At 46.5% G+C, this 61,290-nt stretch overlaps 1 protein-coding gene across 1 annotated transcript; it reads left to right on the top strand.

The window, feature by feature from the left end:
- The first annotated feature begins 3,760 nt into the window (after window positions 1-3,760).
- On the top strand, window positions 3,761-48,855 carry PTEN (phosphatase and tensin homolog). The gene is made up of 9 exons (XM_071563104.1): window positions 3,761-4,298; window positions 20,028-20,112; window positions 24,605-24,649; window positions 29,064-29,107; window positions 32,243-32,481; window positions 37,668-37,809; window positions 40,317-40,483; window positions 46,835-47,059; window positions 48,378-48,855. The coding sequence occupies exons 1-9, from the start codon at window positions 4,220-4,222 to the stop codon at window positions 48,561-48,563; spliced, it is 1,212 nt and encodes a 403-aa protein (XP_071419205.1). The 5' UTR covers window positions 3,761-4,219; the 3' UTR covers window positions 48,564-48,855.
- The last annotated feature ends 12,435 nt before the right edge of the window (window positions 48,856-61,290 follow it).

Below are 61,290 nucleotides of genomic sequence, written 5' to 3'. Positions count from 1 at the left end.
TATATATTTAATATCTAATTTATATATAATTTATAAAATTATATGTACACTATATATGTTAACACATAGCATATATAAGTAACATATTCTATATTTCTATATATTATATATACATATATAATGTATATCTATGTACAATGCATCATACATATTTATGTGTAAATAAATATATTTTTATATTTTATAGATGTATATTTTTATATTTTTAATATCTAATATATAATTTATAAAATTATATGTATACTATATATGTTAATACATATCATATATAAGTAACATATTCTATATTTCTATATTATATATACGTATATAATATATATCTATGTATAATACATGTTACACATATATACATTTTTATATATAGTTTTATGTATTTTATATATTTTATGTATTACATCTAATTTATATATAATATATAGTTATATGTGTATTATATATGTTAATACATATCATATACAAGTAATACATATTCTATATTCCTATATATTATATATACATATATACTGTATATATTAATGTATCATGCATAACACTTATATACATATCTGTAAATATATATATCTATATTCTGTATATATATGTTGTATCTATCATATATAAAGTTAAATGTATATTGTATAGGCTACTACATATAATATATAAGTAATTCATGTATTTCTATATATTTTATATGTATAATGTATATATTGTATAATACACACATACAATAATGCAATTCAATATGTATTATGTATAATACATAATATATATAATGTATAACACATATCCATATATACAGATAACATATGTAACATATATATATTATGTATAAAACATATATATGTATTTTTATATTTATATATAAAACTGTGCTTTGCTCTCTCTATATACATAGTGAGAGAAGAATGTCCAGAAAAAGGTTAAAATAACAGGATCTCCATAATTCCTGTAATTAACCCCAAGTTTTGGCCATTCTCCTTCAACCCTTCTGCTCTTGTGTCAATGTTTTCCCAGGAACAAGAGAGGAAACAGCCCCGAGCTGTGCCAGGGGAGGGGCAGGTGGGACATCAGCAGGAATTTCTTCCTGGAAAAGCTGGACAGGTATCAGAGTGACCTCAAAGCCCACCCAGTGCCACCCCTGCCATGGGCAGGGACACCTCCCACCAGCCCAGGCTGCTCCAAGCCCTGTCCAGCCTGGCCTTGGACACTCCCAGGGATGGGGAACTCACCATTTTACCAATTTTGTTTTAGCAGCTGTGGAAAAACCCAACCAATTTTGGTTTCTCCAGTGGAATGTGTGGCTGAGCTGGTTGGGCTCCAGGAGACACAGGACTGGAAGGTCACTGGCAGGGCCTGGTGCAGGAGGAAATTCCTGGGAAAAGGTAGGATGGAGGCCACAGGATGCACAGGCATGGAATTTGAGGGGAGCTGGGCACAAGGGGATATCTGTCCCTGTGAGAGCACAGAGGGAAAGTGCTCCAGAGCAGCAGCTATTTAAGGCCAATGTTGGCACAAGAATAAATGGATACAGACCAGTCCCAAATATATTTAGCCTGTAAAGCAGCAGAAGGTTCTGGGAAGGGCTTCCCAGTAGGAATAATGGTGGCAAAAGATCTTAAGATGCAACTCAATACATTTATGAAAGGAATTATATAATGGAGCATTTGCAAAGGCTGGAGGCTGCAGCAGCCCAGGAAATCCCTCCACCTTATGGTTCAGTTTATTTTGAGCCCTTAAAGGCAAAGCTGAGCTTTTCCCCCTTCTCCCTGTCCCTCTTCCTGCTCCAGCCACCTGCAGCCAGGCCTCAGCACCTCTTAAAAATGTTTAAAGATTGAGCAAGACACTGCAGCAATTGTTATTTATTATTTACATTCATTATTTACACACAAAGTGCCTTCAGCAAGATGTCTTTCCCTGCCAGCCCAAGAAACATTTGAGGTGGACTTACAGATAAACCCCAGGATCTGCTTTATTCAGGACAAAGCTGGTTTACATCATCTGCTTTTCATGGAGAGAAGGGAAGAAGGGGTGCATGGATTCTCTGTGTTCCCCCAGGTCAGTCTTTTTTCCACGGTGTCTCTTTTTTCAGGTGTACAAAAAGTGGCTTAATTTTCCTCTTGCTTTTGTTCTCAGCAGATTGTTTGATAGAACAACCAACCCCCTTTTAAAGATTTCCTTCCAAGGTGTGTTATCCTTGACTTTCATGGGATATCCCTCACCTTACTGCCCACCAAGGGAATGAAGTTTTGGAGGAAGGCAAATTTACACATGGATTTGTCTGGTAATCCCATTTTCTCAGATGTATCATCTGCCAAACTCTCTCCTGATCCCTCAGCAGCTGGGGCAGATGCTGATCTCCAACAGATCCCATTCCTGATGCTTTGCAGGGGTCCTACAGCCCAAACTGCCTTAAAATTTTAGTTTTTGTTACAATACCTCACCTCTCTGCACAGAAAAGGAAAAAAAATCACACAACAGATCCCCAAAAAGCCCTACCAAGCAGTGAGAAAGATGGAAACTGATCCCAGACTGCAGCCAGTGTCGATATCCAGAAGCTCAGGCTGCACCAGGCTTCCTGATGGTCGTTTTCCTGCAAAACATCAACACTGGTAACTCCCAAAAACTTGCAGGAGTTCTCAGAGCGTGAAGAACCTCCTACCATGGGCTTTGTGCCCCAAAGGTTTAAAGGGGTTTAAAGGCTGATTTAGTGATTCAGAGACAGTGCATTCCCTCTGCCAGGATAATGTGGCAAGGGGGATGGAGGGGGACAGGAAACTCCATGGAGACAGCACAGGCAGGAGCGCTGAGCCAGGGGGCACCGTCAGGTGTCTGTCCCTAGGGCTGCATTGTCCCGAGGACATCAGGAGGAATTTCTTGGACATCAGGAGGAATTTCTTGCTGGAAAGGGTGGTCAGGCCTCGGAAGGAGCTGCCCAGGGAGGTTCAGAGTCCCCGCCCCTGGAGGTGCCCAGGGAAGGACTGGCCGAGGCACTCAGTGCTCTGGGCTGGGTGACAAGGTGGGGATGGTTCACAGGTTGGATTCCACGGGCTGGGCGGGCTTTCCCAACCCCAGGGACTCCGGAGGGCAGAAAGCGTCCCCAAACCCTCTCCCTCCGTGCCCGGTGGCTGCAGGGGGCGATCAGCGCTCACTCCCCGCGGCCTCCCCGCCCCACGCCAATCCCCAGTAGGGATGGCGACACCACAGGCCACCAACCTCCCTTCACACCCACCGGGCCCGCATCGCCCGCGCTCTTCACCCTCTGCCCTCCTCCCGCTCCCAGCTGGGAGGTCTCTGAGAGCTTTCGGGGCGCTCCGAAGGGTTTCGAAGCGCTCCCAAAGCTCTCGGGGGGCTCCGAAAACCTCTGGAGGGCTCCGAGGCCGCGCCAGCCCCTCACGGCCCTCCCGGTCACTTCCGCCCGCGGGGGAGGCGCCCACGTGACCCGTGGGGCCGCAGCACCGCCACCGAGTGGCACCTCACCGCCCGTATCCCTCCGCCCGCAGGCCCCCGCTCGCCCCCTCGGGGGGCGAGCGGGGGCCTGCGGGCCGAGGGATACGAGCGGCGCGCTCACACCGAGCCGCTCCCCTTATCCCCCCTTTTCTCCCCTCTCTCTTTCCCCGGTTCACCGGCGCCACCCTGGGGAGGTGGGACTAATTTCCGCGGCGGATGTGCCGCGGTGGGCGTGGCGGCACCGCCCGCCGTCCCTCTCGGAAGCCGCGGCCATGATGGGCGATCGGCGCCGGCGAGCGCTGCGGGCCGAGGGATGAGATCCTGAGGAGGAGTCCTTGTCCGCCGGGAAAAGCCGGAGGGATCGAGCGCCCGGTGCCCCCGGGGGGGCAAGGGGGTGGAGCGCGGGGCCCCGGGGGGCGAGGGCCCCGCGCCGCTCGCTGTCATCATTGCCGGGGCCCGGAGCGCCGCAGAGCTGCTCCCCCCGCCGCCGCCGCGCTCGCCCCAAACACGGCGGCGGCGGCGGCACCGCCCGCAGGGGCTCGGCGCGGCTCTCGGAGGAGGAGGAGGAGGAGGAGGAGGAGAAGAAGAAGGAGGGGGAGCGGGGAGCAGCAACAGCAGCAGCAGCACCCGGTGTTGTCGCCGCCACCACCACCACAACCACCACCAGCACCGGGAGCCGGGCCCGCCCGGGACTGAGCCAGCGGAGCATCCTCACCCGGGGCCGCCCGGCGGTGCTTGGCGGCCGCCGCCCGGGCCCTGCTCGCTGCCCCGGAGCGGCCCCCGGCTGCCAGACATGACCGCCATCATCAAAGAGATCGTCAGCAGGAACAAAAGGCGATACCAGGAGGATGGCTTCGACCTGGACCTGACCTGTATCCTCCCCTCCCTCCCTCCCTCCCTCTCTCTCTCTCTCCGTCCGTCCGTCCCTCCCTCCCGCCGCTGCTCCCCGCACGTCCCCGCGATTGCATCAGACCCGCGCCGCGTTACCTAACGCGCTGCCCCGCGGCCGCTCCGCCGCCGGGGAGACAGAGCCGGGCCCGCCGCGCCCTCCCCCGGCACCGCCACCGCGGCCGCCTTTTGTCCGGGCCCGCAGATTAACGGAGCTCCAGGATTAGCGCTGGCCCTCCTTGCCTTGCCGGCCCCCCCAGCCCTGCCCGCCGCTTTATCTCCGGCTCCCTTGGGGCTTTTTGGGGGGCTCACGCAGCCTATATGGCTGTCCCGCCGTGGCTCGGATGCGCAGCGCTTTTATTTATTTTTTTTATTTATATCTTATATTTTTTTTAGTAGCTCGAATAGCGAATATACCCGCGGCGGGCCTGTGGCTTTCCTCGCGTTGCCGCTGTGTCCTCTGCCCTGATTTCCATCCCTGTGCCTTAAGATGCTGCGAGGCTCTCCGTGACAAGAGGTGGCAATCGCTCCTTCCAAATTGAAAAAAAAAAACCAACCGAACCCACCGTTTTTCGCGGTGAACTGCACGAGGATGTGTCACAAACATGTCGAGGAGCGTTGCATAGAGTACTTATTCTGGAATAAGTAATTAGCGAGCGATTAGGACTGATGAGGCAGAGCCCAGTGTGTAGTTTTGGTGGCCTTTGGAACAGATGTGCTGGAGCAGTGGCAGGCAGATGTTGAGCTTGGAATGCCTTGCAGGGGTGATGGTGTGCAGGGGCTCTGCCCTGGGCATGGTCTTGCTCCGTGGAGAAAGGTCAGTGCTGTATGGGAGGGATTTCAGAGCAAGAATCTCGCTTGGAAGTTGGAAAAGTGAATATTGACAGTGGTTTTCACAGCTGAGCTTATCCCTATAGAGAGATCTTTCTGTTCTGAAGCAAGACCAGGGGGAAATTTATTGGATTTTGGAACAATTCTACTCATGTCTGAGCGAGTTCTCCAAATAAATCCAGTTCTTGGGCAGGATGGAAGCTGATAACAGCTGGAACCAGCACAGAGCTCTTGCTGTTCTCTTGAAGTTTGGCCTAAAATTTTGGTGGCTTTAAAACAGCCTGAAAGGTTCTGGCCTGTAGCAAGTGGCTACTGAGCTTTTAGTTAAAAAGCAGCAGATCTTGTACATAATTCCTGTGTTCTGTCTGAGATAAATACAGTTTTAGGCCTGGATTTTTAAGTGTTTGCACTTGGCTACTGGGGTTATGAACAGTTTGGTGGCAAAAACAGGAGGTTTTGACTTCACAGTTAAAGAGTTTGGTATTTCAGGTGCCTTTGCCCAGAAATGCCATTGGTAGGGAGAGATTTTTTTGACCAAACTGATGTTTTTAACTAATTCTATGCTCCCAGCAAGAAAATTGGTGAATATTGAATCCTGACTTTCCTGTTCAAGGTTGCTAATGATGTGTCAAATGGAATTTAGTGCTTATTTTTTCCTTTTCTTTTGCCTGGTCTCATTAATTTTATTCTTAGAATTCTGTGTTATAAACAGGCCACTAGAGTGGGCTTGGGCTGGCTTTTCTAAAAGGAGCAGCTGGCTGCAATTCTGCAATGAAAAGTGTGGAAGAGGTGGGGGATTTTTTAAAAATATCTTAGGAAGAAGCTTATACCCAGTCTTTTTTTTTGTAGCTGCACATTTTGAACAGATAATTAATGAATGAAGACTTCTGCCTGTGCAGTGCCATGGCTTGGCTTGAAGGCTCATCCTGATGCTGCTGCACAAGTGAAAGTTGGATTTTTTTGTTCATTTATGCAAGATTAGTATTGCAGGGCATGTGTGGGATTGCTGCTCACCATCTCTGGCAGCTGGAAAATAACCTGTGTGTTCCTTACAGTTGCAGGGAGGGAGTTAAATCTCCAACCATGTGATATTAGGGGAGGGAAGAGACAACTTGAATGCCAAGTGAGGTGTTCAGCAAGGCATGGCAGGAGGACCAGGTGGTGCAGGTTGTGGTTAGTTCAGGGGGCAATAAAGGAAAGGCTGACATGAGTTGAAGAGCCCAGGGATGTGGGCATTTAGCTGGGATGTGGGAAGTGGAGGACTGAATTCCTCCTGCAGTAAATATTTCTGCAGGAGGAGTTCAGTGGTGGTGGCAGCTCCAAAATGCTCAGTAGCTGGTGATAACCTGGGAGGTGGAGAACCAAAGGGATGGTGGTGAATTCAGGTGAGGTGCCTGATTTCCAGCCTGTGATCTGCCCTTCCACCCATCTCTGAGGGAGGAATCTTTGTGTATTGGTGGCCCAGGTGGACAAAGACTTGCAGTGTTTGTGTTTTGCTTGTGGCTGAATCTCCCGAGGCCTTGCAGGAACACCTGAGTGCCAGAGGTAGGCTGGGTTGGGTGCTGGAGTGCCAAAGTTCCCTCTGAGGACCCATTTTCCTCGACTGGGTTATGTCAGATCCTTTTAAAAGTGATGCTGATGTAGGTACAGTACAGGACGTTGTGCTTGGAACTCTCAGTTCCTGAGGAGTTGATTAAGAATTCCTCTTGTGTGGAAAATGTAGGACCTCAGCAAGGAGAACCAGCACTTTCTCAAAATCCATGCACAGTCTGAGAATAGTCCTGTGTGTCCTTAAAAACCACACTGACATTTCTCTCCGTCTAATCAGATGTTCTCTGTGAACAGCCTTTTTATGCACCTTTAGGAAAAATATATTTTGAACTTGGAAGAAGAAAGGGTTTTAAAGGTCAGAGACATCAAATAAGCTTTTTAATACTTTATTTCAGATATTTATTCCCAATTTATTTGGGTTTCTAATTAATTCCTGTACTACCGGATGCCTCTTTGTGCAGATTGGGAGAGAAGGAAGGTTTGGATTAATGGCTTTCTTCTGTGATGGTTGCATTTCATGATGCTACAACCACCAGTGTATTTTCTGAGGTATTTCTGAAACTGCAGCTTGGTTGGTGTCCACTTTGCTGCAGGGACCAGTGCATGGATTGCCTGTGTCTTCAGAGCTCTGTGTGTACCCGAGTTCAACGTGTGGCTTATTTGAGGGTGGGAAAAATTGGTGTAGCTGCTTTTAGCTTTGGATAAACTGTCTGGTGTTTCCAGGCCTTCTGTCAGGGGTGCAAATGGCCAACCAGGCTGAGCTCAGGGCTCGACTGAAGCATGTGGAGCTCGTGACCTACATAGTGGTACAAACTGCAGCAATATTCAGTGAGGATGGGATGTTGGGTGCAGTTTACACGTCTCACACGTCGTGGAATGAAAGGCAGAGAACGCTCAGATTGCGAGGGGAAGCTTCGTACAATCTCCTGCTGCTCCGTGCTGTTTGCAGTCCTAAAGCTCTTTGCATTTTTAATGCAATTTGTAAATTATGGGACTTGACTCAAAATGGCTCAGCTTCCAGGGGAAAAAAAATGAATTGGTGGCAAGAGGTCCATACCATGTTTAAAAATAGAGCCCGGGCTGGAAACGCCGTTTGTTTAAGGGCCTTGGTTTCATTTTAAAATTGGAGTTTGTCAGGGCTTTTGTAACAAGTTTTTTGTGCACACAAGTATGGTGAGGGTTTAGAAGAGACCAAGACATTTTATTAGTGGGGAAGTTTTTCTTTGTTCTGCAGCAAACCATGTTACTTGGTGGTGTTTGGAGCCTGACAAGCTCATTTTGCTTCTGGAGCCTGGGCTGGTCTTGGGTTTTGGACAAGAAGATGAGTGGCAGTTCTGCTGTGAATTCATCTAAGAAGTCAGTTTGCACAGACAGCAGTACAGGGGTCCTGCTGGCTGGGGACTCCTCAGAGTTCCAGTTTCCTGCTCGCTGTGGGATGTGTTTGATCCCAGGGAAATGGCTCTTTCTGCTCTCAGCAAGGAGGAAGATGATGTGAGTTGTCCAGATGGAGAGAGCAAGGTGGTGATGGCTGCAGGTGTGTTCATGCATTTTCTCTTCTGGGCTTACACATGACCTGGGCCATTTGCTGTTCCTCACAAACCCCCCAAAACCGCAAACCCTTTGATATGTTGCTGTAGTACATGTGGATAGTGGTGTGTGACAGCTGAAGGTTTTCCACAAACCCCACCATTTCAGCAGGTGCTCTGTTGTGCAATCCCTGAGTCACCCAGCCCCTTCCTGCCCTGCTTCTTGGCTGCTGCTGCTCAGAAGGGGACTTAAAAGAAGCTTCACAAATTGCAGCTCCTCTGTGTCCTTGTTTAAGTGTGGTGGAGGCTTCATCTGGGATCATCAGGAATTTCTAATCCGTGTGGACACTGTGCAGGAGCCAAACTCCAAGTTAAAAAGTACCTGCCCAGAACAGAAGCTGCTCCTTGGTTTCATGCCGAGGTGGTGGCAGTGTGTTCTCCTCAGGGTGGTGAGAGGAACAAGCACAGCTCATGTGGAGACCACTTGTGACCCTTTAGGGAAACCCCAGCCGAGGTGAACCATCATTGAAATCTGGTTGGAAGCTCAGCTAAGTGTGTGGAACCTTCAGAACATGCAAAGCTTTGCCATTGAACGTGAAGAAGGTAATGCTGAATTTAGTGCCAGCTTTGCTAGGACGACCAGTATTGGGTTTGAGTGTTTCTTATTCAAGGTGAAATTTGAGTTCCTTCTCTGACTCTGAGTCTGATGGGCTGTTGGCACTTGTGGGGTTGTCTGTGCGGGGTCTGATCTGTGGCTTTGGTGAGGACAGTTCTGCTGCTGGTCAGGACTCCTGTTCCCTCTCAGTGTGGTTGGCTGGCCATGTGTCAACCCTGGGTCCAGCTGGAGCCTCGAAGGGTGGTGAATTTTGGAACAGCATCTTTCTAGGAATTGGTGCCAGTCAGGAAGGCCTTTCTGCCTGCAGGATAATTCCATCTGACTTCCAGTGCCTCTCTGGGGCAGTGATGGCTGTTGAGGGAGAGGATATAGCCTTGAGTGTGGAGCTTGGCTCTTACTGCTGAGTGTAACACATGCACAAAGATTAGCTGGCTCCTGGTGGCTGCCAGGGTGGGATCAGCAGGTTTCTTTGGGACAAAACTCCGTTTTTCCTGTGGCTATCCAGTGCCACACTTCATATATCTCCTGTGAGACCTTGTTTTTATTACCTGCATGGTCTGAAACACAGTGACTGCTGTAGAGACTGAGTATTTGCTGAATGGTGTCAGAATTGTCTGATTTTCTAATTTCCATTGTACTTTCCATTTTCTTCATTGCAGATTCATTTGGACACCTAAATCCTCTTTGTTGTGGAAGCAATTGATTTCTTTTTTTCAGTAATAACATGGCTGCAAGGATGTGTTCCTTTAACACATTATGTTAAGCCCCCCACCCCATGGTGAAAAGCATAAAGCCAAAACTAAACTTCAGGTTGTAACAACTACAGAGTTCAAATACTCTGTGTCAAGTTTCCATCTACCAAGTTGTTTCTGCTGGTTGTGAATCTCTGAGTGGTTCCTTAAATGAAATTATATTTTTAATGGATTAATGTTGTTGCCACATTAGTACTGCATAAGCTGACAAATTATACCCCTGCTACCTTAGCCTGGAGTCTTCCCCTGCAACGGGTTTAAACATGAAAATGGTTCTTGTATAATGATTTAAAGGACAATAGTTGTGTTCTGACAAACTGGGAGAAAAGGGAGGGAAAAGGCAGTTGAACTGTCAAATCCCTTAATTACATTAGAGACCAGAGCTGGTGTCTTTACTCATAACTAAGTCCATTCTAAAGCCTTTCTGGTTTGAGTAATCTCTAACTCGGAGCTACGTGTGATGTGTGTTCATTGACTGTGCCCACTGTGGGGTGGGTGTTCAAGGTTAATTATTGCGTGGCTTTTGGGGGGGAAAGGGGATATAGCCTGGAGTTGCACTGGGTTGCTGGATGTGCCTCATCCTAAACCCTTTGGCTCCCTTGGCTTGGCCCCCGGGTGAAGGCTTTTTGGGATTACAGCCGTGCACATCCTGCGAGTTACTGGAACGCTGATTCCTGGGCTGTGAGAAGGGAATTTGTTTGAAACTGAATTCCTGTCGAGCAGGATCTGTCCTGCAACACGGCTGCTTTGTGGGTGGTTGGCTCTCCTTGGGGTTCTGTTATTAGCTTTTGTCAGTGTCTTAGACCCAGGTTGATATTTCAGCTGTAAACAAATCCTTGTTCCAGTTTCCCATCCCAGCCAAGCATCCTCTGCTCCTGTCGTCATCTGCCTCTGCTGCCGTCTCGCCTGCGAGGCCCTGGAAGAAAGGAAAAAAAGGCAGTTTTGCAGGATGGAAGTAAATAATGGTGCAATTAGGCCCTGTATCATGCTGCATAAATCTAGGTTATCTTAATAACGATTTTTAGGCAACAGAGCTCAAGTAGTGGCTCGGTGATTCAAATGGTAATTGACTGTGCAGCTAAAAAATTAAACTCAACTGCTCTGTGTTTGGGATGATGACTATTGCAAAAGCTGGCATTGTTCCCTTTAAAGATGAACTCCCAGCCCCAGCGTGCAGCAGTGCAGAAAAACTGCTTAATATCCAGTTTTTTGTAGCAAAGTGCTTAAGAAATGTCTTTATAAACTTAATTCTGCCTTTGTGGAGCTGTACTAGAATAGCTTTTAATTGCATGATTAATTTTCTTGGAGGCCTCTGCTTAATTCATGGCATTGCCTGGGTGTCTGTTGGGCTAGAATTGAAGTAGTTGTGTATTTCCTGTTCTTTAATTTCTTGTGTGGGTGACTTGGGGAAGTAATGTCCTTTTTTTATCCAGTGTTTAGAGAGGGAGAAACACTCGATCTCATTAGAATGAAATTATCTGCTTGGGGCTTATTGGCTAAGGAATGGTTTATTAGGATGGCCTTGTGTCTTGGTTTACCACTCACCTTTATCTTCTTTTGGATGCACCCCCCACAAATTAAGGTTTGATAAATCCATACAAATCCTATTTATAAAGCCTTTTAGTGTGCCATTTTTGTCCTCCAGCCTGATAGCTCTTTGAAATTCCCTTGTCTCTGAAAGTTTTGGATGTTCTTTCAGGCTTGCAAAAAGTTGAGTCTGAGCCATTTTTCACTTCCTGTCAGTAAATATCAAAGTAGTGACTCTTCTGTGCTGACTTCTTGTTCCTGAATAAAATTCTTGTCTTTTTCTGGGGGTGTTTGAGGTTAGGATGTGCTTAAGTACACGTCTGTGCTCTGTTCAAGGAGATCTGCCAAGTGGGGTGGGGTGCTGGGAACATGCACTGGGGAGACCTCAAACTTGTGGAGTTTGGTTGGTGAGTTACAACAGGTAAAGTTGGCACTTGAAAAACTCAAACTGAGATGTCTGCTCTGGTTGATGAGGTGGTGATGGGTCACAGGTTGGACTCTGATGCCAGAGGTCTTTTCTAGCCTCAGGGATTCTGGGAGTGCACCACTGACTTTCCCCTCCAGAACAGCTCTTGGTCTCGGGCTGCAGCTTGTTGGGATGGTGAGTTGGGATGCAGCTTTTTCCAAATGTGAGCAGAAGCAACTGGGCCCCTCTGCCTGTTTCCATCTCTGGAAATTTGTTGGGGTTGTAGGCTTTGGGGCAGTGCTGTAGACCTGGACTTGAGGTTGAGTTAGGGAGCTGAGGTCCAACCTCTGACTTCTCAGCTGAAGAGTTCTTTCTGTCAAATGTTATGTATGAATAATGCAATGTTTGGTGCATCATTTGGTATGTTCCTCTTTGCTTTCTCTGAATGGGGAGGGCAGTCCTGTAATATCATCAGCTATTTTAGAAGGATATCATAGAATACCCTGAGCTGGAGGGGACCCACAATGGTCATCAGTCCAATGCCTGGCCCTGCACAGGACACCCCAACAATCCCACCCTGTGCCTGAGAGTGTTTGTACAAACACTTCTCACAGCTCTGCACAACAAACTCATGTTTCCTTTATTATCTGCATGTTTTCCTGTATTTATGATTCCAAACCATTTTGAAATGAAAGTTTAAGGCATTCTTTTCTCAGCCTTGGTCAGAACAAGCTCTTCTGTGGAGCAGCCATCACCTTTCATGCTTCTGTTACCCCTTTTTGTATCTGTGCTGGGAGGTTTAAGGGGTTTTTCCCAGTCTTAAGTGACCCCATTAGCTGTTCAGCAAAGCCTCCATATGGCTGAGAGCTCCAGGACACATTTCATACACCTCACAGAGGTAGGAGAGACTCCTGCTCTGGGAATACTTCCCAACTGCAATAAAATGATCATATTTAGAGGCCCTGCTATGGGATGGAAGTGAGTTACAGATATAAACAACCTTTCAGTATCCTCTTCAGGCATCTTCAGGTTTCTGTCTTTGGCTGCAGGAATCTGAGTTCCCTCCAGACCTCTTGTCAGCCCCATTACCTCACGTGGACAGATTTGCCTCCTGGATAGGAGGGACCTGGTCTTTTGTTGTGCCTTGTCTAGATAGGTGCATTTAAACTGCAAGCTGAAATGTTAAAAAACTAAAAAATGTGTGTGGGGGAGAAAGGATCAGAGTTGAAATATGGAGCATTAAGGGGTTAACTGCATTTCTTCTACATCATAAAATGTTTCAGCCACATCTGAGTTGGTCCCTTTTCTTGTTCTTTAAGGCACAGATGGTAGAGTTGGCAAGTGCAGCTGGCTGGCTACAAGGAATCCTCCTTTGCTCTGAAGAACTTTCTTCCTGCTCATTTCCTCTCTATTTCTGATGATCCAGGCTCTTAGAAAAATAGTAAACTTATTTTATGTTTCATGCTGGCTGATGGCAACGTTGCCTGTTGAATAAAAATTTATGCACAGGTCCAGTTTGAGCAGCACATCTGCTGGGAAGCTTTTCCAGATTGGTCTGGGTGCGTTTTCCTACGTCTCTTGCTTTTTTTGTTGTAGGGATGCTGTCAAGAAAACGGCACTAATAAGAGCTTGGCCATTTGTCAGGGCTCTTAAATCTGTTAGAGGATGGAGTGTGGACACTTCTCGTAACACTCCCCCCGTAGCTTCAGGCTGTCAAGCTGTTGAGCAGCAAGAACAGTGTGGGTTATTTTTTATCCTTGCTGTTGCTGTATGGACTTGTTCGAGCTGGAGTGAAAGGGCTGCAGGTCAGCGTTGCATCTCCAGCAGGCCTGGCTGTGCCTCCAGACCACCTCACATGGCTCCTGAAGCCAGAATTCCTCAAAATTGTGGGCAAAGGGAGTCAACAAAGCAACCTGGGGAGACTTCAAAATGCTCTGCTGTGGGGCAGTGCTGGTGAATGGGCTGTGGCAGTGATGGCTTGGCTGGGGAGGAGTGACTGGCTGCTTGGGAGCACATGAAAGCAAGGACAGGCCGTGCCTCCCTGCACTGCCAGTGCAGATCAGCACTCCTGGCAGTTGTGAAGCTTTTTCAGGCCGTGGGTTTAAATCTGTTCTTTGTTCAAGGAAGGAGCTCTGTGTGTGGAAGCTGGAGAGTGAGGGCTGGGGGAAAGAGGTGTTGGGTGCAGGTTGTGGTTGTGCAGGAAGGTTTTGGCTCCAAGGCACGACTGGAACAGTCCCATCATTCACGGCTTGAGGAACACTCAGCGTGTTTTAAATGTTCTTTCTAAAGAAAGGTGAAGTCTGATGCCCGGTAGGTCTTCCTGAAGCCTTTGATTCATAGTATCCCAGAAGGGTTTGGGTTGGAATGGACCTTAAAGCCCATCCTGTCCCACCCCTGCCATGGGCAGGGACACCTCCCACTGTCCCAGGGTGCTCCAAGCCCTGTCCAGCCTGGCCTTGGACACTCCCAGGGATGGGGCAGCCACAGCTTCTCTGGGCACCTGTGCCAGGGCCTGCCCACCCTCACAGGGAAGGATTTCATCCCAGTATCCCATCTAACTCTGCCCTCTGGCAGTGGGAAGCCATTCCTCTTGTCCTGTCGCTCCAGGCCCTTGGAAATAGTAAATATTTATAAGACTGCAAAGGGCTCAGAGTTTTGAAGTTGTTTTTTATTTGCATTTTGGTGTAAAATCTGTCCTGGTGTTGGGTTTAAAAAGTAAAGCCCCATGGAAATCCTGAAGCACTGCATGCTCTGGCCTGCTTATAAAAATGGAGATCAGGTCATTTGCTCTTTTTTTTTTTCCCTTTAAAGCCACCTTAATGAGTGGAGTGAGGATCCTATATTTAAAATATAGGTCTTCATAAAATTACTTAGAAATTCTAATGATGTTGTAGTTACTAATTGAGGCTGTTGATCATTGCAGGAAAGGCTGCAGCTGTCTGTTCTTGTGGCTGTTCAAGAATTAAAAACTGGTAAATATTTCGGTATGTTTTTTTGGCCACCTTCCATTATTGGGCAAAAGGCTGGATTTGTGATCAGAATCAGTTACAGGACCAACATGAGTAATTTACTTTTTTCTCTCTCTGTATGTAAAGTTGCAAGTGTATGCTGCATCTTCTTTAATTTGCTCTTGGCATAGTGTGAATATATAGACAGCTATTTTTGACAGTGATTATAACTGCTGATTTGCATAATGATCCAGGATTTTTCTCATAGCAACTGCAAAGACTGTCATCTTCAGCAATGTGGGAATGATTTCAGGCTCTAAGAAGAGTGTTTTGGTAAATCTCTGAGCAGCATTAGAGCAAAGGCACCTCTGAAGTGGCACGTGGATTATTTGCTTTGGTCTGGTTTCCATCCTGACAAAGATCACTTTTTCCTTGTGGCATTGGGAGATTTAGCAAATTATTGGGTGTTTTGATTTGAAGGTTCCTTGGGAACAGCACAGGGTCGTCTTGGCTCTGTTAAAAGCTGGAGTTTGGTGGTTGGTGAGAAGTAAGAGCCTGAGTAAGGGGTGGTGTTTTGCTGTTGTGTGTCCTCTGGCACCACAATATCAGAAGGATCTAAAGCTGTCAGAGAGTGTCCAAAGGAGGGATGTGGGGATGGGGAGGGGTGAGGAGGGGTTGAGGGCACTTGGCTTATTCAGATGGAAAAGAGGAAACTGAGGTCAGACCTCAGCAGGGTCTGCAGCTCCTCCCAAGGGACAGCTCCATCTCTGCTCTGTGTGAGCAGGGACAGCACTCAGGGAAGGGCTGGAGCTGTGCCAGGGCAGGGACAGCACCCAGGGAAGGGCTGGAGCTGTGCCAGGGCAGGGACAGCACCCAGGGAAGGGCTGAAGCTGTGCCAGGGTAGGGACAGGACCCAGGGAATGGCTGAAGCTGTGTCAGGGCAGGGACAGCACCCAGGGAATGGCTGGAGCTGTGTCAGGGCAGGGACAGCACCCAGGGAATGGCTGGAGCTGTGTCAGGGCAGGGACAGCACCCAGGGAAGGGCTGGAGCTGTGCCAGGGCAGGGTCAGGTTGGATCTCAGGGAAAGGCTCTTCCCCCAGAGGGTGGTGGGCACTGACCAGGCTCCCCAGGGCAGTGGGCACAGCCCCAAGGCTGCCAGAGCTCCAGGAGGGTTTGGACAATGGGACAGGGACAGGGTCAGGGTGGGATTGTTGGGGTGTCTGTGCAGGGACAGGAGTTGGACTGGATGACCCTTGTGAGTCCCTTCCAGCTCAGGATATTCTATAATTCTGAGTCTGTCCTTGGTAATTTTTTTCATTATCACCACCAACTGAAATCCCATTCTCCATGTTTACAGATTGAGAAAGGAATGGGCACTTTAATAAACTGTTGACACCGTTTTTGGGAACGGGTATCTTAGGAAAGACCTACTTTGGCAAAGTGTGGCAGGGTTTATTTCATGCTGTTTAGAAAGCCCATTTCAGATTTTGGTAGTTACAACACTCTGGTTGACTTTTAGTGTGTGTTGAACTGCCTCAATAAATGGCTGAGGCTTTTTCCATTTTTGTTTGCCTGTCCTAAAAAAAAAAAAAAAAAAAAGCTTGGAATGGATAATGAACTTGTTGCATGTGTTAAATGATCAGTTCTTCCAGATCTCTAAAATTAGCAGTATCATTACCAGTTTCATGATGACTCAGAGTTCCTCCTTTGAATGGAAGCCCAGCTTCGAAGCTCCTGTGTAAGAAATCTCGTCTTGGTAGGGAGGATCTTAATTTCAGCTTTGGAAATCGATGTTAAATTTAAGTGAGGTGTGAAAAGGGGTGTCTGTGAACTGCTGAGTGTGACTGGTGATAGCAGAACTCGATGAAGATGATGGTCTGTGGAGTGAGGCTGTCCCTGCCCCTGAGGAGGGATTTTATTTCCCGGCATGGGGACAAAAACAAGCTGGTAGGGCTGCAGGAACAGCCATCCCCTTCCCTTGCTGCAGCTCTTGGGATATCTTTTCTCAGGATGGATGGAAGGACTTGGGGTTTGTGGCAGCTTTTCCAGTTAAGCAATGAATCTTCTGTTTCTGCTCTGAGATTTAGATCATTGTAACAACGGCAGCACCACTTCCTCTGCCTTCTTCCATCTTATGGTGCTCCTTAAACCAAAGGCATTCTTCAGTTGCTTGAACCACCAAAAGAGCTTCAAAGCAACGTGTCAAGGCTGCCAGAGCTCCAGGAGCGTTTGGACACCAGGTCAGGGACACAGGGTGGGATTGTTGGGGTGTCTGTGCAGGGCCAGGAGCTGACTGGGTGATCCTGTGGGTCCCTTCCAGCTCAGGGTAGTCTGTGCCTCTTCACTGTGCTATCAGGAGCACATATTGAGAAGACATGATTTTATCTTGCCCAGCAGTAGGACTGCAGTTGTCAGAGCTGTTCCTTGCCTTCCCGGGGAGCACACGGAGCCTGGTGGCACGACAGGGTGTCATCAGGCACGACAGGGTGTCGCTGGCTCCTGGGGCCGTGTCCTTTCGCCCCAGCGCTGCTGCAGACAAGGGTGAGTCAGCAGTGGCGTGTGAACTGCATTCCAGCCTAATGCTTGGAGATAATCACCGAGCTGCTTCAGGACGATTATATTTAGGTGGTGAAGAGATTGCCTTGCCTGTTTTTTTTTAAAAAAAATCGTATTTTCTAAGAACAACTCCCCCTCCCTATTGGGCTTGCTGTTGGATGTTTGGTTTTGGGAAACGTTTGAGTTTTTATGCTGTCAGGTTGCAAAGCCCCAGAGCACACAGAACCCTTCTAGTGAATCAGCATCACAGACTCACAGAATAGTTGGAGTTGGAAGGCACCTCTGGAGATCATCCAGTCCAACCCCCCTGTCTAAGCAGGGGTCACCTGGAGCAGGTGACACAGGAATGTGTCCTGGGGGTCTGGAATGTCTCCAGACAAGGAGACTCCACACCCTCCCCTGAGCAGCTGTTCCAGGGCTCTGCCACCTCCATGGAAAGAAGTTCTTCCTCAGGTTGTGTGGCCTCAGTAAATATATATTTTTTTTTTCTCCCACTTTGCCCCATTTGAAGTATTTTTCCATTTTCTTTCCTTACTGGCATATTGTGGAGCACCTTTTGCAGTACCCAATATAACTGTAATGGCCGTGGAATCATGGAATAATTAAAGGAACCTTAAAGCCCATCCAGTGCCACCCCGTGCCATGGGCAGGGACACCTTCCACTGTCCCAGGTTGCTCCAAGCCCTGTCCAACCTGGCCTTGGACACTCCCAGGGGTGGGGAATGGTTAAGCATTCCTAGTGGATGAGATGGTGGCCAGTCAAAGGTTGGACTTGATGGTCCTAGAGGTCTTTTCCAACCTACCTGATTCTGTGACTCAATTCTGCTCCTGTTTAAAAGCAGGAATGTCTGTGAGCTGTGCCTGTATCCTTGGGCTGGGGAGGGGAGAGGGGTCACAGGAGAGGTGGGTGCCAAGTGGGAATTGCACTTTCCAAAAACCTGAGCTGGCCCGGGTTATTTTGAAACTCTTTATCTCTCTCTGCCTGCGTGGGTTGAGGCTTTGGGGTTGGGGCAAGTCTGGGAGCCTGCACATTGGAAATGCTGCTGTTGAGATGTCCTGCTCCCTCTGGAGTGCCTGCTGTGCTTCCATCTTGCACCAGCTGGGAATGCTGGAAGGTATCTCATGGCTCAGCCCCTCGGAGAGGAAAAGCATCTGAACATAAACCATGGGCTGCAATGCCAGAAAAAGACTTGTATTAAAGGTCACAAATCAAAATTTGAGCAAGGTGCAGGGTAATTTGGGGAAGTTTGGGCATCTGTCTCATGGCTGATAGTGTAGGTGAACCTGAGTTTTGGTGTGGTGTGTCAAAATGTCTTTATTTTACACCTGTTCTTTTTTATTTTACCTTATCATGAGTGCTTGTCTTCTGCAGAGAAGTGCAGTGGAAAGCAGCCTGATATATTGGATTAATTTGCCATGGTAATTTATATAGCCCTGCTGCTCAGAGCAGGACCCAAAAGGAGGTGCTTTGCAGGATAAGTGCTGGGAGTGGGGAGAAATGGGGTTGAAACCGAGGAGGGAGTGATGTGTGTTCCTGAAAGCCAGGTCATTTACTGTTAATACAATACAGAACCAGTTCCTTCTGCTTATGGCCAGGAGGAGCTGATAAAATGGTGAAGACATTGCTAATCATGTAGCACCTTTTGTTAATGAAGGAGCTGTGAGCTGCTTGTGGAGGAAAATACAACTGAGTGAACTTCAAAGTTTGTGATCTGAAGTTATCACAAGCTCTGTAAGTTTAGCAATTTAATGTTTAGGGTTGTGTTTTTTTCCCCCCACTGTAAGTGTTTTTTAGGGTTTTTTAGGGCAAGTACAGAATAAACTGGAAACCAGCCACGAACTCCTTTCAGTGTCTGTATTTAAGGCAGCTACAAATATTTATTTCATTTACTCCAAAGCTTTCCTATTTTTCTCATTGTCTGCACAAATCATCTGTTGAATGGTCCAAACAGACCAATGTCTATTAATACTTGGATTACAACACAATAAATGCTAATTCTTTTTTTTTTTTCTGAGAGCACAAAACATTATTTCCGTGTATTCAGCTCTTAATGTTTTTCTGGAGTCTTGCAGTTAATGGTGTAAATGCAGAACTTGGTCTGTGCTGCTCTGCTGTGAGGACTTGAGCTTGTGGGAATTCTGCAGGGAAGGGAGTTTGTGTCCTACTTCAGGCTTTGCTTTGTGTACAAGTAGCTGGAATTGTAATATCTTGGAAGCTGCAGCAGTGTCGTCCATCCTGATGATCCCACTCTTTGCAGTGTTGGGGTATTTTGACCATAAAAATGATTCTCAGAAGGGTGGGATAATTCAGGTTAAAAGGCCTCTCTGGAAACCACCTCCTTCAGCCCCCTTGTTTAAAGCAGGGCCAACTTCAAACATACCATGCTTTGTTCTTGCTCCTTCTAAAATTAGTTTGAGGAGGAGTATGTTAATGCAGCAGGGTATGGGCTGTTGGAGCTGCTGCTTTCATTTCTGGTTTGAGTCTCAGTGAAGCTTCTTTGCTGCATTATCGTTCCTAAGAATGTTTTAAACTCGGGAGTACTTTCTTTTCTGGAGTTCTGTTAAAAATAAAAAAAAGAATCCACAATCATTTCACTGCCAGGAAAATAAATACCAGTAATTTTCTAGCAATTTGCTGTGAATTGTCCATAGATGTAAACTCACCATTTTCTTATTTGCCCCTTTTCCTTAGCACTGATTTGTTTGGGCTAAGAGGTATTTTTCCTAAATTATTTCATCTCAGGTTGCTTTTGGCAAGTGAGTTGCAGGTAGTTCAGAATATGAAATGAGGATATTGGTTCAGAAGTGGGTAATGGTTGGGGTTTTTTTGATGCACAAGATACACAATCCTTTTTCACATTCCCATCTGTTGTGTGGAGTCTGGGTTGGAGTTGTTGCTGTGCCTTGGATAGTTAAACATTGAAGTAATTAATGGCCATTTAATGCTATTGTAGACATTTCACTTGCTTTACAAATATTTCCTTAACTTGCATATCCAGATATTTATCCAAACATAATTGCTATGGGCTTTCCTGCGGAGAGGCTTGAAGGAGTGTACAGGAACAACATTGATGATGTAGTAAGGTAAGGCTTTATTTTTCTTTTCCTTAACCTCTACAACTGGAATATTCTTTGCTGTACTCATTTATGTTCTGCTGAGGAAAGGATGTGTGTTCTGACTCGAAGAAATGGCAAGATTTTTGCATCTCATAGATGTTGTCTTGTTAGTTTTCCTGGAAAGTGTTGGAAAAAAAGCAATTGGCCAGGCTGATGGTCTGGGTTGATCTCAAATGCATATAATCTGCTTTCCTGGTGTGAAAACTTCATTTCAGTGGAGTTGTGTTGGAGGAAAAGGAGGTTCTTGGCTTTTAGAAAGTCATCAGTCCTTGGCATTTCTGGATAAGTTTGCCCTTACCCTTTCTTGAATCATTAATGAAGTACTTCAAATGTTAATTTTGATTCAAAGTAGGAAACATAAATGGCTTTATCTGAAGGCTTTTACACTGGATTGTGTTCAGTGATTGTAGGTGAGGAGAAAAATCAGCTGAAATTCATTGTTGCTGGTAAAAAAACCCTCGAGGTTGTCATTTTTACCAAAAATAAAGTCATTTGGTGGGAATTGCTGGCTGCAGCTGTGGGAGGGTGCAGTGGTTTTGAAGCATTGTGGTAACTCTTTAGTCAACACCCAACCTGGAGAGTGTAGTGTGAGAGGCTGCATTAAAAGTGAGAGGCTACCAAAGGTTTGTGTGTTTGGGATCCTCAGCTGTGATTTGTCAAAGTCATGTGTGATGTTTTGAGATCATTTGAGGTCATGAGCTCAGTAGCTGATGTTTGGGGCTGGGGGATACTGCAGGAAGGGTTGCAGAGGAGGTAGAGGTTGGTGTGTCAGGGCAAGGAGGTGCTGGTCCCAGGTTTGAGTTTCTCATAGTTGTGCAAGGCGTTTGATGATCCCACATGACATCCTTGGCTCTGAACTGGAGATGTGTTGATGGGGGGACCACTCAGTGGTGAAGGATTGGCTGGGTGGCTGCACAGAGTTGTGGTCAGGGGCTTGTTGTCCATGTGGCAGCCAGTGAGGAGTGGTTGGTGTCCTCGGGTCGGTCCTGGGGCCGAGACACGGACCGTGGGATGGAGGTACCCTCAACATCCCTGACAACGCCGGTCTGGGTGGTGCAGCCACATGCTGGAGAGAATGGGTGGATCCAGAGGGACCTGGACACGCTGGAGCTGAGCCCATACCAACACCCTGAAGTTCTACAAAGCAAGGTGCAACATCCTACACCGGGGTGGGGGCAGTCCCAGGCACACTGACAGGTTGGGTGGGAGAGGGATTGGAGCAGCCCTGGGGAGAAGGACTTGGGGTGGTGGTTGATGGAAGACTCCAAGTGCCCTGGCTGTTGGCACTGGCACCCAGCATCTCTCCATGCCCTGGGCTGATCCCACAGTGTGGGCAGCAGGGGAGGGGGGATTCTGCCCCCCCGCCTCCACCTGGAATACTGGGGTGCCCCCAACAGAAGAAGGACATGCAGCTGTCGGAGCAAGTCCAGAGGAGGCCACAGAGTTGGAGACAGGCTGGGAGAATTGAGCCTGAAGAGGAGAAGGTTGTGCAGAGATCTCATAGCACCTTCCAGGATCTGAAGGGGATACAAGGAAGCTGGAAAAGGACTGTTCATCAGGAACTGGAGTGACAGGACAAGGGGAATGGCTTCCCACTGTCAGAGGGCAGGGTTAAATGGGATGTTGGGAAGGAATTCCTCCCTGTGAGGGTGGGCAGGCCCTGGCACAGGTGCCCAGAGAAGCTGTGGCTGCCCCATCCCTGGAAGTGTCCCAGGCCAGGTTGGACAGGGCTTGGAGCAACCTGGGCTAGTGGGAGGTGTCCCTGCCCACGGCAGGGAGTTGGAACAAGGTGGTCTTGAAGGTCCCTTCCGAATCAAACCATTCTGGGCTTCTGTAATCATTGACAGGCAGAATTAGCACTGCTTCAGTTTCACTGGCCATTGTTGCCTGCAGGTTGGTGCAGAACTGAGTTGAGCTACTCAGTTCCCAGGCTGGGAGGACTCGTAGCCCTCACCTGAGGTGTCTGGAGGCAGTGGCCTCCCTGCACAGCTGCAGCTGGCTGGGCTCAGGGGGGTTGGTTTTGCATGTCTAACCGTCGTGACGAAGCTCCCCATCCACAAATAGCACCAAGGACGTCAGAGGCCGGACCTTGCGGAAGCAACCGCGTTGTTGGAGGCAGCAGTGAGGAGTCCTCACTTCTCCAGAGCTGGGGGAGCCTCAGTGTAGCAAGCTGGAAATACTGTGCAAGTTGTGTGTGTGTCTGCTGGAACTGGTAACAGGGGCATGAGGTTGTGTTTGCTAATCATATGGTTGCACACAAGGAGAGGTTGCTCAGAGAGGTTGTGGACTCTCCATCCCTGGAAGTGTCCAAGGCCAGGTTGGACAGGGCTTGGAGCAACCTGGGATAGTGAAATGTGGGGTGTGGAATGGGATGAGCTTTAAGACCCTTCCAACCCACAAACTCATCCTCTCTAGCCAGCTTTCATTCCCAGCAGCCAGAGACACATTTTCATGAAGCTGATGTGGGCATTGCATCTGCTGTGTGAAATGTCCAGTCCTTTCAGAACTCCATCCTTGGGAGTTGTAGGATAGGGGCAGGCTGGACTTAAATCCTATCACAGAATGGTTTGGGTTGGAAAGGACCTTAAAGCTCATCCAGTTCCACTCCCTGCCATGGGCAGGGACACCTCCCACCAGCCCAGGTTGCTCCAAGCCCTGTCCAACCTGGCCTTGGACACTCCCAGGGATGGGGCAGCCACAGCTTCTCTGGGCACCTGTGCCAGGGCCTGCCCACCCTCACAGGGAAGAATTTCCTCCTAATATCTAATCTAACATTGTATTAGATAATAATCTAAGTAAATAACAATAGGCAGCAGTCTTTGAAGGCCCTCTTCTATTCACAACATTGATTTCAGTTGCTTCTGGATGAAGGAAAATAGATTTATTGGTTGAGTACATAGATATGTGTGAGTTAGACTTTTGAAAGGGAATGGCTATATAATTATTAAGCTGTCCCTAAACACTGATGAAAAGGAGCAGTGATCACCTAAAAGCATAATGAGCTAAATTAAGATACGGAGAGATGTGAATTAAGTGGCTGTAGGGAACTGGATGCTGAAGGAGTGTTGGGTTTGTTGCCTCCTGTTTTTAAACAGGAATAAAATGTGATCATGCAGCATTCTGCATGTTACACTCCTCATCTGCTCCAGTTGTCTGTTTTTATTGTGGAGGGTTTTTCCCCAAGAGCTTTTTTCCTGCAGAAATTCCGGAGCAATTGGCATCGAGCCAGGATCCCCCAGTGGGCTTTTCCCAAATACCCTGACACATTCCATGCTCATACTGCATGAGAAGTGCGACCTGGACTGCTGGCAGTGCCCTGTGGCTGACACTTGGAGAGGTTTTTGGTGGAATTTTGTCCTTAGAAAAAAGACTTACCCTGCTCTTTGTGGATATTAGTGGCAGAAGCAGAGTCAGCTCTCCTTGCTCCTCTCCAGTGTGTGTGTCAACCAAGCAGGAACATCTCCTGAGGCAAATCTCCATGTCCACCATCTCCTTGAGGCTCTCCAAGCCTGCCAGGGCGAGCCAGCGGGAGTCCTGGAATACGTTTTCCTGGTGAAATGGGAATCTCACCCTCACATCTGTTCTTGTTTTAACACACGGCTTTAACCACAGAGTTCTTCAGGGTTCCTCTGGAACACTGTGCCTGATAACCAGAGCTTGTTTCTGCTTGAGCTTTCCAGGATTTTAGCAGCTAGTGTTTCTTTTCAATCTGAACAGCATGTTCTGTCATGGCTAATTAAATTCCTCCCGGCTGATGTGCAGATACACACTGTTGATGATGTTCAGTGTAAACATTTGTATGTTATTTCTTCTTGCACATTGCCAGGTGACACATCATATATAATCACGGCGCTTCTGATGAGTCACGTTTGCAGTTTGGCTGGCCGGGGCTTGCATGGGAAGGTTTTGTTCCAAAGTGAGCTTGGAAGTGAAATGAGTGTGAAAAAGTGATCTCCCTCCTCCTTTCAGAGCTCAGAGTATCACTGGGAACAGACTCGGTGGCAAATAATGGACATTTTAAATGGGGTTAAAGTGAATAATTCGCCCTGAAATTGGAACTCAAAAGTTGTTTGAGTCGTTGTGGCATTGAAGATATTTTGCACTGATGATGAAATGGGAAGTGTTCAGAGATACCTGGTGTGATCAGTGCTTTCTGCTTTCAAACCACCCCTCCTTCCTCAGCTTAACACAGTGATCTGCAGGTATTTTTGGGATCAGGAAATCTGTCCACACAAGAACTGTTCCAGTAGCAGGTCAGATCTTGGTTTCTTGAGTTGCAATAACCATTTTATCTGTGCTGCTGGATTATTGGATGGGTGAGACTTGGAGGCACTGCAGGGCCAGCTGGGGCTGGGAGTGCAGAGTGCTGGGAGGTGCTTTGAGGATGCTGCAAATTAATGTCAACATTATTGCAATGTATATTAATGCATGTTTTGTTTTTTCTTTCTTCCTACTCAAGGTTTTTGGATTCAAAGCATAAAAACCATTACAAGATATACAATCTGTAAGTATCCTCTTGGAGATGCATTTTCCAAAATAATAATGCCTTCTAAAAATACCTTGGGAGTGCAAGTGGCTTGTTGCTGTCCTGAAGCAGAGCTGGGGATGTTTTGCACATTTCTTAAAACAATTAAGCCTGATTGAGAGCACTGGTACTTCATTTAGTGGAGCTGAGAGAGGTTAAATGAAATGCTGGGGTGTATTCATATTCCTTGAACGCTTTTAAATGACTTGGCATCCAGCCCATCTGGAGCTTGTACCATGTGATTAAAAAGTGAAAAGTAATTCACAGCAGGCTTTCTGTTCATGTATTAATGTCCATTGGCCAAATGAATATTTTCCTGGGTTTTTTTCTCTGTTTTGTTGTTGTTTTTTTTTTTAACCAAACTCCATTGGTACCCAGGCTCTGTTTGCTTCCTCACTCTTCTTGTCTGTCCCTATTTATTACTTTCAAGAAGCTGTTGGAGCAATTGGTGATGGTTTCTCACTTCTCTAAGTGTAATGTTTGCCCTCTGAAAATTTAGTTATGCAGAAAGCTGTTATTGTAGCTGTTCCTTGATCAAATTTATATGTTAGCTTGGGCTAATTTCATTTGTATGAATCGTTTGGTGATGTCAGATGATGTTGAAAAGTAGGTCATGGTTTTCCTACCTCTCTTCTGTTTCCTAGAAATCTAAGTTGAAGATTGATTCTCTGAAGTGTTAACAGCTTTATTTTTTTTAATGAATATGTTTCTAAATATCTGCAATTAATGGAAAAATTACTCCAGTCTGGAAATCCAGGCAATGCATGACATTGTAATCTGTCAGTCATTAAAAATAAGTATTTAAAACAGAGGATTTAAATGTGCCTCTAAGTTAGCTGAAGGATTATGCATCAAGCAGCTCTGTTTGCTGATGCTGGGGAGAAGTGACAGGAGAAGCTGAGAAATTGTATTCTGGTTTTTGGAGCTGTCTGGAGAGTAGGATTGGACAGGAAAAGATACGTACATAAAATACAGTCATTGGCCTTTTTTCATACATTTCAGGAGCAAAGTTGTATTTGCCAGCTTAGAAGCTCTCCAGAATATTATCCTTTGAGGAAATGGATAAGATTTCTGGGAAGAGGTTGCTCTGGGTAAACCTCTAGGCTTGGTCAGAAAGCAGGATTTTAGTCAGCCTGATGTGCATCTTAGCAAGGAGCTCCTCGGGGAGGAGGTGGTGCCTCAAAAGTTTCCACTTGGTCTGCCAGCAACCTCATTCTGCTTGAAAAAATAAAAGCAAAAGCCAGTCCCCCAACCCTAGACAGGAACAGCTTCAAAGTTTGTAAGTGAGAAGAGCTGTGATGAGACCAATGCACGTGACATTTATGTTGCTGGGCTGTGAGTTTTCAGCTGTGAGAAGGACTTGTCCAGGTGTGCCAAAGGTTTTTGTTTTCAGGTTCTTCATGTAAGAAGGATAAAACACCCTTTCAAAGTCTGAGGGGCTTCTTCCCCGAGACATGGATGAGTTGCAAAGGAAGACTTAGGGGGTTACTTGGAAAGGGGAGCTTTTAAATTGTGTGTCCCTGTCTGGAGAGGCCACGTTCTCTTGGATCTTTCTGCAGGCAAAGTTTGTACACATAAAATGCCATCAGGCGAATGGCTGCACTGTTTGGTCAGGAGATGGGGAGGAATTGCAGCCATCAGGTGTTGCAGAGAACTTCATCTCTTCATACTAAACTGTAAATAATCATCCATTGTCTGTGTTTCAAAAATGGAGGTGGGAGTTCAGAGGAGTTACATGATTATAGGCAGAATTATTTCACTGTCACAAGGTTTGAGTTCCTTTAAGGTGGCTGTTCTGTGAAGTTGATAATGTGTGCATTGAGCAGTTTGATTTAAAGGGATTTGGAGATGTTTCTGAAGTGATGTCAGTTATGCCTCATCCTCACATCTTGGCTTTTAACTTCCCAGGGAATGTTTGAGCAGTCTCATTTTGCTTCTTGTTTGTGCTGTTTCTCTCCTGTGTTCCTTTAACCCTTTGCTATTTCTTCAGTATCCTTCTTTATTTAAATGTTTTCTCCCAATTCCATCTCCCAGCTTCACATGCTGGCAGATTGTTATCTCCCCTCTTGGAATCCTCTCCACCTTCTCAGTGTATCTCCTTTAAGTGTCCTGCAGGCAGATGGTTGAAGGAAGGAGCTGTGATGAACAGTGTGGATTTTATGTGCATGTTTGTTCCTCTGTGGCAGAGGGAGCCTGAAGTCCTGTTGGCAGTGGGATTGTGACTGATCAGGAAGGTGCCTGACAGCACTCTGGTGCTTTAAACTCCCTTTCATCCTGAGGAGGGTTATAAGAACTGTGCCAACCCACTCCTTACCCCCAAAATGCAAAGAAATGTTCAGGTTTCATCTGCAGGTCTGACTATACAGGGATACCCCCCAAGTATCCCCCCATGGTGTGTGTGTGGGGGTCTGTGCAGCAAATACACAGGATTTTGGTGCAGCTGTGCCTGGAGCTCTGCACTGCTTGTGTTCAGCTTCCAGAGGAGGGCACAGAGAGGGGCATGGCTGTGCTCTGTCCTGTGGTTCTGTCCTTGCTATCAGCAAGATTTTTTTTATCCCTCATAGTATTTTACTTTATACTGTCTCAAACTTCAACATTTGAAGACTTTTTCTGCCCACGTGTGGATGGTTTTTTTTTTTTCATGTTTTGAGGACTTTCATCTCTTCCTACCCTTTTGAATTGGGTGTTTCTTTAGAAGGAAGCAGGACACTTTTTTGGCTGAGATGCCTTGTATTAACTGCTTTGCTTCCTAGCAGGCTCAGCTTCCAAAGTTCAGGTGCTGAGTGGTGACTCCATGCTGGGGGTACATCCTGCACCACTGGGGGTGCATCCTGGGGGTACATCCTTCATCCCAACCTTTCTTCCCAAAGGCTTGAGCGCAGATAATGTTTCTCTGTGTCCCATCTGCCACCTTAACCTGCCTCAGGCCACTCCTGACCCAGAGAAAGCAGCAGCAACGTGATGGCAGCTGTAAAAGCTGCCAGACTTTTCCCTGTCAGAGGGTAGAGTTGAGAAGGCTCTGGAATTCTGAGAAAGGGAAGCACTGAGAGCATGTGCAGCCCCAGCAGGGCTGTCCCTGGTGTGTGAGTCTCATGGGCAAAGCTCAGTGCAGCTCTGTGGGGCTCCAGTCACAGCCACAAGCAGGAGACCAAAAGTTTGCATGTCTGAAAGTGTCAAGTAAGCTCCTTGTGGCTCCAAAGGCTGCAGTCATAACATGCCTGGTGAGGAGAGATGAGTTCATCCCAGTCCTGAAACTGGTGTGGGAATTGCAGTCCTGTGAAGGTTGTAATCAGAGCAGATCTACGTGTGTTTCACCTCCTGAGATGACTCCAGTCGTTGTGCTTCAACCTGGGCACCTGTTGTTTCAGAGGATCACTGACTGGTTTGGGTTGGAAGGGGCCTTAAAGCTCCTGTAATTCCACCCCCCTGGCGTGGACAGGGGCACCTTCCACTAGTCCACGTTGCTCCCAAGCCCTGTCCAGCCTGGCCTTGGCAGGATTCAAGGCAGGAGTTTTCTCCTTTCCTTCCTGAACTGCATTTTCTCTCCCATCATTTGGCCTCATAGAGCAGCTCCAAGGGACAGTGCAGAGGGCACCCACTCTTGCCTTCTTTTCCCCCACCATCTGATCTAGTTGCCCCCTCAGCATGTGCCATTTTGGCTGTATTAGAGCCCAGGTGATGGGATTGTTTCTACCTCTTTACTGGTGTCTGTCCCTGGGCGAATCATCCTGTAGGACACTCCAGTGTGATCTAAGGTGGTTCTCTTCAAGTGGTGAGAGACTCCAGGCTCCTCAGAAATGTGCCATTTTCCAGGGTCTGTGAGGGGAAAACTGACTGGCTGGCCTTTTGAGCTCAGTTAAATTCAAGACCCTATGCCCAGTTGCAGAGTGTGATCTCTGTGAGAATATTTGGTGTGGCTTTCAGTTGTCTGTGGTGGCCCTGAAATGTCCTTGTGGTCCCCATCACTCCTCTGGTGCTGTGGGGGCATCATGATGTGTGTTTTGAGTTCAGAGTCAATTGGATGAAGGTCACAGCTGTCTGCTCTTCCTCTTTGGGAGCATAAAGCTGCTTGAGTGGCTGGAGCTGTTACCAGCACAGGTTAGAAATTAATCACTTATTGCATTACCTGCATTAATTGAGCCATGTTGATTAAACCATGCAAATGGACTACAAGTTCCAAGGGTGAGTATTTGCCTTTCAGTCAAGTAACTGCTTTTCTAGTGAGTGTTTATAAATCTGCAGCAAACCAGTTTTCCTCTATATAACCTCTGGCTATAGTTCTAAATCCTAGAGGTGATGGGCACGCAGGGTTTTGCCAGCTGTGTGTTCCAAGGTGTGCCAGATGTTGGGAGTGCCTCAGAGACTTGAACTCTTGTCTGTTTTTCTTTTTCAGATGTGCTGAAAGACATTATGACACCGCCAAATTTAACTGCAGAGGTATGTTCTTACTGCTTCCTGTGTGTCCCCTTTAAACTCCAGTGAATGAAGGGCTGAAGGAGGAGCTGATGAATAGTCATGTAGGAGATTTGGGCACAGGGAATGATGTCAGATTGCTTTGAGTCATTGGAAAAACTTGCTGTGTTCTTGGTGCTTTCAGAAAAATGTTCCTGACAGTTAAAGATCAGGATCTAATAAGAAATCTGCTGTTGCAAAATCTTTGCAGAATGGGTTATGTAGAAGTTTCAGTCCAGTGTGTAAACTTGCTGTACAATCTGCATGTGAAGGTTGGAGGAGTCTGGTTCTTAGGAAGAGTGAAAATGGAGAATACTTAAGCCACTGTCACTGTTCATACAAAGCCATTTTTGAAGATCTGGCATAACCTTCAGGTGCTTAAAAAGAATTCATTCCCATGAATGAAAGGATGAGCTGGAGTTTGGACACTTTGCAGAGCTACCAGAACATTTGGGGAAACTTTCAGGGAGCCTTTTGGCCAGGTCCTTGGGGAGTGGATACCTGTTGAGTCAGTGTTACCTCCCCAGGTAGTAAATAAATCCAGATTTACCTTTAATTCTTGGGCAGAGGAACATCTCTGAGCACAATAGCAGAGTTTCAGAATGCCTGGATTCTTGTGTCTACACAATTGCAGGAGATGAACAAATTTTGGCCTTATGGGCTAATCCTCTATCATAGCAGGTGCTCAACCTCTTTTTTTAAAATTATTATTATTTGAAACCATCCTTCTAGTCTTAAAGAGGATTTCAGAATGTGACCAAAACATAATTTGCTGCTTTATTGTCTGAATAGAGGAGGAGTGAAATTGTCATGTTGAAACCATGATCAATTCTGATTTGCTCTCATGGTGTGGAATGACATGTCCTGAAATTTCACTCAATACCAAGCCAGAAAAAAAAAAGTATTTTAAGATCTGCTTGAGCAGTGCCTTGGGTAAGGAGAGCAAAGGAAAAGGACATGCTTCTAATATGGCCAGAACATATGTTTGCTCTAATTTCTGCTTTGTGATATGGAGGTGTCACACCCCTTTGCTGTCAGTCCCAGCCCAAAATGTTGTTTGTGACAGCACCTTTCACAGCTCCTCTGCACATGTTCAATTTTTGCTTTTCCTCCCTGAATTAGTTAACCTCAGATAACCACGTTGGTGACTCAGGACTTCCCTTAGCAGGGGAACAATAGCTTGACTTTGAATTCCCCCAAAGTGAATTAATTGCAAAGGGAACTTCTTATTTGTACACTTAGCATGAAACAACAGAGTGGTTCATTATTCACCTTGGATGCTCTTGCATCAAATGAAACCCTAAAAAGCTCTTCATCTTCTTTGGGAACTTGCTTTCTTTCTAGGGTTTCTGCAGTTTCCAAGGTACTTCCATGCTGGAAATTACCTTCTGCTTTGCCACAGACTTTCATTTTTATTTTTTTTCCACTCCTTTATCTGCTGTGGGTTTTTTCTTGCAGTGTCTGGGAGCTTGGAGAGAGTAATCAGAACCCTTCTCCATGTTCCAGTGTTAGGAATCACAGTCCCTGGAGGACCTGCACCCTTCTCAAGGACCTGCTCGAGGCTGTGCAGTTTAATGTTTCCTTGCCCTTCATCCCCCACAACATCACAGGGCACCCATTTCATCTTCAGCTTGTTCCATCCAAGTTTCCAAAGGAATTGCCACAAGGTTTGCCTTTGATCCCACATCTTGGAGAGCATCTTCAGCATGCTGTGACTCCTTGGAATTCTCCAGGCTGTCCTTTCAGCACTGTTTTACTCCCCTTTCTGCAGGAGCCTTGCTGGCTGTAATTACAAGACACTCAGAGATGGATGGACAAATTTACAGCATTTTTGCAGCTTCTTAGGGATTTCTAAATAAATTCTTCTTTCATTTACATCTGCAAAAAATGACATCTCTGAGTTCACATACAAAGATCATCTGGGGAGTCTCTGAATCTTCCATGTGGAAGAATTGATTAGTGTGTGTTCATGTTGGGCAACATTTGTTGCTTCTTTAGCAAAGATTATTGACTTCACTGGGCTTCCCTGTTTGGTTTTCTGGGAGGTGACATGGGCAAGTGAATAAACTGTCCCTGTGGATCCCTCCAAGAGGCTCCAGACTTGTGCTGCAGTGATTTAGCAGTTCCATAACTTCATCCCTCACTTCTGCTCTTTAAGTCCTTGGGGATTCATCAAAAGGAGCCTTGTGTGTGTGTGTGACTAGAGAGTAGGACTTAGGAAACTATTGCAGCCCCCTGCCAAGGAATGAAATGTATTCATTTTTAGCCCAGAAAAGGAAATGGTGCTTCTGGCTGAGAATTTTTAAGTGATCCAGAGTTGTAACATCCCCAGGCAGGTGGAGAGTTGGGGTGCAGTTCATCAAGTGCTTCTCCTGGTGACCCTAAAACATCCTGTGGGCAGTGGGACATTGTGTGTCATGGGGTCTGAGGTGCTGGAGCTCTGGGTGCTTCTCTCTTCTTGCTTATTTTTTGCTCTCTTGAGTTTCCTTTCATTTCCTGTGTGAAATTCTTCCCATCTCTGGCTGGCAGAAAGTGTGTGTGTGTATTTCTACACCCATATAAGACAGGACTGTGAACCCCACAAGCACTGCCAGTGTCTCACATGACATTTCTCTCGTGATTAGCATTTTTTAAATATGGAAATGACAGGATTTTGTTTCAAAGCACCTTTGAGAGTTTGTTCCCAGTGCAGACCCAACTGTGCTCCATAATTTTTCAGCAAAATTCCTGTTGTCTGCCCAGTGACTGAGGTCTGGCCCTGTTCTCTCTCAGCAGGTAGTTTAATTATTGCTGGAATAGTGGCTTTCCACAAGGCTATTCTTTGTGCCAGACTGCTCAGAAATTCTAGAAAATTCACACTGCAGAGCCTGTGCCACTCATTTCATAGAGGTGTGAAACAATTGCCTTGTGGATCAGGATTCTTGTTTATGGATTCCTGGAGAACTGTCTGCGGTGCTTATAATGCCCTGAACAATATTAGGATCAAAAATCCATATCTATATGTAAGATGGGAGGGTTATTTGATGAGTTAATTTTGACATGCTTGTCACAAAGTTTGACCTGTCTGAGCTTGCTGTTGTTGCCTTTGAGGTTTTGCTGAATTCCTGCTTCTCCTTGCAGTTGCACAGTACCCTTTTGAAGACCACAACCCACCACAGCTGGAGCTCATCAAACCTTTCTGTGAGGACCTTGACCAGTGGCTGAGTGAGGATGACAATCATGTTGCAGCAATCCACTGTAAAGCTGGAAAGGGACGAACTGGTGTAATGATTTGTGCATATTTGTTGCATCGAGGCAAGTTTTTAAAGGCTCAAGAAGCCCTAGATTTCTATGGGGAAGTAAGGACCAGAGACAAGAAGGTGAGATACTCTGTTCTTCTGTTCCCCTGCCTGTGACTCGCTGCTTTTGCTCCTTGAGGTCACATTGATGCTCAAACCCTTCGAGAAATACTTGCCATCAGTTGTGATGCTTGGTTTGATTTTAGCTTTAATATTATCAGGTCAGCACAGTTATAAATGAAAAAGCTTTCCTAAGCAGCAGTAGCAGTTAGTTAAAACACTGAAACAGCCTGGTTCTTCCATCTGTTCAAGAAGACCTGGACAGTTTATTTTAATGGCTTTTTCAGCAGAGTTGTGCTCTGTGTTACATCTGATGGGCAGTTGATGGGGGAACTTCCTTGTTCAGCATTTTCAGCCCAAATAAGAGGGTTATTCCATCTTGTTTTGCCTTTCATCTCCTCAGGTTGCCTTAACTTCTGTAGTGGGGTTTGGAGATGTGTAGTAATTACAGTTGAATATCCCTACTGGAAGAATATACTGGAATATTGTTGGATGCCCCTCTCAGAGAAGGCTAGTTAAGGACCTTTCTGCATTAATGAGAATTTAACCTCCTTCTTTGAAATGTTCTCCAAAGACAGTAAGGTGTGACTTGCAAGGTCACTTGAACGAGCTTCCCTGCTCATCTTCCATAATTTCCTGGAGTGTGTTGGTTGAACATTCCCAAGGGACCATCCCAGCAGGCCAGTTTCAGCCTCCTCAAGTACAGAGCTCTCTCTGTTCCTGTAATGTTTGCACAAAGTATTAATTTCACAGTGGGAAGACCTCTAAAAAGCAGAGCTTCGTGTCTGAAGGCTCTTGAAAGCAGAAGTTTCCCATAAGGAATTCTAGGATTTGGCTTGTTAATTCACTGGAAGGAGCAATAACTCCTTAGTTTGCTCTCTTGACAAGATGAAGCTCTTACTCCATGTACTGCTCAGCTGGTTGTGGTGCAGCACTGGAGCAGAGACCCTGTCAAGGTTTCCCATCCAAACTTTGAGGCTTTTGGTAAGAGCCCATGACTAGGAATGAGTGGTGTGAATAAACAGATTCCACCTCCTGCTGATGATCATCTCAAGAGCTGCATAAAACAGCGTGAAAACCACAAACCTGAAGAAAAACACAGTGAAAAGTGTGTTGTGCCTCAGTTTCCCTTTTTACAAAGGTGGTGTTTCTGCACATCAGTGTGGTGGGGATAAGGTCAGCTGGGTGTTTATCAGTACCCCAGGGGTACCTGGGTCATCTTGGAGGTGAGGGAGGACTTAGGAAACAGGAATAGTGAGAGCCTTGTTTAGCTTTTCTCTAAATAGTGTCTGTAACCAGCAACTCTGTTTTGGTTTCGATGTCTCTACTGGAAGAGTTGATTTTTATTTTTTTTTCCCCTTCCCAGCTCCACTTGAGAGCTTGGTTATCTTGATGTGGCCAGTGGGCAGCATTTGATTCACTAATCCTTCAAGTAGTGTTTATAACCAGGTATTCCAGTGCAGTTTCTGGGAGCCTTTTCCTCCCTTGTGGCCCATATTTCAGTGTTATATGTCAAGTGCTGCTCTCTGACTTGGTATTTCACCACACCTTTATACAACTGACTTCCTGAATTCAAAGCAGATGAGGCATCAAAATTGCTGTTTGCACCCAGGGGGGAACAATGCCTGTTCTCTTTCTTTTTGTGGTTTGGGGCATTTTTTTTGTGTGTGGGTTTTTTTTGTCTGCACCAACCTATGTATGATGAAGGAAAACTGGCTTCAATGAGGTACCAGATTTTCTTGGTTTAAAGCAAGGACAAGGTGCACACTTTGCATGGAGCTGTTGAGAACAGTCCAGCTAAAATCACTGTTGCCATTAGTGCTCGTGGCAAAGTGATTCTTGGAGGGTTCAGTCCGTGCTGGCAGGAAGTGTGAGTCTGATTGCAAGAGGAAATGTGACTAATTGGTCGAGGGAACAACCTCGAGTACTTCTGGAACAGCCTTTCACAAGTGCCTGCTGGGAGAAGCAGCTTCACAGAGGCCTTTGCAACATCAAGTGAGAGGAGTTGTAGGTGAGGCTGAGAGTTGCTGTCCTGGGAAATAAGACATTGCAAAACTGAGTCTGCAGAAAGACTGTCTGGGACCAAATCCTGTTGTGGGGTTTGATTTCTCTTTCCTCTTTTGACTTGTGTATCTCATTGTAGTGGGAGGAGCTTTTTCAGAAGAAGAGAATGATGAAAGTATTGACTGTGTAGTTGCCTTGAAGGGTTTTATGGTGGGGATTAGACTTGGAAGGAAGCACAGAATGGTCAGTTGGGAGCAACTGTGCCAGTGCCAGAGCTGGAGATGATCCATTCAGGAGCACTGACCATCATATAGTTGTGTTGCCAAGAGTGACTCCCGAGAGCTTTCCTGTGGGGAAAGGCTGAGAGAATTTGGGTGGTTCAGCCTGGAGAGGAGAAGCTTTGGGGTGACCCAGTGCCTGAAGGGGCTGACAGGAAACATGGGGAGAGACTATTTCCAAAGATCTGGAGTGACAGAACAAGGGGGAATTGCTTCAAACTGACAAGAGAGTAAGTTTAAATTAAGTATTAAGAAGAAATTTTCCCCTGGGAGGGTGGGCAGGCCCTGGCACAGGATGCCCAGAGAAGCTGTGGCTGCCCCATCCCTGGGAGTGTCCCAGGCCAGGTTGGACAGGGCTTGGAGCAACCTGGGCTGGTGGGAGGTGTCCCTGCCCATGGCAGGGGGTGGAATGGATGGACTTTAACATTCCTTCCAACCCAAGCCAGTCTGTAATTCTGTGATATAACTGAACAGGAAATGAAACCCAGTTATTTTGTGTAAGGAAGTGTCAGAATGACTGTCTGAGCAGGGCAGAGATCTCTGGTCTGATGTCAGAGCTCAGCAGTTGTGATTTCTGTTTGTTGGACATACTCAGGTGACAACCTCTGCTGGACCTGATGCCCTGAGCCCAGTCTGAGGCTGCAGCTTCATCCTCACAGTAGGGCACGTTATTAGAGTGAATGTGGGAATATAACTTCCAAAAATGTCTGTTCTTCATAATCCCGCCTGTGCTACCCTGAGAGGAGAACCAGGAGCAGCACCTGACAATTTTTGTGACATCTACACAAAAATGGCAGTGCCCCAGGAAGCTCTGGTGCAAGAACTAGAGAGGTTATCCAAGAGCCACTTAAAAATTGTGATAGATGGGAAATACCAGCCTCTCCAGGAGAACATACTTGGACTAATTCCCTGTCCTTATTCTCCTGGAGTAAAAGTGAGCAGGGTTTGATTGGAGTATTATTAGCTTGTTATGGAAATGGTCTGCTTGGAGTTCAGACCTTTGGAAATGGAGACCTTTGGGTTCTGCTTCAGCACGACTGGTTCTCAGGGCAAAGACTCTGTCTCCAGGGAGTGAATCTCTTTGGCTGGAGGGATGAAACTGCCTTGCTGGACAAGAACTGGATTTGCTTTGGGATTGACTGTCACTGTGGACATGAGTGTGTTCCCTTGGCTCAGCTCCCAGCCCTGGTTTTCCTGACCAGGGTGCTGAGGTTTCTCTGTAGGACACATCCTTTGGGAAGCACTGAGCAGGCAAGGATGTGTTCTCCTTACCTGCCTGGTTTTCTCTGGGTTGGCAGCATTGGCAAACACTGCTGGTCTGCTCTGACACTGGGATTTGCTCAGTCCTGGAGCTCAGATCCCAGGAAAGCAAACTTGAAAGCTCCCTTAAGAATGGGAGGACATCTGAGCCAAACCCATGGGCACTGTAGGAGGCTGCCTAGGAAGGTCATTGTACAAGTGCTGCAGGGAAAGGTCTTTTGTGTAATTTAGAAGTGATAAGGAGACATAATTATCAACATTTTTTTAATAATGGCAGGAAGTGACTATTTTCATGTGTGCAGAACAGAGATTTGCTAAATGAAAAGTCCTCTGGCCTCTCTGAGCTGCTGGCTGTTGTGAGGTGAAGCAGGTGAAAGTAAGAGTTCATGCAAGTCCTGTGGTGTAGGTTTTGTGACCAAAATGCTCAGCGACTCCTTTTGCTTATCTTTGTTTGTTACAATCCCACAACTGGTTTTAATCAGAAAATTTACTTACTGCTGCTGCTGTCCATATGCAGCACAGGTTATTATATACCATGGAATGCATTTTCTGGGAAATTAAGTTATTTTTCATCTTTGTCACTTCTGCTTGAAAATATTAGCTATAGGAGCTTTAAAACTGTTCCCTTACTCAAAGCTTTAAGCTGATTTCAAATCAGTAATAAAAGCATTCACAGGTTATATACTCTCAAAGCAAATACTTTCTTCAGAGTTGTAAGTCAAATGTCAGTCCTTCATTGAATACTCTGGGCTATGGGGCCTATTTTAATGAAACCTCCCACCTTTTTTGGGGAAAACATTTCAGAGATTTCTTCTGCAATAGAAGGCAACATCAGTCTTGAGCACAGTGATATTAGTAAAGATCAGAATCTTTTGACTTAAGCTGCTGTCAAAGTGTGACTCCTCTAGTGGTCCTTAAAAATTAAAGTTGTTCAAGGCACCTCCTGCTTAACTCCCTGCCCCCAAAAAAGCAGCAGCAGGAAACTGTAACTTGGACTTGACCCTCAGGGTGTCTGTAGTGTTTGTTTTAAAGATACAGGAAAAATCTTCATTCTGTGCCACATTACTGGAAGTGGATGTTTGGAGAGCACAGAATCGTGGAGTGGGTTGGGTTGGGTTGGAAGGGACCTTAAAAATCATGTAGTTCCAACACCCTGTCATGGGCAGGGGCACCTCCCACTGGCCCAGGTTGCTCTGGACACTTCAGGGATGGGGCAGCCACAGCTTCTCTGCCCAACAACCTGTGCCAGGGCCTGCCCACCCTCACAGGGAAGGATTCCTTCCCATATATCTAACCTAAATTTCCCCTCTGGCAGTTTGAAGCCATTCCTCTTGTCCTGTCCCTCCAGGCCCTTGGAAATTGCCTCTCTCCATCTTTTCTGTCAGGCACTGCAAGGCCACAACTGGGTCACCCCAAAGCTTCCCCTCTCCAGGCTGAACAATCCCAGCTCTCCCAGCCTTTCCCCAGGGCAGAGCTGCTCCACCCTCTGAGCTGTACTAAAGCTGCTGGAAAACCAGTGTCCTGCTTGTTGCAGGATGGATGAGTGCCCTGTTCTTGGTGGTCTGTTTGCCCTCAGTGATGCTCTGAGGTGCTGGGCAGGAGCTCTGCCAGTGATGCTTCCAAGTGGTCCTGCTGGTTTCTGATGCTGGTTTTCCCTCTCTTTAGGGAGTGACAATTCCCAGTCAGCGACGCTACGTGTACTACTATAGCTACCTGTTAAAGAATCACCTGGACTACAGACCAGTGGCACTGCTGTTTCACAAGATGATGTTTGAAACAATTCCCATGTTCAGCAGCGGAACTTGCAGTAAGTACCCAGCACTTGTTACCCTCTAGTGAGAAACATCAGCCTTGAACGTGGTTGTGGCACCAAGATGTCCGTGGAGAAGGTCGTGCTTACACCCCTCACGTCCCAAAATCTGCTGGGTTGGTGTGCTCTGCCCACTGGGATCCTCCCAGGAATGTGAAGGACTCGGGTTTGTTTTGCTACAGCTTTAAACTGGGAAGTGTTTAAGGGTTGGAAGATCAGTGATGCCATAAATAGAATCATGAAGTTGGAAAAGACCTCCCAGCCCATCAAGTCCCAACTGTGACTGATCCACACCTTGTCACCCAGCCCAGTTGTTCTTGGACACTTCCAGGGGTGGTGACCCCCCCATCCAATATATCCATTTGGATATTTGCTCCTTTTATTAAAGCCTCCCTTTTTGTTTTTTAATGTATCAGCTCTTGGGAAACATGAATTGCTGAAAAACATTTGCTTAATGGCGTGTTGGCTTCAAATGCAGCAACATCCTTCTTGCCATGATGTTTAAATGAATCAGTTCAACTGGGCAAATACCTAATTAACTCTGGGATAAACTTTACTTTATGTGGAGGCTTATAAAGCACTGATACACCTGTGAGTGATTAATTTGATCTGCTGAGACACTGTGTTAGGAAGGAGCAGCAGATTTCTTGAAGCTTTGAAATCTAAATACAGATTCTCTGCTGTCCTGTGGGCTGCGTGACAGGGCAGGAACTGCCTAGTGGTGTGTTCATGTTTTGCTGGTGGAAAAAATCTTTCCAATGGTTTTGCTATGGGGATTACAGCAATGTGTAATTAATTCCAGTGCCTCCTGTGGCTTTGATTAAAATGGCCCTGTTAACATTGTTGTGAGGCACTACCTGAACACGTCACACACATAAGGAACAATCAAGCAACTTGTCAGGCTGGGCTGAGGAGGAGGAAGGGAGGAGCCTCTGCCAAGAAACCTCTGCCTCCAGGGGAGAGGTGTGGAGGTTACAGATTTCTGCAATTACCACTTATTTAATGTTTTGGATAAACTTTGCTGTTCTTGCCAAATGAAGCTACAAGTCTGAATCACTCGTGTGAGCATTGACTTGGGTGTCCATGGCAGGCTCTTGGTGTGCTGTTCTCATGGCGTAAACAACAGATTTGCTGAGCACCTGAGAGGGTAGATTAACTGTCAACTGGAGCATCTTTGTGTACTGCAATATTTAAAGTTTCTCTGGAGTTTTCAGTGATTTTTCAGAATGTGAAACCCATGGGCTGTGTTGTTTCTTTAGTCATGTTGTTGACCGTGATGGGAGAAATTTTACATTTAACACAATAACTTCCAATCTGACTTCCTGGTTACCACTCTGCTGTTTTAAAGTCACTGACCAAGAAGGTTTGTGCCTCTCAGGCAAAAGGAAGGGATGACAGAGTTTCACAGCTCTGAGGATTTGAGGGAGATAAGGTGAGAAAACTGATACTGTTAAGCCTGGAGAGTGTTACGTGGAGACCTCACTGCACCTTCCAGTGTCTGAAGGGGCCACAGGGAAGCCAGAGAAGGACTCTATCAGGAACTGTGGTGGTAGGACAAGGGGGAATGGCTTGACACTGCCAGAGGGGAAATTTGGGTTGGATATTGAGAAGAAATCCTTCCCTGTGAGGGTGGGCAGGCCCTGGCACAGGTTGGGCAGAGAAGCTGTGGAGTGTCCAAGGCCAGGTTGGACAGGGCTTGGAGCACCCTAGCCTGGTGGGAGGTGTCATGGGCAGGGGGTGGAACTGGTTGATTTTAAGGTCCCTTCCAACCCCAAGCAGTCTGGGATTGTAAGGGTGTGTAAGTGACAGTTTCATGGCTGGGCCATTCAGCAGGATAATGTGGGTGTGCTCCGTAGGGATTTCCACAGTTCTGCAGAGCTGTCTGGCAATTGCTAAAGAAACTCTGCTTGGACTGCACCAAAGCCACTCATAATTCCACTGTTCCCCTTGCAGATTTAATTTGGAAAGTTATGCTGTGACACTTCATTTGTGATGGTGATACACAGAACTGACTTACTTTGTTGGTGCTGGTTGGTTTTGTGTATTAATGTTGAATTTTGTCCTTGTTTTTGTTTGTGTAACAACTGTGTTGGTGCAAGAATAGAAATCAGTTTGTGCTGAGATGACCACCCACTCTACAATTGGAAGAGGAGATGAGAGAGAATAAAACCCCTCAGTTAGATCCTTATGATACAGGGAGGGGAGGCAGCACACAAGGAACAGTCAAGTAGTTGTCACTTCATATGATTGTGTCTTAGTACATTAAAAAGAAACAACTTTCTAGGAGCTCTGGTTGCCTGAAAGTATTGCCATGAAGGACAGAAATCTGTTGCTTCCAGTAGCATCTAGAAAAGTTTGATGCCCTGTGCTGCTTAACCCTTAACAGGTATTTATTTAACTTTGAGAATGTTGTAGCTCACGACTGTGAGTCCATGACCTGCACTGTGCTTTTTGACACTTTAAAGGCATTTCTTACCAAGTGACACTCTTGTTTTGCCACACAGATCCTCAGTTTGTGGTGTACCAGCTCAAGGTAAAGATATTCACCTCCCCTTCAGGACCCTCAAGACGTGAAGACAAGTACATGTACTTTGAATTCCCTCAGCCTTTGCCGGTGTGTGGTGATATCAAAGTGGAATTTTTCCACAAACAGAACAAGATGTTGAAAAAGGTTGGTTTTCTTGCTTTTTCTGGAGAATGTTGCTGAGCCTGATGCAGAGCTGGGACGTTGGTTATTCTGCAGTATTTCATTCTTTCATGTCTGGTTTTCCCAAGGAGCCAATCCACCACAAAAAAATGAAAGCTGGGTGTTTGGAGAGTTGCTGAGATTTAAGCACAAAGGTTGGATAAAAATGATCCTGGAGATGTCTTGCAGTCGCTTGGGTAGTAGTGAGTAATCTAATTGAGGAAGAAACATTCCCATCCTAAAAATAGACTTGCATACTGAGCAAGTTAACTCCAGCTGTTTTCTTCACTAAATTTTCCTAAGGTTTGAGCAGGCACAGAAGATCCTGTCTGTGCTCTTGGCTGATTTCTGCCCATCTGTCAAATGCAGTTGAGTTTCTGGGATAATTAAGTTCCTACGCACTTTGTAAAAGTATCTCTGCAGTCTCTTCAACCACCTCTCTGTTCCCAGCTGCAGTGCCTTGACTTTAGAGGTTTAGGGAGTTCACTCAGCACTGAGGATTTCGTCAGTTGGGGAAAAAAATTAATGTAGAACTTCTTTTGAAAGCAAAGTCAGCGAGTTCTTAAAGCTGAATGGCTCATCTCTGGGGTTCATTAGTTCTGGTGCTTGTGGAACTAACTGGTTTGCATCTACCAGAGTGAAAGGTGAGAGTGGGACCATGTGGATTAAAGTCTTTCTGTATCTGCTGCTTAAAATTCTTCAGCAATAGTTAACTCACAGTTTAATGGAGGTTCTGAAAGTTAAGAGCATTGAGTGAGTGAATTCTGTGTACAGGTAGAGCCCAAATACAGAAGTCCTGGAGTGGATTGGGGACAGAACATAAGTGATGAGAGGTCTGTTGTAGCTGTGCATGCAGGTTGTGCCTCCTGGCTGGGTGTAAATACACATGGGCCTGTTCAGGTACCAGGTGTTGCTACAAGTTTCATCTCTGATGTCTATAAAAGTCTTTAAACTGTTTCTTAGTGGGACTGTTTTCTGTTCACTGGGATGTTTCAGTTGGTCAGTGCAGCTCTATGAAATACAGGGGCTGTAAAACTAAGCATTTTAAAAGCAGAAATTCTACTTAAAGTCAACATTAGGAGTACTGACATTTCAAACAGCAACACAGAGCAGCCAGTTTTGAGGACAGGCTTTTGAAGAAGCACCCAGGTAAGTATTGTGGGCTAGACCTGAGGGATGCAGGGAGGAGATGGTGCAAAACCCAAACATCTGAGACAAGGCTCTGTTTTATCTGCTCTCTATCCTGTCTGGACTGTGAATTGGTTGTTTCTTTGCCATCTCCAGTAACACATGGCTTGCAAACAGACCTTACAGGAGGCCTTGTGCTGCCCTGGCCACCCCAGCAGTGCCAGTGTGCAGGTCTGCTGCTGCATCTTGGCTCTGTAGCCCCAGGAACAGACTCCTGCATTTGTTTTACCCCTGCAGAGAGCACTGAGATCCAGTGGCAGCAGAAACTGGAGCTCCTGGTGGGCACACACCATTTCTGCAGTGGGAGTTCAGTCTTGAAGAGTGTGTAAAGCTGCAGAACCCCAGCAGGAGTGTACTGGGCTGTGCTTTCATTTCAGAGTGTCAGGCTGTGGTTTCATTTCTTAAGAGTCTCTTTGTAGTTTCTCAGTAGCTGGTTGGTGTATTTTTTTTTCTTTTTGTCTATTCTTACCAAGCAGCAAAACTGTTTGGGGTCTGTGGATTACAGAGAGTGCAGAGGTGCCCCTTTTCTCAGTGTTTTCAGCCTGTCAGGGCCAAGAAGTGGTGAAAGCTGCTCTTTTTACAAACCCTTCACCAGACAGTAAAGAAACCACCTTGACAATCAAACACCTGTTGGATTGAATGTCTGATTGCCTCAATTTTCAGTACCAATGGAGGCCAGAAGGAAGTAGGTGAGAGATGTTGCCCAGTTCTGGTAGGATCCCCTCTCAGCTCTGCTGTAAACACAGGCAGGAGCAGATGCTTCCACATGGTCCTTTGACAGCTTGTTACATAAAAGCAGTAAGGTGGGAACAGGTCAAAGGTGAATCTTGGTGACAGAACACCTTCCTTGGCTCAAAGTTGAACCCATTTCTCTGTCCAAGTGTTTCACATCTCTGCCTGTTCCTTTTCTAGTTCAACTGACTGTGCAGCTTTTACTCAAAACCCCAGAAGGGAATCCTTCCACTGGGGACACTTGTATTTTAAAGGTTCATGAGGAACAGCAGAATTAGGAATGACAGGATCTTACCTTTCAGAGATCCTGGTTTATTCACCATTTTCATGAAAGGTGGAATGACAAGCCTGTTCCTGTCACTGTTCTTGTTCTTCCAAGGTTTTCCTTTAGCAGATTTATAGGTAGCTAAACAAGTCTTAAAGACATCACAAATTTGCCAGTCTGCATTTTAACTTTAATATAATAAAAAACCTAATAAGATCAATTAAAAGTGTAATCCCTGTTCAAGCTGGGGAATGGCTGTGTGTCCCCTCTGGAGAGGAAGGAAAGTTCTGTGTCCTCCTGCTGGGTTTGGGCTGGTGTTTGATAATTGCCCCAGATTCCCTCACCTGTGCTTGCTTCCAAATTTCTTAGTTCTCTGAAGAGCAGTACCATCACCTGCAGAGCTCTCTGGTAGGGAGGGCTCTCCTCAAGTTTGGTCAAGCTCTTTTTGGATAAATTATTATGCCTAAACCAAATCAAACTGCAGCAACCAAGGGACCCAGTGTTGGAGAGTCAGTGTACAATTTAAATCAGCCACATGTCTTGTCTGGTGGGGTTTTTTAATGGCAAATTTTTTAAGCAAATTTGGTGGCTCTTGAGAGCTGACCTCAGCCAAAGGATTGTTGGTGAGGCAGTGACTGCTTTGGAAAAGTTGCCCTGTTTCAGCTCCTCCACCTGGCATCAGTTAGGAAGTCCTCAGCTTTTGGTCTTTTCTTGTCTAATCAAGTTGTTTACTTTATTCTCAGACCATTTCTGCAGTGTGATGTAGCTGCTTCCTTTCAAGAATGAAATGCATGCCCACATGAGGACAAAATGGCTTGGGGCTCAAGTGCAGCTATTTTGTATGACTTTCTGATGGATAGAATTTAGGCATTTGGGGAATTTTTTTTTGGAGCATGTCTTTCTGTTGTTCTGCCTTGTAGCTGGACTGCTCTTCCATCTCAGACTGCTGCCATGGTCTCTCTAGGTTTGCCTCAATGTGTCTGTGCAAAGCCCTTTTTTTCAGTGATTGGTGCTGACATGAGAATCTTTAAGAATTTCAGAGTATCCTTAAATCACTCTGTTCACTGAGTCTGTTTAAAAATAACACAGAGAAGATCTCCTAATCTTCCTGCCTCCAGAGCCTGGGGGTGAAGGAGACCTTTCTCAGGAGTCCTGGCAGTGGAGATGAGAAGGAATTGTTGGTGTGGGTTTAATTTGGAGGAGTCAGTGGTGGTGCAGACCCAGCCTCAGCGTAGGCAGGGCTGACAGCATTGTTGGAGCAGTGGCATGTCATCTCTCCAGTCTGGAGATGGGAAGTTCTGCGACATAGTTCCAGGAAGACTTTGGGCAATTGTTTGGCAAACTCTGAAGAATGAACTCTGAAAATGTCAGAAGGCTTGAACTGTTGATCTGGACATGGTACAAGAAGTTCCCTCAGTCCTGACTGTGGAAAGACTGAGGCTGGCATGGAACAGGTTGAAACATGATCTCCATGCCTTGGACAGCATCTCCAAGCCCCTTGGTTTGCTGCAGAGTGATTGTAAGAGCCTCTGGATCTCTCAAGAGGACTCAGGAACCCCTAACTGATGGCTTAAATGATCTTGGATTGGGATCTGGCTGCAGTTAGAGACAGATACCAGCTCTGGAACGAAGGATGTTCTTCTGTCAGGCTCAGAACTGAGAGACTGCACGAGGCAGAAGTACTGTTTGTTAGAACAGGGGGATTAAATCAGCTTCTGTCTCAAATGTCTGACACTGCCCTGTGGATTTTATGGTACAGATTTGGTTATGGAAGAAGTACATCTGTGGATTTTTTTTGTTTTCTCTTTTTTTAAGACAGATGTTTGTGATGTAACTGGAAGTGAAGCAAAACACATGGAAAAAGAGTCTCTAATAACTCATTTTCAGAAGCCTGTTCATTGAGTTGTGTTATGTGAGCAGTTGGTCTGGTATTTTGATTTGCTGTATAAAGCTCAAGTTCAGTTCATGCCTTAAAATTCCTGTCTTTGGCCCATATTATATCATCTTTCTTTGTTGTCTTGCATGAAATATCAGAAGCCTGAAGATTTTGCTGAGTCCTCTTTGAATAGTGAGGTTTGTTCTTCACTGCAAACAGTGACACAGTTGTCACCCACAGGAGCTAATGCCTAAAAACCTGACCAAGAAGCCTTCCTTCAGTCTGAGTGGCCATACCATGCCCCAGGACCCATGAACTCAGTTTATTTAGCTAATTAAGTTACTTTAATGGGAAAGAAAGGAAAATAATTTGATGCTTTCAAAGCTGGGGGGAGATAAAAGGAGAAATGACCAGCTCAGCTGAGTTGTGTTGTTTAGTTTGAGTCCCTGAAGACCTCTGGAAATGTATCCCAAGGAAAAGAGATTAAAAGCTGTCTAGCAAGAGGTTTGTCATCTGTCTTGTCTCCTCCAGCCTCCATCAGTGCAGCAGAGTCCCTGCAGCTGCTTTTTCGGGCAGGCCCTCAAATGCCAAGTAAATCCTCCCTGGTTGTGCCCCATGTGATGGAGCTGCAGATGAGGCATGACAGGCCCATGCCTTCTGCTGGCATTGCCTCACATCCAGTGGCCTGGTTTTCCTTGGCACTGTTTTCCTTGAAGCCATTTCCCATCCACACTGGAGATGGCACTGAGGACCTGCACCAGTGGCAAAGTGTTGGGCTCCCAAAACAAGATGTTAATTTGCCAGATGAACTTGATTCCCAAAGGTGCTGGAGAGGTCTGTGGGGAAGTGGATGACTTCTGAATGTCCAAAAGTGTTTCTACCTGAATTATTTAACTTCTGTCTTTGCCACTGGCCTTCCTTACAGGTTGGGAGTCTCTCAGGTGCTTACAGAAATGCACCCAGGCTGGAGGGGGCTTGTGGGCTTTGCCTGAAATACTGGGAATGCATCTGCTGGCCCTTGGTAGAGAGGGCAGGTAGAAGTTGTTTGATCAGACACGTCTGTATTCCCAGTGTTGGTGTGCTTGTTTTTATTAATTTGTGAGGAAGATGAATGTGAGTCAAGGTTCTGGAATGGGCCAGCAGATTTAACAGGGATGCAGAAATCCTGACCATTGTGGGCATTTGCAGTTTGGATCTTACGCATGAAAACTCAAATCAGAGTCAGATAGAAGATTTCATTTGTAAAGAGCAAGTAAATACAGCTCAGTTTGAGATGGGGAAGTGCTTAATGTGCCAGTCAGGACTAACCTGCCAACAACCCTGGAAACATCAGCTCTTGACTGGCCGAAAGGCAGGAGATGGAGAGCTAAGCCAAGGGCTTTCCATGCATCCTATGGAGCTGTTGAGCTGAGAGCTGAAGTTCTGGGCATATCACCCTTAGAGATGACCCAAGAGCAAAACTTGTTCAGTAGCACACATGGAGAGAGATGCTCACCTGCTAGTCCTGGTGAGAAGAGTGTGACTTTAAAATCACTCTCTGCACAGGTATCTCTGTGGCAGTGTTAGAGTGGATAACCAACCTTGAACCTGTTGGTCATTCTGCTTAGGCTTAATATACTTCAACTGTCACTGCCTCAGCTTCTCCTTAAAGACGTCCTGCTGAGCAGAAGGACAGCAGACACTTCCTCTTGGTACTGCTCAGCAAAGGTCTGACTGGCAGAAACCACCTCAGTAAAGCAGTAATGAATCCCCTGCTGGAGGAGACCTGGGTTTGTAGGGTGGTTTTGCTCAATTCCAGCTATTTCTGTAGGAAGATAAAAGCTTTGTGTTATGGGGGAGATTGTTCTGTATTATCAATATTTAACTCACCTAAGCTGGTTTCCACAGGTTGTTTCTTAGGTCTGGCAATAGCTTGGCAAGGTGTGAGGCCAAAACAAATCTGTTTGTGCCTTGTGATTGCAAGTTCAACACTTAGTTTATTGTCACCTGCTTTTATTGTAGGTATGATAGTTGTAAACCCAACTTCGATAAGGAGTGACTTCTGAGAGCTTGATTGGTTAAAATTGAGCTTGATTAATGCAGAGTTTTGTGTGTTGTCCAGGAGACTTGGTGACAATGTCTTTGCATGCAGATGTGACCAACGATGTGCTCTTGTCCAAACAAGTGTGGTCTGTTATTACCTGTTTGTTTCTGACCAGATGATGGTATCAGTCTAACGAACATGCCACTAGTGAATACTAAAGCAAGCTTGTTTTTTGTGTTCTTCCTCCCCCAGGACAAAATGTTTCACTTTTGGGTAAATACATTCTTCATAGGACTGGATGAAAATTCAGACAAAGTAGAAAATGGAAGTCTAGTTCCAGATCAGGAACTTGATGGTATTTTCAGTACAGAGCGCTCAGATAACGATAAGGAATATTTAATCCTTACATTAACAAAAAACGATCTAGACAAAGCAAATAAAGACAAAGCCAACAGATATTTCTCTCCAAACTTCAAGGTCAGTATCCATTCTGTGTGAACAAAGCTGAAAAGCTGCATGACTTGCTCTGCTGTCTCTTGCCTGGCGGGGGGGACCATGTGAAACTGTTGTGCAGAGACTGAGCCCCTGTGTTGGTGTAGCCACCACTTAGCAAAGCTTTTAGCTTTGGATGTTTCTCTGCTTTTTGGGAAGCTGGTGGATGTTGAGAGAGTGGGACTAAAGCCTTCAGGTCTTTTCAGGTACTTCTCAAAGCCATTAGGGGTGAGTAGTAGGAGAGCAGTGGCCCAGGTGGCATCATCCCTGAGCAGCTGCGGCTCCACGAGCTTGACACACTAATTCCTGGCTTGATTTGCCTGGGAAGCAGAGGGGCCACAGGGATTATGAGGAGCCTGGAACATCTCTCCTGTGAGGAGAAACTGCAGGGGCTGGGCCTGTTCTGTCTGGAGAAGACTGAGAGGGGATCTCATCAATCCACACCAACACCTCCAAGGCAGGTGGAGGATGGTTCCAGACTCTTTTTGGTGGTGCCCAGTGACAGGATGAGGAGCAATGGCTATAAAGTAAAACCTAAGAAGTTCCACCTCATCATGGGGAAGAACTTCGCTCCCTGGAGGTGGCAGAGCCCTGGCACAGCTGCCCAGGGAGGGTGTGGAGTCTCCCTCTCTGGAGATATTCCAGACCCACCTGGTTCCTGTGTCACCTGCTCCATGTGACCCTGCCTGGGCACGGGGGTTGGGCTGGGTGGTCTCCAGAGGTCCCTTCCAACCCCAGCTATGCTGTGAGTCTGGGAATACCTTAACCTGGGAGTTAAACTTTGAGGAATAAGAGCCATTGCCAGCAGTGCTTTAAACACAGGAAAGGCATTTGTAAGAATTGGAACATTTTCTGACTCGCTGATAAAATACCAGCCAGCCCCCAGCAGTGCTGGTGTGAAGGTAGTGGTCAGAGATGCTTGTTGGAATGTTGCTTGGATCAGGCTTTTCACTCACAACTATCCCATTAGAAAGTATTTTATTGATTCCTATGCACTCTTACTACAATTCCAGAGTTCTGGAAGGCAGGAGGGAGGGTTGGACAGCTTGGCCTGCTGTGCTGGTGTGTCCTTTGGGAGCACCAGTGGCTGCTGTAGCCAGGCATAACTCCTGCCCTGGGCTGGAAAATCCTGCAGCTTTGCCAGGGCTTTATTTTGCCACTTGTGGGAGGGAGAGGCTGGAAAACCTCTCTGTGGAGAGAGCAACACTCCTGTGGTTCAGTGTAGCTGTTAAAAATTGCTTTGTTACCTGTGCTCAGTTCAAGTGCAGGTTCCCTTTCTAAATGTTGTCTTTTCCTTTCCCAGGTGAAGCTATTTTTCACAAAAACAGTAGAAGAGCCATCAAACCCAGAGGCTAGCAGTTCAACTTCTGTAACACCAGATGTTAGTGACAATGAACCTGATCATTATAGATACTCTGACACCACTGACTCTGATCCAGAGAATGAACCTTTTGATGAAGATCAGCATACGCAGATTACAAAAGTCTGAATATTTTTTTTATCGGAGATAAGAAAACAACATACAAAAAAAACCAACCATGAAGAGAGACAAACTTGAATAAACTGAAAAAAAAAAGGACCTTTCTAAATGGCAAAAGGACATAGTGTCAGATTACCAATTATAGGAACAATTCTTTCCTGACCAATCTTGTTTTGCCCTATAAATCTACAGGGTTTGACACTTGTCCAGTCGGGGGGAAAAAAGAAAGGTTACGTAGCTCTTATATGTATATACCTTTTTGTGTCAAAAGGACATTAAAACTTCAATTAGGAACTATAAACATGGCACTTTCCCATTTTATTCCAGTTTTATAAAAGTGGAGACAGACCTAATGTGTATGCGTAGGAATTTTTCCTTTTGTTGTTCTGTCACCAAACGAAGTTTCAAAACCGAAAAGAAAAAACAAAAAACAAAAAAAAAACCAACAAAAAAAAAATTTACAGGTTCACATCCTGCCCCTTTTTTTGCACTTGTGTGGCAACAGAAAAAGTCTGCAGTTGGCTAAGAGATGTTTCTAGAAGGTTTTCCTACATTCTAATGCATGTCTTTTGGCTGGGGGATGGCAAGGAGTGCTCGGGAAGGAGCGTGGCCTCTGTACCATATCCGGCTGTTCCATGCACCTTTCCTTAGCATGCTGCCCCAATCCATCCGGGACGATGACGAGGAGTCGCCGCTGTCACTGCTTGTTGTTTGTGCATTTTCATTTTTATTTTCAGTGTAATGGTGCTAGAAAAGGCAGCTAGAGGGAGTGATTCTGTGTTAGGGGTGCAGGAGTGAACCTTCACGGCGTCCGCGAGCCCCGCGAAATGAAGGGAGACAAATTCTTGGGGTCACACAAACTAAAAAGAATAAAAAAAGGAAACACAGCAACAATGACTTAACCATACAAATGTGGAGGCTATCAACGAAAACAGGAGCTTGAAACAAATGGTTACAAAATTTGACAATGATTCATTGGGTGTTTGTTTTGGTTTTTTTTTGTTTTTCCTGAACTGTAATGGCTGCTCCATCTCCTGTGTAATCAAGGCCAGTGCTAAAAGTCAGATGCTCTTAGTGCAGACATCAGTCAACATCTTACATTTATATTAGTAGTTTTCAATCATATTCCTGCTGTGAATACTTCATGTGCTGCCTTGCAAGCTTCTTTTTTTTTTCTGTCCTCATGAATATAAAAATATTTTGTAATGGTGCACAGGAAATGTCATTGGATATTCTCCAGGTTAGTGTTTGTTTTGAAGGTTTCTGATGCATTTATTCAATCAAACCTCTGTCAGCTGTTCCACCCCTTTGACCTTACACATTCTAACACAATGAGTTTTGCAGTTTTGCACACTTCTTTTTTTTTTTTTTAAAAAGTCAGTAACTGTTAGGGAGTTTTACTTGAATACTCAGTACCTGCAATGTTTGAAGAACAGACCTTCCACACAAGAAAGAGCAAACCAGTGTTGCAGTAAATTCTCAATGCTGTAAATGAGGATTAAAAAGCAGAACTCGTCCCAACTAAATTGTTCTCTGTCAGAGAAAAACCCCCACAAAGCACCCAACGAATTAGTTTTCTAAACTAACTGACAGGGTTGTGGTATTTGTTTGTAGGGGTCGAGCCAAGAGTAGGGCTTGAGGTTCCCCCTACGTGTAGAATTGTCATGCCCAGACTGCAGGTGACTTGAGAGTACAGCTGCCCAGGTTGTCCCCTCTAAAGCACATCATGAAGAGCTGTCCCCAAATGGATGCTTTTTTTAGGGTGTAATGCACACACCACCCCCCCCCAGTTAATCTGCTGGTGCTGACAGTGAAGTCCATGGGCTGTGCTCTCACCTGGAATTATGTATGGAATCTGTAAAGGCCCTGTACAACAGCATTAATGGTTGGAATTTGAACAGGACAAGGCAGGACTTCCAGTAATTCCTATTGGTAAACAAAGGTATAAAGGGCTTTTATTATTCTTTTTTCTTGTCTGGTATCTGTTGGTCAATTTTGCTCATCAGATTCATGTTTCTAACTTCTAACAAAGCTGGTAAATACTTTCTGACTTAGAGGTTTCATTAGACTTTAATAGCTTAATGGATCAAGATGGCTGTTTGCAGCACTCGTTATTCCCAGTGCTATGACGAGCAGGAGGTGGTTCCCTTGGGACGGGAATTCGAACTCTTACCCTTTCCAATCACGTTTCACCTTGCCTGGTTTATAACAGTTTGAAAGTTGTGTTGGCTTAATAAACAAAAACTGTCGATGCTTTAAAAAGTATTTGGATATTGACACTGCTGGGTGTCCCACTGTGGATGGTAAAGGTGGGATCAGTGTGGTTCCAGCCTGGAACGCTGAGAGATCGGAAATCGTGGCGTGATGGGCTTTTGCACTGTTATTTTTCCTTTGGAATGTGAAGGTTGGAATGAGGGTTTGGATTTTTTTTTTTAATGTTTCGATGTCTTTGAGAAGCCTTGCTTACATTTTATGGTGTAGTCATTGGAAATGGAAAAATGGCATTATATATATATATATTATATATATAAATATATATTATACATACTCTCCTATACTTTATTTCAGTTACCACCCCCATAGAGGTTGACAAGAATTACTATGACTGAAAGGTTTTTGAGTCCTTATTAAAACTTTATTTATGACAGTATTCATAATTAGCTTGAACTGCATTCTGTAGGTAATCTCTCCTTGAGTTTCTGGACTTGTATGCTTCAATCTTTTTGGATGTGCGACAGCTTACATGTCTGAAACTACCTGAAGGCATCACTTTGGTAAGAGCTTACTGTAAGGCCCTGAAGCATCCCCCTCAGAAATTGGCAGCCCCACTCAAAGTCTTTGCCACAGCTCCCCAAGGGCAGTTGTACAAACCAGCATCTCTCCCCGTGGCACACGCCGTGACCCGAGGTGGAGCATCATTCCAAAAAAAAAAACAAAACCCTTCAAAATGATCCCAAAAAATGGGATGCTGGTGTGCAAGTTCCATGTTTAGTCCTAGCAAACGTGTGCAATATGTTAACGATGCCTGTGGTTGCCACGAAGTGCCTCGTTTACCTTGGAAATCCTGTTGGGAAGGGTCGTGCATGCAGATGGATGGGGTGGGACTGTGCACTCGGAGGGGCTCCACCCGCAGCGTTTGGCAGAGCTGCCTTTCTCTGCCCGTTCAGATTTCCACTCTCTTTTCATATAGCATATATATATATATATATAGATACTAAAAGAAAAAAAATCAGTCTGTTAAGCAGCCTTACTCTGATTCAGCCTCTTCAAATACTATTGTGCTGTGCAACAGTGGCTCTGTGTGTAACTGAGAATACACAAAACCCAAGTATGACATGTACAGGATAATGCCTCATACAAATCAGATGTCCGTTTGTTATTGTGTTTAACAACCCTTTATCTCTTAGTGTTAAAACTCCACTTAAAACTGATTAAAGTCTCATTCTTGTCACTGTGTGGGTGTTTCATTGGAAGTGCTTGGAGTGTGGGAAACAGTCAGCTGGAATGTTTCTGCCTGTAAGCCATGAAGTTCTGAGGGTGATGGTTGGAGCCGAGGGTGCTCCGTGTGCCTCGAGGGATTTTCAGGGAACTGCAGCTTGAAACCTGTCTGTGTTCAGCAGCTTTAACTGAGTGCAGATTGTGTGCAGGGATATCAAGCCCCTCCTTCCAGTGCCTAAAGGGAGCTGACAAAAAGCATGGAGAGAGATTATTTCCAAGGGCTCAGAGTGACAGGACACAGGGAATGGCTCCACACTGCCAGCGAGGGCAGGTTAGATGGGATAATGGGAAGGAAATCTTGGCTGTGAGGGTGGGCAGGCCCTGGCACAGGTTGGGCAGAGAAGCTGTGGCTGCCCCATCCCTGGGAGTGTCCAAGGCAAGGAGCCCCATTTTTCCCTCTCACAGAGCCATTTAGGTTGGAAAAGCCCTCGGAGGGCATTGAATCCATGCTCAGCACGTGCATTCAGTATGTGATTCGGGGTTTCTTCTGGTTGCTGTTTTCAAACTAGGCTTTGAAGTGGCCCATAAAGCACAGGTGCTGTTCCCCTGTTGTGTAGGGTGTCCCCTGAGCCTCTAGGAATGTGAGACTGATGGTGAGGAACCAGAGAGCTCTTTTGCTCTCATGGGTGGCTTTGGGTAGCTCTTGTCATTCCTCCTTCCTTCCCTTAAAGCCAGCCCTGTATCACACTTGGCTGAGCATCTCCAAAATACATGCAGATTGAGTAGAATTTTGGTTCTGTGGCCTCTGGTGGCTTGAGGGGTAGTTTTGTTGCTTTGGGGGGTGGAGGGTTTGCCAGCTGGGACTGGCCCTTGCAGGTGAGTGACACAAGTAAGGGCTTTACTGGCATTAAAACAGCAGCTGGTGCTACCCCAGCTGTTCATACACCTTCCTTTTGTTTGGGTGAGCTTGTTTGGCACCCAAAAAGTGAAGGCAGAGTGGGAAGGTGCAAAGGATGGACAGGAAGCTTTAAGGAGAGTAATCTGACCAGGGTTCAGCATGTTGAGTAGCTTCTCGGAATGCCTGGCTCTGGATCTGCAGGGGTTCTGCTCTGGAGACAGGTGAGGAGCACTGTTTGACCTGCACTCAGGTGCCACCCTGCAGCCCTCAGCAGCCTAAGGAGCTTCTCTACAAAAATGCTCATTGTTTCCACTTAGAGCTGCACCTACGAGTGCTGTGGTGACCCAGGTGGTGACCCTGCTCCCCAGGGTGCTGCTGGGTGCCTGGGCAGGGCACTCCCACATGCTCCATCATCCCCTACACCAATTTCCATGTCCTCTGACCACCCCTCCAGTGTGGGGGCTGGCTGAGCTTTCCCTCCCTCTGGCATCCACAGTTCCTTTTATTCAGGTCCCTTTTTAGACAGTCAAGGGAGGTGGTTAATAATTAATTGCCTCTTTTTTTTTTAAAGCTGCATCCAGAGCTTTAAATTCTGCTCTTTTAAGGAGGAATGTTGGTAGCAGACTTTTAAACCACTACTTTTGCAGTTGGTTGGCATTTTGGCTCTGGAATGGGTGGTGGTGTCCACCAGTGCTGATGTTTTGCCATTAGCCTGACCAGGTTCCCAGAGGAATCGCTGTCACGGAGGGGAACTGGTGTCTGTGGGTGCAACAGGAGCTGGGATGCTCAGACAGACAGACCCTCACGAGGGATGGACTGAAAGAAAGCCCAACAAACCGTCCCTACAGGTTGAGACTTGATGCAAAGTCAATTATCAAGCTGGCTCAATGTCTTTTCCAAACCAGAGCATGAATTGCTTTTTATCATTCCTTTGGCTTCTTCTCAACCTGATTCTTTGGTATCCTCATAAACCCCATTTTCCCACATCCATCCTTGGTCATTCTCCTTTTTTTTTTTGTACAATCCTGTGCTGGGCAGGTGAGAAAATCCATTTATTTTGAACTGATGGGCCTACTAGAATAAACCCCCATACTTGCTTTTTTGCCTTTTGCTGTCTGTGCTTTCAGGCTTTTTCTGTCTGGGCTTTTTTAATGGTGTTTCTTTATTTTTCTGTGTGTTTCTTGTGACTTTCCACTTTTCTTCTGGACCTTCAAACCTTTTAGCCACTGCTCTCTCTGTTGCAATATAGGACAGATAATTATGTTCTTCCTGCTTCTTATTTCATGATTTTTGTATGCCAAGCTCTAGTCTGAAGGCACAGCAAGGGAGTAACACTTTGGGGTTGCCTTTTTTTCCAAAATAATAGCTCTGAAAACATCAGGGGTGTGCAAGTTCAGCAGATGTGTTTGCCTTGGTGAGCTGCTGATGTGCTGGACAAGTCCATCCACCCTAATGGGGACGATGAGCACATGGACTTGACTTGTGATGAGCAACCTGAACAAAAAACCCCCATGTTAATTAACTGCTGGGCTATGGTTTCCAGCTGCAAATGTGTCTCTCTGGGCTGTAATGATGCAGAAAAGGGGTTTTAGTGGGGTGCATTTTTACTTTTGGAGGGCTCTTGTGCTTTATAACTTTGTGTGCCAGCTCTAACTCCCAATGGTGAGAGTAGGTGGCACTTTGCCTTCTTGGGGCATCTTTTCCCAGTTTGTGGAGGAGTTGAAGTTGTTAAAAGGTGACATTTTAAAGTTTGAACTTTCAAACACCCTTTGTGTAATTGAGGCTGTTTAAGGCTCTGCCTTTTTTTTTTTTTTTTTGGCCTTTTTTCAAAGGAGTGTTGAGGGTACGTGGGGTTTGGAAGGTGAGGAGGCTGGAGATGCTGGATTGAGGAATTTGAGGAGGGGGGACAGAGAGATCAGGACTGCCCCGTCCTCCAGGACATTTCTGTGGTAGAAGGAAAGTGGCAGAAGCCAAGGGGAAGGAGCCTGTAATGGAAATCTGTGCCCGAATGAACGTTTTAAGTGGGAATTAATGAGTTTCGAGGCTGAGGCGGCAAAGCCTTTAATGTAAAGCAGGATTTGGTAATGGGAGAGAGAAACCTCGTGGGTGGAGGCACGGAACTTGTGAGAAAAGGGGTGATGGCACATGTTTAGACAGATTTGCTGAGGCTTTGCATGGATAAAACAGCCGATGAGAGGTGTCTGAGAGGCATCTGGAGGGCTGAGTTTAGGCGGGAGATGCGTTTGAGAAGGTTGGCTTGGGGATCCTTGGCTCCCAGAGTGTTTGAAACTATGGAAACAGGGTGGCTGAGAGCCCCAGGCTGCAGTTAGGACTGCAACCAGCCTAGGCAAACGTTGGGGGTTGCGTTGGAGGGTGGTGAGGAGCTCGTGTAAAGAGCACCCAGCGGGGAGGGTGGACTGATGGATCCACTCGCCAGCGAAAAGGGAGGGAGTTATTTCCCTTCTCTGAGTATTGGGAAGGGCCTGGCTTTTTCACAGGTGCCCCTGAAATCTGGATGCACAGGGCAGTGTCTGCAGGGGGAGTCGAGGGTCTGAAGGTTCAGTTTTGCTCAGATCTGACTTGCTGGGGTGAGCCAACCTGCAGCTGAGGGATAAACTGCAGCCCTTTGGAAGGGAAAAGGGCTGGGAGCAGCTGGGAACCACTGAGCTGAGAGACAGAGAGGAACAATAAAAGGCAAAACAGGGAGGAGGTGCTTCTGCCAGGTTGGAGTTGGTTTTACTCCAGGTTGTCCACGCTCTTGGCTCTCGGCTTAGCTCTGGTGTTGAAAGGAAGGAGAAGCTTCGTACAAGAGCTCACAACTCATGTGTTTGTGCCTTGCTTTAGAACCTGGGAAGCTCCTGCCTTGCCATGTGGCTCTGGGGTGAATTCCTCACCTCTTTCTGTTGGGTACAGGGGGATGACACCAGGTTGCAGCAAGGATTTCTTGACATGCTTTCAGCTTTCTCTCACCATTTGACTTCTGATGGCACCCAAGGGTGAAGCACAAACATCCTTTTCTGGCTGCAGCACTCCAGGGAATGCTCTGGCTTCCCCTGAAGGTTGAAGAAAAGAGGAAAGATGCTGCAAGGAACACACTTTGCCTCCTTCACCTCCACAGTTCCATCTGACAGATTTACATTCCAGGAGAGTCAGAACTGGAGATCAGATCTGCCAAACTTTTATGTTCACACAGGATAAAACTCCACCCATTTGATAAAAAACTGAGCTTTGTCCAAGTATCTCTTGACCAATATCTAGAAGGCCAGATATTTGGTGAGCAGGTGAAGGTCCCAGCCTGTGGTCAGGAGCTTAGCTGGAGTTGCATGATCAGGTTGTGTGCTTTGCAGAGGTTTTCCCCCTCCATCCTCAACCTTCTTCTTTCCCTGTACTCACAGCACAGAAATAGTGGGAAATTTTGATTACTTTGGTTCAGAGCAGTGCAAGAGGCTCCTCTGGGAAGACAGGACTTGTGTTTTAAGGATTTGACACGTTTCACACCACCAGGAGATGGGTGAGTGGACACAGTCCTGTGCACACACAACCCCTGAGGTGGTTATTCCTTTGGGTTTTCCCAGAGAAGGCACGAAGTGAGAAGGTGGAGGTGCCTGGAGTCACTTGCACTGGCCATTGATCCTCTCAGGCACAGGGTGTGACTCTTGGGGATGGTCCTGGGCAGGGCTAAGGGTTGGATTCAGTGATCCTTGTCCAACTCAGCATGTTCTGGGATTCTGTGAAGAGGGACTGAGTTAAGCAACAAGGCTGGGAGAAGAGATCAGTCTGGGCTTCCTCAAGCACAACACAATTTTCTGAGAGCAGCCTGAGACCCTGTACCAGGAACTGCACCTTCAGCTAGATGCTGTGGCATGAGCTGGCCAGGAAGGGTTGTCCCAAAATCCTGTTAGTGTCAGGATGTCCAAGCTGTGATTTTGCACACTGGTGTTCTCGTTTCAGTGCTTGTCTTCCCTCTGAAGAGCATTTCTCTAGCAAAGTTCGTGACCTCTTTGGGCAGGAACACTGTGCCCAGGTCATCTGGTACATGTCTCTAGCTGAGCTTCTCACAGATCTGCCCACTTCCTGCAGCAGTTGCATGGGAGCTGGTTTGGCCTTGAGTGGTTTCAGACCCAGCACACTCGGTGTCAGGTCAGATATTCCTCCCGTGCTTTCGGTTTGATGCTCTCGCTGTACCTGCAGCTCTGGGTGATTTCTCCATTCATGCTGCCTCTAAGATGACTCAGGGCAGGAGAGGCCCCACTGCTACTGGTCTCTCTGTCTCCCTTCTGACAAACCCCTGGGTGTTTGGCTCGTTTGCACATCTGTTTGTTGGGCTGGAGGGGCTCATTTCTAGCCGTGCATAATCGTGTTCAGCAAAGCTTGTGAAGTGCTGCCCGAGTCCTCTCTCTCCTCTTTCCACATGGAGCACTTTCTTAATGAAGAATTAAGAGACCTTGGGGACCAGATGCAGCTCATTGATGGGGAGAGTTGCACAACATAGCATTTGATTAATGCCTTCTGACTTTTCCAAATGTTGAAGTCCTTTAGACAAAGCAAACTTGGCTTAACTGCAGGGAGAACAGGCAGGCAAGAGGAGAAGGAGAGGCAAGGTGAGATGTGTGGAGGAGGACATGGAAGGGAGAGAAAGGAGGCAACAATATCTGAAGGAAAACCTGAAAGAGGAAAGCTGAATTGGCCATTGCTGCTGACTTGCTTTGGGTGGTTGGTTTTGTGGGTTTTTTTAGCTCAGTTCTTTCTGTAAAGCTTTAATGTAAGAACAGCTTTGAATGTGCATCTGCGTAACCAGCCAACCGTTCGGGTTCTGGGCTCCTGGCTGTGGGTGTCCTGCCTCTGGGGCTGGAGGTGGCTCTTCAGGGATGAGTAAGAACAGGGCTTGCACATGCAACACCAACCTGTCACCAAAACCAGTTGGTGGCCAGGGACTTCCTGAGCCTGAAGTGGTTTGTTTATTGAGCAATGTTCCACACATTCATTTTCAAAGCACTGCTCCTGTTTCCCCTCAGACTGATGTTATGAACTCTTTGCATCCCCTGAATCTTCAGACAAGGGGTCTCACAGGTCCTGTGAGCTTTTGAGTGAAGTGAGGAAACATCTCCTTAACTTCAGTCCATCCCTCCTGGAGGAGCCAGCAGGAGGCTGGTCCTTCCTCCTCCAGTCTGTGCCACTTGCCTGCTTGTAGACCTCTGGCAAACACACCTCCAGGCTGAAGACTTCCAGTCTGAACTTCACACAACACTCCCAGAAGAAAGACTTCTCCAGAGCTTTCTGCTGTGGCAAAGAGCATCTCCTGGGGAGTGGTTTGCACGGTGACTCTGCTTTTCACCGCTCCCATTGCACAGCTGTGCCCACTGGAGTTTGCATTCCCCAAGAGGCCACAGCTTTGCGTCACCCCCTTTGTCACCTGCGGGTAGTGGTGGTCTGGTGGTGGCACAGGTGACAGTGGCTTCCCCTGGGGGTTCTGACATGGCAGAAGCCCTGCTTGTGCAGTTGGTTGCTGGGTGTGCCCTGGCAGGGAGGAGGCATTTTTTCCTAAAATGCTTTTTCCCTCTGGTCTACACATGGAATTCAAACCCATCAGATCAAAGTCAGCACTTTCTATCTCAAGCATCTCCAGCTCGTTTCCTTTTTTTTGCCATTGAACCCCATTAAGTAGTTTAATTGGGAGAGGGTTGCTCTTGAATAAGCATTTCGAATTAATGAGCTGGTTGAGCAGTGCTTGTGCCTAATAACACTTTTTTATCTCATGCAGGAGTTGATTCTCACCTGTTTTTCCCTGTTGGCTGCATTTGGGAGATGACCCAGGCTTTTTATTGCCTTTGCTTACAGGTGGCCAGTGGGTGCTTCCACCATAGGTGTCTGGGGAAGGATTAACCCCCCGCAGGGGTGTCTCCCCAGTACTCAGATCAATAAATAAATGCTCTGTTCTCAGCTTTCAGGACTCAATCAAAGTCCCAGTGGGGATTTTACAGCCTCTGGTGTCCCTGTAGGTCTGCAGGCAGTGTGTGCTCCAGCTTCAGCCTCGTTCCTTCGGCCTCCCCAGGGCTGCAGCTTCAAGTTTAGTTCCACTTGCTGCCAAAAGTCAACTTTTTATCTCATCTGTGGTGTTTCACCACGAGCTGATGTGGTCCCTGCTCTGATTTCTGCCACGCTCGGCTCTGGTTGCAGCTGTGGTCTCACAAAGGCTGTTTTCCTTTAGCCTTTGGAGCAGAAACAAGTAAAAGCAGAGCCACTTCGTGCCATGTGGGCCAGAGCTGCTGCTCCTGCTCTCCTTAGGTGGACACTGATCTCCTTGGGGTTGGAAGCAGCTGTACCCCTGGGATCCCACACCCCAGGCTCCCTCCGTCACAGCTGTAGCCTCAGGTCTTTTTAAGGAGTCTTTTCTCTTTTTCCCAAGGTAAAATATGCTGATATTTGACAATTTCAGCCTGGAGGTGGCAACCACTTGGCTCTCATCCGAGGGTTTTCATGGCAGGAGCCTCTTCCAAAGCTTGAGGCCAAGTCCAGCATTATGGACCTCAAGCAGCTGATCTGTAAGGGTTGGGAAATCCACAGGAAATGCCTGGCTCTCTCCTCCATGGGCATGGATGTTCAGCACAGGGTTTGTCCTTCTTGGTGAGGCACCAGAGGGCAAATAACAAACCCACTCCCAGCTCCTGCTGCTGCAAAGTGCTGACTTCCCATCACAGGCTCTGTGTGTGCTCCCAAGGGCTGGTGTCCTCTCAACCTCCCCATCCTCTCCTTTGCAGCTCGTCTTTCTGTTCTGATTCAGCTGCGTCCTGCAGGCACATAATTATTATTAATTTATAGAATTAGAGCCTAAATTAGGGCCCTGAACTGGATTTTTTTGCCATCTCAGAGGCAAAGTGTGTTTTCCAGCACATCCCTGACCTTGGGAGTGCAGGGAATGGCAAAGCCTAAATCCCATCAGCTGTGCATGGCACTTGTGCATGTTTGGGCTTTGCACATGGATTTTCTTTTGGCTTTCTGAGTTAAATGTGGAACAACCTCACTCTCATAAGCCCCCCAGGTGGAAAAAGCAGCTCTGCCAGGGTCAAGGGTGGCTCAAACCAGCAGGACATGGTCACCTCTGCACCTGGGTGGTCTCTTCCTTCTGCAGGCTGTTAGAGTTGCTCATGGGGCTGAGGGGCTGAGAGTTTTCCACTTCCATAAAAAATTAGAAGATTAGAAATTTCCAGCTTTTTTTTCTGCATTAGGACAATCAAAGGAAACACGAGGCATGTTCAGGTTTTGGCATCTTCTCGTGGGTGCTACAGATGGAGCATCCTCTGGGGATGCTGGTGCCTTGTGCTCTTGGCCTTGAGCTGGGTGTCACTGAGGTTGAAACATGATGTTTTCTCCTCCAGGTAGCCCTGGAAAGCTCTAGTCAGGTAACTCTCCATCCTGTCCTCCTCTCCCTATGCCACACTATCCGTGACCCCTCTGCTTGCACAGCAAATCTCCTGTTCAAGTGGATGTTTCCCCATGGAAAACTGTTGCCAAGTCAGTGACTTTTTGTTGTTTTGTTTTGGGGTTTTTTTCCAACAGAAAGTTAAAAAAAAACAGCATGGGCTGAAAAGATTTCTCACCTGTTCAAATTAACAGCAGGGATCTTTCCAGGCTGTGCTGTACAATCTGCCCACGGGTCTGTTGAATAGAATAGGACTTATTTTTTCTCCCCCAATAAATGGAACAGGAGTGTTTCCAGCTCCAAAACAGGTAGAGGGCTGCTAATAGAGTTTTTATTCCAAATTCTGTTGAGGTGAGGAGAGACCAGGCAGAGCAACGTCTCCATGGCTGAAGGGCTGGAAGCTGATGCAGGAGGAGATTATTTGGGAATTAAATCCAGCAGAGCTGATGCTGCTTGAAATCACAGGGGCTTATCCTTGCACGTCTGCCTGAGCAGCATGGAGGCCCCACACTAAAGGGGGGGCTGCTTTCCAAGCCTGTGTTCTGGGGACGTGTCAGCGACCTAAGCTGGTCAACAAGGACCTCTCCAGCCTCCCTGCCCGGCCTGGGGCAGAGCGTTGTGGTCCTTCACCCACCAGCTGTCAGAGAAAGCTTTTGCCTTTTCAAAGGCGTGTTAATTGTGCTGTTTGTTTGCCGTGCTTTGTCCAGTAAATCGTGGCGTTGTTGATCAATAAACTCACCAACAAAGTTTCCAAGCCCCCAAGTCCTGCCTCGAGGCGATCAAGGGGGGGGTTAAGTGTAGCCGAGGGTTGGAGAAATTTGGGATTCGCTGGAAAAGAGCCTGAAGGCTCCCCAAACGCTCCAGATGTCTTTGAAAAGGCAGCTCCCTGTTTGCCTTGATGTAATCAAGACCCGCGTTGCTGAAGAAATTCAATTAAACTGAGACCAACTCCCGGTGAAACTCGAATTTCGTGATTTGTG

The sequence above is a fragment of the Pithys albifrons genome, chromosome 9 (genome assembly GCF_047495875.1).
Source record: "Pithys albifrons albifrons isolate INPA30051 chromosome 9, PitAlb_v1, whole genome shotgun sequence".
In the NCBI taxonomy this organism is placed as follows: domain Eukaryota; kingdom Metazoa; phylum Chordata; class Aves; order Passeriformes; family Thamnophilidae; genus Pithys; species Pithys albifrons.
The sequence above is the reverse complement of the archived record's forward strand: the minus strand, read 5'-3'. Positions and strand labels throughout refer to the sequence as shown.

Bases quoted from the DNA above. Each gene is read 5' to 3' on its own strand.
- PTEN (XM_071563104.1), top strand. From the start codon at position 4,220: ATGACCGCCATCATCAAAGAGATCGTCAGCAGGAACAAAAGGCGATAC. The intron at 40,484-46,834 runs GTTGGTTTTCTT...TTCCTCCCCCAG, and splicing joins AGAACAAGATGTTGAAAAAG to GACAAAATGTTTCACTTTTG. The intron at 47,060-48,377 runs GTCAGTATCCAT...TTCCTTTCCCAG, and splicing joins ATTTCTCTCCAAACTTCAAG to GTGAAGCTATTTTTCACAAA.